This window comes from Mytilus trossulus, chromosome 3 (genome assembly GCF_036588685.1).
Source record: "Mytilus trossulus isolate FHL-02 chromosome 3, PNRI_Mtr1.1.1.hap1, whole genome shotgun sequence".
Lineage (NCBI taxonomy): Eukaryota > Metazoa > Mollusca > Bivalvia > Mytilida > Mytilidae > Mytilus > Mytilus trossulus.
This window is the reverse complement of record NC_086375.1, coordinates 15,005,240-15,059,825: the sequence shown is the minus strand read 5'-3', so window position 1 is coordinate 15,059,825 and position 54,586 is coordinate 15,005,240. Positions and strand designations below refer to the sequence as shown.

Below are 54,586 nucleotides of genomic sequence, written 5' to 3'. Positions count from 1 at the left end.
TGAGCAAAGCACATACCGTATATAGTCAGCTATAAAAAGGCCCCGATAAGAGTCTGTTGTTATGTATGTATTATTGTCATTTTGTTTATTTTCTTTGGTTACATCTTCTGACATCAGACTCAGACTTCTCTTGAACTGAATTTTAATGTGCGTATTGTTATGCGTTTACTTTTCTACATTGGCTAGAGGTATAGGGGGAGGGTTGAGATCTCACAACCATGTTTAACCCTGCCGCATTTTTGCGCCTGTCCCAAGTCAGGAGACTCTAGCCTTTGTTAGTTTTGTATTATTTTAATTTCAGTTTCTTGTGTACAATTTGGAAATTAGTATGGCGTTCATCATCACTGAACTAATATATATTTGTTTAGGGGCCAGCTGAAGGACGCCTCCGGATGCGGGAATTTCTTGCTACATTGAAGAAGACCTGTTGATGATCTTCTGCTGCTGTTTTTTTTATGGTCGGGTTGTTGTCTCTTCGACACATTCCCCATTTCCATTCTCAATTTTATCCAGTAAAATAATGATGTATCTTATCTATTCGCTCCCATAACATCATAGTATATTAACTTACAATAGATTGATATTGCCACACAAACCAGTTTATAACTTGAAAAAAGCAACAGATAGGAAATCTTTTGTATTTATTAATATCGGCCATGTAAGTACATAACATATATATTCTAAAACCCTTTTTTTAATTTTATGTGAGTATTACGAAGACGAAAATCTCTAAAAAAAAAAACAACCAATTTTTTTTTAGTTTTTATAACAAACCTTTTTCACTCGAGTCCATTCGTCTGTGAATGCATTATTATCCATAGAAGTAACTGGCGCATGGGCCATCTGATTTCTGTACCACTTCAGTGTAGCCAAGTCCGCTCCCGGTAACGTATCATTCTGAAGCGGAAGTTGGTCCCATCCATTAGAGGGTGTTATAAGACCTCCTAGATTACGCAGCAGACATATCATCATTGTCAGATCAAAGTCCTTGGAAGAGATAGCTAGAACAAATCAATGGAGAGTGAATGTTCTGGAATATTTAACAGCTGTGCTGTTTTCAATTTTTGCACAAAAAATTGCAGCTTTACACTGTTTGACAATGTATTACAATTTAAGGTAGTAACAACCTTGTGTCGTTTTCAGACAATTCTAATTAGCTCTTTATCATAAAAGAGCTTCTACCAAAGGTATCATATCAAGAAATATAAAATTGTCATATTATAGATGTTCTCCTAGGAAAATCAAACGGAAAATCCTTTACAGCTTAAACACAACTAACGAATGGAAAGCAACTATCGTGTTCCTGACTTGGTCCAACCAATGTAAAATAAGGAGGATTAAACATTATTTTACAGCTATTTTAACCTTTCACTCATATTACAGTCGCATAAAATTGCATTATATTGACAATAATTGTAAGCAAAATGAAAAGACATAATAGGTACAAATGTAAAAAAAAAATCAACATTGAGATATGATCTTCATCCCTTTGAAAAAATAACCCAACTGTTTCGACATAAAAATACAAAATGGCGTAAAGACAGAGAAGAATATACATAACCAAACCTGAAAGACAAGAAAACAAAACTGACCATAACACAATATCTCAATGGCAGAATGTACAAGTATCAACCCACGTCATAGATACATAATCTAGAATATATAAACAGTATAGGTTAAAAATATACAAAGACTAAAAAGGAAAGTTTTTACATGTAAGAAGGATGAAAAACAACGTCAGAAACTAGAATATATACACATTCATTTAAAAACCAGTTGTTGGCATGACACGGGTTATGTTCTTCTCATATATGTTATGATTGTATGATACTAAACCCCTAACGGGAAGGATTGTACCTGATATTTTTATAATGAAGACATAATCTTTAAATCAGTTTAATTGAAGTCTGGAGCTGGCATGTCAGTTAACTGCTAGAAGTCTGTTCTTATTTATGTATTAATGTCATTTTGTTTATTTTCTTTGGTTACACCTTCTGACATAATTAATGTGCGTATTGTAATGCCTTTCAATATATACACATGGAAAAAAGTGTTGCAACACCTTGATATTTTAAAACTTGAAAAATCAGCCTCTTTTTTTGGATAAAATATAATAAAATATTTGGATAATATTATTGAAACAAAATTTATGGTTATATATAGTTATCAAAGGTACCAGGATTACAATTTACTACGCCAGACGCGCGTTTCGTCTACATAAGACTCATCAGTGACGCTCATATCAAAATATTTATAAAGCCAAAACAAGTAGAAAGTTGAAGAGCATTGAGGATCCAAAAGTCCAAAAAGTTGTGCCAAATACGGCTAAGTTAATCTATGCCTGGTATAAGAAAATCCTTAGTTTTTCAAAAATTCAAAGTTTGGTAAACAGGAAATTTATAAAAATGACCACATTATTGATATTCATGTCAACACCGAAGTGTTGACTACTGGGCTGGTGATACCCTCGGGGACGAAACGTCCACCAGCAGTGGCATCGACCCAATGGTGTATCCATGTGTTCGTAGATAGTAGATGTTTTTGTGTCCTGTTAAATTGTTCCTTTTAAAATTGTTATACGATGATGACTGATGTACCCATATTTTGACTATTTCATTAATTGTGACTGTTTATTTAACGCATCATGTAAATGTAGCGGAATTTGATGAGACTGTTATTAAAGTGAGAGGGTTAGCGCTATAGAACCAGGTTTAATCCACCATTTTCTACATTTGAAAATGCCTGTACCAAGTCAGGAATATGACAGTTCTTGTCCATTCGTTTTTGATGCGTTTTGTTTTTTGATTTTGCCATGTGATTATGGACTTTCCAAATTGATTTTCCTCTGAGTTCAGTATTTTTGTGATTTTACTTTTTAATAACAAAATGAAGTGTTTTTTGCACATAAAAATGCAATTTACAACTTTTACTGTAGTCGAACTTTACAATGTCAGACATTTCAAAATTAATCTTCAGATAACTGTTCACATCATGGTTGATCGTTATACGCCAAAGAATAAGTACTTTACTACATTTGATACGGGAAGCTGTGTGTCTGTTCGTAAGCAAAGGTCTTCAAAATGATCTTATCACACGATAACCAGTAACGATGAGTCGATCTCGAACATTTCTTGTTAAAATGCTCCTGTATAGCCACTACTATCTTTTTATGATTGTATTGTATGCAATGGGTTTCCTTCTGAACAACCTTGATTATGCTTGATTTTACTAAGCAAATGGTACAGGAGGTCTTCTTTATCTCTGAAGGTCTTTAACATCGTTTATTGCCTGTTTTTTTTTCTCTCAAAACGACTTATAGTGAAATGGGTATGACCAACAATACGTGCATTTGTGACAGCGACATATCTGCTTCTCTCGTGCTAATAATCTGCCATTTTGCTGCAGTTAAGAGTTGTCGAGGACCCATTACAAGGTGTCAATCACATAACTTTAAAAGCTTGGTTATTTAAAGTGTTGAAAACAATGAGGATAAAAACATTTGTTTTGCTGTTTACGGATACAGTAGCTGCATGTGTAGATAAAAACTTATCGAGTCGATATTTATTGATTACACTCGAGTGATACTGAAATAATGTTTAACGAGTTCTATTTTATCAAATTATATCACAAAAAAATAAATCTCTACAATCAGTCGATACCTACTAAAATATATTGGAATTGCACAAAGTCATGTTTTCCCTGACTGTTTATGGCGTCTTTTCATTAAATCCTTTGGATGTTGAATGTGCATTAGTTGATATTTTAGTATAATATTCAATGACTTGGTGACGATTTCTATTGGTGGCTAATTAATCATAAGCCGATTTTACTCTCTCCTTCGTGTACGAATCGAAAAGGTCGAATTCACCTTTTTTTATAGGTGGCTAATTGAAAAGTCTATTTAGGTGACAAATCGACTAAGTGCCGATTTGAACTTTTCTGTAGGAGGCCAATTGACAAGAAACCGATTTGACCTTTTTCTTCAGGTAACGAATCGACTATAGGTGCCGATTTTGCCTTTTCTGACGGTGGCTAATTGACAGGTAATGATTTCATTTGTGCCTAGATCAAATTTACACGTATCTGCAAACAGACTGAATACACAAGTAAAACTATAGACTCTATTATTTATTATATGTATTTACCATTTGTTCCAACAGGCATTGGAGGAAAATAGGATGGCCATACCGTTCCTGGAACACCCCTTAGTAAATCTAGTTGGACATCATTGATCCGTTTTGATTTGTTTAAACTGAGAATGGCAGGCATATTTCTATTAATAGTTTGATCTAAGTATGCTGGTGGAAATATTCCATCAAAGTATCTCCTTGTAATGACTGGTGATACTTTAAAGTTGAGCAGGAAAAATCGGGTGAAATTTCTCTCTTCTTCTGAAAGTTGTGAAATCGAAGCCATGATCATGAGCCTCTATGTAACAATCAGGTACAAAGTTAACGTATTCAGTCACGAACTCATGTTTTGTCTCTGCCAACACCAATCATCTGTTAAAAGTTTAAAAAAAAAATTGTATAACAGTATTAAAGTGTAAATAAAAGCACGGAGATTTGTTAGCTCATGTGAGCTTATGTCATCACTTGGCGTTCGTCGTCGTCGTCGGCGTAAACTATTTCAAGAATATTCTCCTCTGACACTACTGTGCTAAATGCCTTCAAACTTAAACGGGATGTTCCTTAGGGTATTTAGTATATGAATTATATCCGACGTTGTGATCTATAAACAAATATGGGCGCCAAAGCTAAAAATAAAAAATAGAAGGTCAAATGCAGTTTTCGGAATATATCTCAAGAACTAAACCATCGGAGGCAAATCTGATAGGCAGGGGTGAAAATGTGCAATAAGTCAAGATGTATCAGCCCTGAAATTTTAAGACGAACAGAACAACAAATTGTTGGGTAGCTGCCACAAAATTGGTAATTCAAAGGAAATTTATCAGTTTTTGGTTATTATCTTGAATATTATTGAACATAAATATTAACTGTAATCAGCAAAAAAGTTCAGTGAAGTAAGATCTTCAACACATTTAATGTGACCAAAATTTTCAATTGACCCTAAAAAAATATGGCTGCCATGGTTAAAAATAAAAAAACTACGGTAAAATGCATGTTTAGAGTTTTTTATACGCTAAATAGTCTTCTTGTCGCTAAATTATTCTTCTTATCGCTTCTTGTCGCTAAATATCTTCTTGTGGCTAATTAGTGAGACTGCCGCAGAGGTCGAACCCTGAACAGTGGGGGCAAGTTTGGACACAATATTCAAGCTTGATACTGTCTGAATTTGGATTTTGATAAAAGTTTTGACATAAGATAGGTTTCCGACACAAAATGAAAGTTGTGAAAATTCTTAAAAAGTTTAAATGGGTTGAAGATTTCTTGATATTGTGCAATATTGTGATACTGCCCAATACAATGTTATTGCGCAATACTGTGTAATCGAAGATGATTTTTTTTGCTATTGTGCAATACTAGTACTATGAAATTGAAAGATTTCTTGCTATTGAGCAATACTGTGCTATAACCAAGGTTCCGTGTTGAGTGTTGTACCTTGACCTACACTGGTTTACTTTTATGAATTATTACTTGGATGGAGAGTTGTCTCATTGGCATTCATACCACATCTGCCTATATCTATAAAGCGCAATACTAAATAATTGAAGATTTCCTGCTATTGCACAATACTTCATATAATAAGTTTGACATCACGTTTGGTGTGTATCTCCTGCCATATAAGTATTTTTTGCTTTTATATATAAATCAGAAATAATCAATGCAAGTATGGAAAATTTTTAAGAAAAAAAAATTGAAAAAAAAAAAAAAAAATATTTACCCCCCTTTTAGTAATTGCCCCCAAACTGAATCCCAGCTTTCCCTTTGTGCTATGGTACCTTGCAGTACAATTTCACAAAGATCCATAAACTTAAACAAAAGTGTTGTTTAGAAACTAGAAAAATGTTTTTGTCCCTTTTTGTCCCTTGATTCTAAAAAGGTTGGGGAAATAACCCAAAAATTCAATCCCAGCCGTGTGTTTGTGATATGGTACCTTGGAGTCCAATTTCAGAGATATCCATACACTTAAACACAAGTTACTGTCTGGAAACTAGAAAAAATGCTTGTTTTTGGCCACTAATTCCTGAAAATTTTTGGCAATCCCAGCGCCCCTTTTGTGATCTGGAACCTTGTGGTACAATTTCAAAAAAAAGATTTATACATTTACACACAAGTTTTTGTCTGGAAACTACAAAAACGCTTATTTGGGCCTCCTTTTAACCACTTATTCCAAAACTGTTGGGACCATAACCCCCAAAGTCAATCCCAACCTACTTTGTATGGTTCCAAACCTTGTGTTTAAATTTCATAGATTTCTATCTATTTCTATTTAAGTTATTGTCCGGAAAACAAATGTCTTCGGTCGACGCTGACGCTTATGGCGACGACGTGATATTAAATATACGACTGCAAAACTTGCTGCGGTCGAACAAAATGATAGTGTTGGCCTATCTTTTGGCTCCTTATTCCTGAACGTTTAGGACAAAAATCCCAAACTCAATCCCAGTCTTCCTTTTGTGATATGAAACATTGTGGTACAATTTCAGAAAGATTCATACACTTTCACACAAGTTTTTGCCTAGAAACTAGCGAAAAAAACTTTGATATAGACAACAAAATATTACAAAACTCACCAAATGCCCTAGGGCACCAAGCTAACCGTGCAAGGGCTTGATAGCCAGTCAAAGTCGTAAAACACACCCACCTTATCCGACTTTTCACACAGTCCTTTCGTGTGTGTTTGTTGTCCTAACAGTGAGACAAAAGACACAAAGTGCATATATATTATAAGAGTATAAATATACAAAGATCTTCTACGATATTTAATTAATAACCTTAACGAATACGTTTATATTCAAAGGATCCATTTAAAAACTACAAATCTTTGTATCTGTCAAATAACTAGGTAAACGTTTACACGGTGGGTAAGGTTGTCCTGCTAGAGAACGTTCTGTGTTGGTGATTCGGTTCTGACTGGTGCTGGTGGGTTTGTTTACATTGTATCAGAACGACAATAAAACAACCGTTTATATGGAGCTATCTATTCTCTGATATTCCCAGGTACCATGTGAGTATATATAAAAAGAACTCTCCACAAGAGACCAAATGACACAGAAATTAACAACTATAGGTCACCGTACGGCCACCAACAACAAATGTAAATCAATTTAAAAGAGAAAACTAACGGTCTAATTCATGTAAAAACAAGAGGCTTTCAGAGAGACAGCAAACCGGATTTTTCTGCAGAGGTCGAACCCAGAACAGTTGAGCAAGTATGGACACAAAATTTAAGCTTAAAACAGCTCTTAATTTGGATTTAATTTGATTGAATATTTGATACAGTATGGGGTTGTGACACAAAATGAATATGGTCATAGAACTGAAAATTTTGAAATTTAAATTTTAAGTACATCAGTCATAGAACTGAAAAATTTGAAATTTAAATTTTAAGTACATGGCAAGAATCAGCATATCAAGGAACCCCAAGATTCAATTTTTGATGAAATACTTCTTTGTTAAACCTTTTCTGTTCAAGGGAAAATAATGTAAATCTTATTTAGATATTATTTAACCCTAGACTATTAAAGTAGATATAATGTTATATGTTTTTTTTTAAATTATAATCAAATATAATTAAGTTTTTGAATAAATCTGTCACTCTAATGATTAACAATACACTGATGGTATGTGTTACCTAGATAAAAGGTGAAAACTGTTTAAAACACTTAGTGAAATCAAACTTTCTATATATAGATGATAGCTCTCAATATTTTTCTTTGATTTGTAGCAAACTTATATAGATATGCAACTTATCTCAACGTTAACTTATCTTTTTAACCGATCAAAATAGATTATTATCTAATGAATTTGCAAATTTTGAACCCCAAACAGGATAATGTAACTAGAGGCTCTAAAGAGCCTGTGTCGCTCACCTTGGTCTATGTGCATATTAAACAAAGGACACAGATGGATTCATGACAAAATTGTATTTTGGTGATGGTGATGTGTTTGAAGTTCTTACTTTACTGAATGTTCTTGCTTCTTACAATTATATCTATAATGAACCTTGCCCATTAGTAACAGAGAAAAATATTTGGTAAAAATTTACATAAATTTACCAAATTAATGAAAATTGTTAAAAATTTACTATAAAGGGCAATAACTCCTTAAGGAGTCAATTGACCATTTAGGTCATGTTGACTTATTTGTAGATCTTACTTTGCTGAACATTATTGCTGTTTACAGTTTATCTCTATCTATAATAGTATTCAAGATAATAACCAAAAACGGCAAAATTTCTTTAAAAATTACCAATTGGAGGGCAGCAAGCCAACAACCGATTGTCCAATTCTTCTGAAAATTTCAGGGCAGATAGATTTTGACCTGATAAACATTTTTATCCCATGTCAAATTTCCTCAAAATGCTTTGGTTTTTGAGTTATAAGCCAAAAACTGCATTTTACCCCTATGTTCTATTTTTAGCTGTGGCGGCCATCTTGGTTGGTTGACCGGGTCACGCCACACATTTTTTAAACTAGATACCCCAAAGATGATGGTGGCCAAGTTTGAATTAATTTGGCTCAGTAGTTTCAGAGGAGAAGATTTTTGTAAAAGATTACTTAGATTTATGAAAAATGGTTAAAAATTGACTATAAAGAGCAATAACTCCTAAAGGGGTCAACTGACCATTTCGGTCATGTTGACTTATTTGTAAATCTAACTTTGCTGAACATTATTACTGTTTACAGTTTATCTCTATCTATAATAATATTCAAGATAATAACCAAAAACAGCAAAATTTCCTCAAAATTACCAATTCAGGGGCAGCAACCCAACAACAGGTTAACCGATTCATCTGAAAATTTCAGGGCAGATAGATCTTGACCTGATAAACATTTTTACCCCATGTCAGATTTCCTCTAAATGCTTTGGTTTTTGAGTTATAAGCCAAAAACTGCATTTTACCCCTATGTTCTATTTTTAGCCGTGGCGGCCATCTTGGTTGGATGACCGGGTCACGCCACACATTTTTTAAACTAGATACCCCAATGATGATTGTTGCCAAGTTTGGTTTGATTTGGCCCAGCAGTTTCAGAGGAGAAGATTTTTGTAAAAGCTAACGCCGGACGACGGACGCCGGACGCCGGACGCCAAGTGATGAGAAAAGCTCACTTGGCCCTTTGGGCCAGGTGAGCTAGAAAATAATACACACAACAACAATTGTTTTTTTTATATAGCACACAGAAAATTAATTTAAACAGAAAAACAATCACACATACCACGAAATTCTTCAAACAATTCACCAAGGAAAAGAAAAATAAAACTTATTTGTTGTTATCTTCAAAATGTCTGATAATGAACAGTAAATTTTTCTAACTATTTTTATACAACTTCTATATATAGCTTTAAATCATCAACAATTAGAAAACAGAAAAATGTCAATAAATCTGTAACTGTTATTACCATTTTCAGATAAGACAGTAACCATATGGCTTAGTGAAATCAAAATGTATGTATATAATAAACCCTTTTTAAACAAAGAGAAATAACTCAATCACATTATGAATACTTGTACCACATTTGGATAACAAAAAAGGGTGATAACTCAACAACGAGAAGAGCTAAAATCTAGAAAATCGAACTTTACCTTTATCTAGTCGCAGGACACAACATGCCTTAATTTGAAAACATTTTGTGAAAGGGTTTTAATGTGAATGTGAAAACACTGTTTGGCTACGCCCCCCCCCCCCCCCCCCCCCCAATCTACCATCCCATGTCGTAAATCCTAAAATCAATAACCGAGTTTACGTCAAAAATCCGGTTCAAAATGAACGAAAAACAAATATTTAACACGTACAACCAATGATTTACAGGTTACTGACTTTGGACACGCACATACATACAAAATGTTGCAATCAGCAGTTTATCAGTGTAAAATAATTATTTACTTTGTAAACAATAAATTTAACAAACTTAATCAATTGCAATTTTAATATTTGCTCTAAATATGCATGAATTATTTGCGACTGTACATCGCGCAATCGACCAATATTTAATTTATGCATTCCTGTACTTTGTCGTAAATTTATAACAAGAATTCGTTTTTCTTCATATAATCTTTGTATTGAAACTTATTTACACAACTGCAATAAAGGAAGGGTATTAAACATAAACATTATCCGTCCGTATGTCCCAAAATTGGTAACCGTTCTCTAACAAATGATATGAAACTTATTCATAATGTTTATTTATACAAAATATAGATACCAATTTGAATTCGGGTAGCGTCACTGTTTCCATTCTACAGTAATGCCCCTTTATAAATGGAAAAATTGCTGAATTTATTTTTCCTTTCTCTAACTTTCGTTTGCCTCAAACAAATGTTATGAAACTAACAAACAATACTTATTACCACACAACTCAGATTAAGCAAACAATTCGGTAGTGTCACTTTATCGTTCCTGGGTATTGTTCTGCTATAATCTCAGTGTATATGCACACAGAGTTATCACCTGTGTCCCATGGACACAAATCCATTTTATCTTATCTGGTGCCTGTTTTCCCATTATTAAATGACGTAAACCTTTGAACGCATAAAATATTGAGGACATATTTGAGGACATATTTGAGCTCAAATATTTTGTGAAATGGACAAGTTTTTGGTCAAAAACAATTGTCTGACATGTTAAATTTTGGAGAGTACTGCATGTACTGTTTGTGTACATGTTGGTTAGTTTAACAGAGAACAATTAAGCGAGGTCAATGATACGTGGTATATATGTAGTGTACTATAATACAGTTAGAGGAGCATTTGCATATCTCATTTTGTTCTGACACAAACAAAATCTAGATAAGTTTATATGCTGAATCTGATTAGTTCAGTTTCAGGGTTACCAGTAATAGTGGTAATTCAACAGTATTTGGTGTGTTATTGTCAGAATAACAATATCTCATCCATGCATGGGGATCAGTTGGTCAACCTTTATAGTCATGGTTGTAATGACACTAAATATTGGTCATGTACAGCTTAAAATTAAAAGGTCAAATCTCAGAAACATAACAGGAGGACTACAATCAACACCATCTAAAAAAATACATGTATATGTACATAAACATGCATATTAATATTTCACAATGGTGGAAGAAGTTCTCCTCCTATCTTCTTTGTCATATTCCTTTCATTTTCATTCAAATATATACCACTTTTATATTTGCATATCCAACACGAATGCCCAAGGTACTTTAAAGACGTATCGAACGGACAGACAGACGGACGAACAGACGCACCGACCAGAAAACATAATGCCTATAAATAAGGCATAAAAAGCACAAATTTCAGATGGTTTTAAAATTCATTTTTAAACATCTGTGTTTTCTCCTGAAAAAGACTTACTTTAAATGATCATTGACTGAAACATATATAATGGTATTGTAAGTAAGTGTCATTTTTTATTCCTTTCAACCGCCAGTCCTGTCCATATCTAAAAGAATTTGTATCAGTTTGTAGGAGTTAAGATCATATCATATATATCTGGCTTAAAACATAATATAGCTTGATAGAAACACTTTAAACATTTAAATAAAATCTTTTACTTATGATACTGGGAAGATCCTTACATTTGTTTAGGACAACCCCAAATAAGAAATTAACACCTCAAATGAACACAAAACGAATTATACAAATATTACATACTTGCAGCCTGGTTCTAGGATGCCATGCCGCACATTAGAATCACATCAAGCAGAAATGCACCTTATGTGATCCTCATCATATTTAGAGCTATTTTCTGTTATCTGAAAAAAAAAGTGTCGAACATTTAAATCATTTAAAACATTTGGCAATACATGCAATCTTCTTCTCATTTACGTAAATCTCTGCAGCTCTGGATATCACTCAGCTTGCTGTGTTCCCTTAAAGGTTGAGGCTCATTGTTTAAAATGTAAATATATTTAAAAAGAAGTTATTTTAAATGTTGAAGGAAATTCCTGAATTGAAAGTTTGAAATGCACAAAATTTAATAACAGGAACGTACAAATTATTTACACGAAGCAGTGAATGTCATAGTATTTTGGTCAATCTGCAAATTTGATATCAATAGCATTTGTTTATCGAAATAAGATCTATGAATGGTTGGCACTGATTTTAAATTATTGTTTCTTTCACGACAGTCTTGAACATTTAAACTTAATTTAAATAAAAGACATTGCTATGTTTAGTGTTTGGTACAGGTTGGCTGTCACTGTGCACCACAGCTCAACATAACACGGGGGAAAGCCAGAGAACTCTCTATGTCACCAACACTGTCAAACATCCAAATATACTATCCACACTGATATGTGTCCACACTTGTATTATAAACAAATACAAATTCGTACTGTTCAAATCAACATGTAAATGTATTTTGCAAAGAGACAATTCACGCAGATGTCAATATTTTCACAACCACCAATGAGTTGTCATAAATCACGCATGTGGACAGTGGTATTAGTTAACGGCCATTTTTAAAAAATCAAGCTGTGATTAAATCATTAATTTCCGCTCTATATAAGAAGATACAATAGTAATAAAATTATGTTAACAAACAAATTGGTAACCAGATCTTGGGGGGGGGGGGGGGGGCGTGCCCTGTGCCCCAGGTAAATTCGCCACTGGCAAAGTGAAGAAAAAATATATTGGTGGAATTAGATATACTGATGATCCACGTTCATTCACAGAAAAAGAGATATAGAAACCCGGAAATATATCGATCGACCTATATCCGTGTTCAAAATGTCAAACGTTTTAAAAAAGATAGCTATGTCATTTCTTCATTTGAGTCGATTATTACAGATATTTAAAACTTACCAAATAAAGCAATAATACTGACGTCTTTTTGATTGAAAAGAATTGTGTTTTTAAATACTTTAGGTCGATATCAGTCTCCTCTAAGAGCAGGAAGTTTGGGCGGAAGAGGGACAATAAGGATGAATAAAAGTGATTTAAAACTTAACTGACTGCTATCAGGATTAAAATCTGATGTATTTTATAAGAGTTTGATGAGCAATTATTGATATCTCATTATTATCCTGTGCATTACGTTTGTGCGCATTACCATAAAAATTGCGCGCTTAAAGCATTGCGTTTGTGTGCAGCTTTTGTTAACATTTCTTTAACACATTTGGTCGACAGGTTTACTCTTCAAACTTTCCATTTGTATGTGACAACATTACAGAGGGGGGCAAGGGGGTCCCAATAACAGCAAAACAGCAAATTGATTTGGCTTATAACAGATAACAAGGAATTAAAATGGACAAAAACAGATAACAGTAAATGAAATATTAAAATAAGTCGGGTCCTTGACAAATCCAGTATTTCTTATTACGGGTATAATCCTTTGTAATGAAGTCCATTTTCTGTGATTTTTTTTTAGAATTATGTATCTAGATATGTATTTGGTATACTCGTGTCCGTCCGTCGTCAACATGCCGGACATTAACTGAAACACTCTTTAATCGTTTTACATAAAACTTTTATATCTATTGACGTGAGCTCCCTATCGTTTTTTTAAATTTTAGATTTTAAGTTTCTGAGTAATGGGGTTTTATTCAATAAAAATGGTTGGTTTTTTTCAGCTTACTGATAATTTTTCAAAAATCCTTTCACAAATTTGCAAGGAATTTTGATGAATTGTTTATATCTATTGACATGAACTCCCTTTCAATTTTTATAAATTTTACATTTTACATTTCTGAGTTAAGGGGTTTTATTTATTAAAAAGGGGGATTGTCTAGTTTTCGGATATTAACACAAAAACGTTTTTAGCAGTTCTCAGGAAACTCTGCTGAATTGTTTATATCTATTGTTGTAAGCGCCCTTTCGATTTTTATCCATTTTCGTTTTTATGTTATTCAGTTTAGGGGTTTATTCATTAAAAAGATAGTATTTTCCAGTTTTCGGACAATAACTCAAAAAACATTTCAGCAGTTCTCGTGAAACTTTGATGTTTTGTTTATATACAGTTATGTGCAGCTTGGGAACCCAGTACATGGTGGGAACTGTCATTGTACAATATGTATTTGGTTCTGCTTTGAAAAGAGCTGAGTCTATACCATATAATATGAAGGGTTAACTGGTTGTAAGGACCTAGTCCTTAATTGAGATCCTTGTCCGATATTCCTGGCCATATGTTTTCCTTTTTGTCATAAAAAGAATTGTTCTAATTTAATATGCTCGTACGGGAAACAAGGAACATTATCCTCATACAAAAAAATAAGATAATTCTAAATAAATTTTCCAAAATAAATGGAATGTATAACAAAGTATAATCATAAGATGTACTGGAATATTGTCCTGGACCTCACTTCTGTGATGGGTATATGTTTATGGAATCCTTCTCCGAATATCCGATTATGGGACCAACATATAAGTAGTGGTATACTCCAATGTCTAATGATCTTCAATTTCTAACGAATTTTGGCTGTCAAAAAATGCTAACATAATTCCAATTTTCAATAACAGTTAACAGCAAATACATTATTACAATAACAGATAACAAAAAACTAAAAGCCCAATAACAGCTAACAAAGAATAAGACAATAACATCTAATAGCAAATATATTTTCAGAATATCAGATAACAAACAATTAAAATGCCCCATAACAGCATAACAGCTAAACCCCTTGCCCCCCTCATTACAGCAACGCCTGCATGTCTTCAATACTAAAGAAAGAGACTATTTTATTGAGCCTTAATTCCTCTGACACCATACAAAGTCCGAAATATTTATGATATGACGTGAACATGTAGTGTTTTGTACTTCTTAAATTTGTCTTTGACTGCGCAGTCGCCAGATTTAAAAACTCTTTGTTTCAACACTTGCCCAATTGTAACGCAATTTCGAGGCAACTTCTAGTGGAGTATGTATCTCCAAGTTGATTCAATATCCATAGCTTGCATTTACCTTTTCAATTTCCTTGGTAGTTAGTTACTGCTCACAGTAAAGCTACTAAATAAAGGCACCACAGTTATAGTGGTAAATCTATTTATTAAATAAATTAAACAAACAAACGCCAAAGTACATAGAAACGGACTGTTTAATAACAACTGCCATAATACTGACTTGGATGGGAAATTTTAAGAAAAATGATGGGTTGAACTTGGTTTTAAACCAGAGTTTAAAATGAGAAGTCGGTATTTTAAGTCAGACTTAGTACTTAGTTTGAACATGTTTAAGAACCTACTTCCATTTGGCTATACCAAAAACAAATGCTAACAATAGCAACGAGTTAGCTTTAAATTTGTTTTATTGATATATTTTAATCGTTTATAATCAGTGTAAATTTAAATCATCAAAAGTTTGATGGACGCCATTACAAGTTGGTTGACAGTAAAGGAATGTCTTACTCGCCAGATGACGGATAAGTTCCAATCGACGTAACCAAAATACCGTCATGTGATTATTCTCTGTATTGAATGTCATTAATTTATCGAATAAGGCTGTACTGAGTTAGGAATTACATTAACCAGGAGACAGGTATCACACATGGAACATAATCTACTTGCACGTCGATAGACCCTGAGTTCACCAATTACATTTTGGGTGGGTTTGTATTAATAGTTACATGGTGTGTTTGTCACCTATATATAGGGTCAGTAAATTCATCAACCCCATATATATATCGCATTAGGTCACTTGCATACCGTGTAACAAATTTATCTTACCGACTATCTTCACATGTGTTTGCATTTCCTATCATGATTTTCTTGATAAAGGGTTACTGCTCACAAGGAAGCTATTAAACCAAGAGTTCCAAATGGTGAAGTTAAAATCATCCCTTCGTAACTTTTGCAGACGCCATCACGAGTTGGTTGACCGTTATGGAATAACCGTTTCACAAATGGTATCGGATATGTTCCTTACGTCGTAACTACAATACCCTTCCCTTTCATGAATTAGACTATTTACCGGATTTGTAATCACAAAAACAACACGACGGGTGCCGCATGTGGAGCAGGATCTGCTTACCCTTCCGGAGCACCTGAGATCACCCCTAGTTTTTGGTGGGGTTCGTGTTGTTTATTCTTTAGTTTTCTATGTTGTGTCATGTGTACTATTGTTTTTCTGTTTGTCTTTTTCATTTTTAGCCATGGCGTTGTCAGTTTGTTTTAGATTTATGAGTTTGACTGTCCCTTTGATATCTTTCGTCTCTCTTTTATTTAGACTAGCGGTCTGTCAAAGGGATTTTAAAGACTTCGGTACTTAGTTTGAACATTTTTAAGAACCTACTTCAATTTGGCTATACAAAAAACAAATGCAAACAATAACAACGTGTTAGCTTCAAATTTGTTTTATTGATATATTTCAATCGCTTATAATCAGTTTCTTCGTCTGTTTAAACCGTTCATATGTCATTTTTGTTTTGAAAGGGACGTAACTCCTTACTAACCCAATATGGTTGCTAACCCTATATGGTAACTAACCATGTATTTTTTTATGACACCCTATAGTCACCACGTGTAGTCGATTAACCAATCATATCCCTATATCGAAGGTAAGATAATACTCAATATGTACTTTTATATGCTGTATTTTGTATACTGTTGCTTGTCTATTTCATTTTGTTTGTCCTGGCTCTAACGGCTCGTTTTCTTATTATGAGTTGGAAAGTCCCTTTGATATCTCACGTCTCTTTATGTGATAAAAGTGTCTAAATGTATCATGATTATCAATTGGTTATATTGTAGTGTTATTTACTGGCTTTTTCCGTATTGGCCCTGTTATAGATTCGAGGGTATCTGTAATTGACTCGAGACTCGAAGAGTCGAGGGCCAATACAGCTGATCAAGAATCTATAACAGGGCCAGTGGACAAAATACAGAATATCTTTTCTAAACTTGAGAGAACTTGTCTGTTCGCATATTATATTACACGTCCATGGATTTTGTCAACATTGTTAGATGTAATATCTGATTTCTCGTCCAAGTAATGGGTACATCAACTTTGAATATTTCTTAAACACCCGTTAGATTGACCATTTTCGTTTATTATCAAACAACAATCTAACTGACAAACGTCGACCGTCGAAACAGAATTGCGTCCATACGGAAACAATTGCATGACGTTATTCATTGAACATTACGCTTCCTTTGTGACGTTTTCCGTTGAAATTATAAATCAAGGGCCTATCCCTTGGTACTCAACGGAAGCTTACCAACAGGCACTTGTTTCTATCCATAGGAAGGTCGACTATCCATATAAATTCTATTTATATGGATAATCGACCTTCCTATGGATAGAAACACGTGCCTGTGAGTTTACCCCAAAAAACCGTAGCGCTCTAATACGGGGCGCCGAATGGGACTCTTGTGGTTTTGTACTCAAAATTCAATTTTGTACGGACAAAAGTGACTTTTGTTCAACAAAAATGAGTTCAGTTTAACAAAATTTGTATCATACTACAAATTTGAAATTTTGTCATACAAAAGTCACTTTTGTCATGACAAAATTCATTTTTGTTACACAGACTTGACTTTTGTTACCTAATTTGAAAATTGAGCGACAAAAGTCAATTTTGTATTCAAATTAGTATAGTTTGGTTTCTGTGAACTAATTTGCATACAAAATCGACTTTTGTTACACAAAATTGACTTTTGTTACACAAAATTGACTTTTGTGAGACAAAATTGACAAAATTGACCAATGTGATCAACAAAATTGACAAAATTGACTTTTGTGAGACAAAATTGACCAATGTGACTTTTGTCTCAATAAAATTGACTTTTGTCTCAACAAAATTGACAAAATTGAATTTTGTTTCAACAAAATTGAATTTTGTCTCAACAAAATTGAATTTTGTCTCAACAAAATGGACAAAATTGAATTTTGTCTTAACATAAATAACAAAATTGAATTTTGTCTCAACAAAATTAACAAAATTGAATTTTGTCTCAACAAAATTGAATTTTGTCTCAACAAAATTGACAAAATTGAATTTTGTCTCAACAAAATTAACAAAATTGATTTTTGTCTCACGAAAGTCAATTTTGTCTCACGAAAGTCAATTTTGTCTCATTAAAGTCAATTTTGTTGTTACAAAATTGAATTTTGTCGTCACAAAAATCAATTTTGTCGTCACAAAATTGACTTTTGTCTCAACAAAATTGACTTTTGTCTCAACAAAATTAACAAAATTGACTTTTGTCTCAACAAAATTAACAAAGTTGACTTTTGTCTCAACAAAATTAACAAAATTGACTTTTGTCTCAACAAAAATGACAAAATTGAATTTTGTCTCAACAAAAATGACAAAATTGAATTTTGTCTCAACAAAAATGACAAAATTGAATTTTGTCTCACAAAAGTCAATTTTGTCTCACAATAGTCAATTTTGTCTCTCAAAAGTCAATTTTGTCTCACAAAAGTCAATTTTGTCTCACAAAAGTTACTTTTGTCTCACAAAAGTTAATTTTGTCTCACAAAAGTTAATTTTGTTTCACAAAAGTCAATTTTGTCTCACAAAATTGAAACTTACCTTACACAATTGACTTTTGTGATTTAATTTTCATGTCAGGTAACAAAAGCCAATTTTGTATGCAAAAATGTTTATATTTGCATACCTTTTAGAAATTGACTTTTGTCATGACAAATATGAATTTTGTCTACAAAAATGAATTTTGTCTACACAAATGAATTTTGTCATCACAAAATTGAAGTTCTCACAAAACAAGTCTGTAGCACATAGTTTTGTAAGACAAAAATGATTTTGTTATGACAGAATTGAATTTTGTACAAAACCACAAGAGTCCCATTCGGCGCCCTGTATCTAAGGGTTATGTTTACTGTAACTGTGATGCGATTGTTTTTGTCTGCAAATTAACGTTTTTAAAGTAAAATGATTTCAAAGGGACAACCAGTCTCCAACCATGAATCAAAGAAACATAGATAAACCATGAACAAAAATGACCAACAGACGAACAATAGATCACAAAACACAGCACAGCATAATAACGATCACTACCTGAAACAGCAAATGATCATATGAGGTCAGGAAGGGTATTCAACCATTAGACCGTTGGTTTTCCCGTTTAATGGTTTTACACTAGTATTTTGTTGGGCTCTTTATAGCTTTTTGTTCGGTGTGAGCCAAGGCTCCATGTTGAAAGCCGTACATTGACCTATAATTGTTTACGCTTATAAATTGTCATTTGGATAGAGAGTTGTCTCATTAGCACTCACACCACATCTCCCTATATATATTGTCATTTATTTAACAACACAACTGCTTAATAATGTTTTGCATACACAATGACCTGCATTCGTATTTCTAAAGCTGATGTTGAAAACACTTTTGAACCATCTTTCATTCGAAAAGTTAACGAGGTTAAACTTCTAAACAATTTGACATGTATAACGTGTTTTCAAATAAAAGTAAAAAGCAGTCGTATTATATTTAGTTCTTAAACATTACGTAGAAGACAACCAAGTGTTTCTACACGATGGTTCCTTATTTCAATGTTGCCTACGAAGTAGTCGCAAAGTCTTGTGCTCCCTTGACACCATTTGCGAGTATGCATGGTCTTGAGGAAACTATGATAGTCTGGCGGAAGTGGACGACAAATGACTGTCCCATGTTAAAGGGAAAGCCATATCTCTTGCACGTAAAAGACAGCCTTGTAGTTTTCGAAAAACAGTAGACTAATGCCGCTACAAGTCAGCACTCGCACTCGCAAAGAAGAAAGGGATTACTTTAAGTTGCACAACTTGTTTCCCAATACACTATAAATAAATATGTTTAAACTAAACATGACTTTAAAAGGTATATAAGCATTAAAAAAAACATTTGCTGTCAAATTCCTGTTCATGTAAAGAACTCAAAACTGATAAATGTACGAACTAAAAGTTTGAAAAGATATTTTGAAGGACTATTTCGATCTACACCAAAAGCTATACTGCAGTAAAACTATATGCTGGCCATTCTGCAATGCAAACTGAACGTGAAGGTCGTGGTACTTTATAAATATACGACCCTTAAACTAGGTTCACACTGCCGATCAGATCAACTTGATGATCCCGATTGTCCAAAAAAAGGTGGTATGTACAATTTCAGCATAAAAACGTAGTATGTACAATTTCAACATAAAAACGTCTGATCTTTTTTATATCATCCGCTGCAGCGGAGGTAGCATTACTAGTTAGCGTCTGTCCTTGAGTACGCACATGTACCTCCCAACAATTAGTTTCCATTTTTTTATATTTTGCCTCAACCAAATTTTATGAAACCTATACACAATGCTTTTGAATACCATAAAACGCAGATCTGCAAATTGGGGTGGCGTCACTAATACCGTTCTTAAGTAATGAGTAATGACTATTTATAACGTTTTATGCAAGCTGGTGTATTATCTGTGTCCCATGGACATGTTCCCCATCTACTCTTATTTGGTTAGATTCAGTAGCTCACAGAAGGTCTGAGTATAATTTTACATTTAAAATATTTATTAGTGCATGGAAATAAAGCAGTTGGATTATTTGGCAAGGTGGTTATAATTAAAGCTCAGATAAGACAGGTTATAACTGTGACGGAGCTTGAAGAGAGCGTAGAAGACAAACAAAGAGGATAGACAGTAAAGGATGCCGAGAGATCTAAGGATGCAGTGGCTGTGTGGGCAGTATAAATTGCAATCACAAAAATACTGAACTTCGAGAACAATTCAAAAAGGAAAGTACCAAATTGAATGGCAAAGTCAATAATATAAGAGCCTTGCAGGAGCTGAACAAAGAGGACCCATATGGTTATAAAAACTTCTTAAAAGTAAAGTAGAACATTGATTTGTTACTGAAGTTTTACTGCTCTTTCCTTCAAAATGAGAGTTATCACTGTATCAGTACTGTTGTTAGATAGCAATATACATAAATGTAACCATCCCATTTTCCTTGCTTTCTTACAAATTAATATTTCATGTACTGTTTGTATCATATATGTACATATGTAGGTAATCAGTATTTTCCATAGATCTGGTACCCAGTAATTGAATGGGTGAAGATATTTCTTGTTGGTGTATCCATGGCAACAACCTGCTTTATTTTACTAATAATATTGCAAAAAGAGGGTAAGGATGTCACATATTTTACCACAATGTCCCTAAAATTAGACTTCCAATTCACTAGAGGATACCTTTTCTGAAACTGTTTACATATATATCTTCTACGAAATCAAATAAAATGCATTTGCCTTTCGTCGCATTTTTTCTCTAAAATTGCGTCAATATGAGTATGAAAAGGTGTTTGTAAACAATCGATCGCATACGGTGACATGTTAATTTTGTGTCATTTAGTGTCCTGTGGAGAGTTGTCTCATTGGCAATTATACCACAAAAAGTCCATTAAACATGTAAAATATTATATAAATGTTCTTAAAAGCTAAATGTGAAGGCTAAATTAGTCATCAGCTGTCTAATGATAATTTTTAATGCACAATTACTTTCATATATGACAAATCTGCTGGGACCAAAATGCAGGATCTATTTCCCTTCCGGAACACCTGAGATCATCACAGGCTTCAATGGGTTTCATGTTGATAAGCTTTCAGGTTTTCTATGTTGTTTTATGTAGGTTGCTGCTTATCTTCTCGTCGGCTTTCGTTTTTCGCTATCGCTGTGTTGGTTTGTTTCCGACCTTGGGTTTGATTGTTCCTTTGGTATCTTTGGTCACTCTTTTAAAATTTAACACCTCCTTGCAAAAGTACAGATGCGTACTGTACACGGAGGAATTTATGTAAAGCTAAAAATAAATAGTGACAATATAGTTTTGCAGAAGCAAAGATATGAGAGTTAATCAGAGCTGCACACATTTTTAGTGAATCGTGTGACATGTCAAAAACTCTCGGGTAAGAAGTCAAATCGATGACGCCCAAGGTAGACCACCTCGACGATTGTGTCAGACCAATCTACCGATTGCTTAATTTGTCTTGATCGAGTTGGTCTGATCGGTAGTGTGAACCTAACTTCAGTATTTATCTTCAAGTTATATATATTGTATTAAGTAAAATCACAAAAATACTGAACTCCGAAGAAAATCATAACGGAATGTCCCTAATCAAGTGACAAAAAAGGGAACATTGGTAACCCGGGCGTCGTCTCAGCCAGTTTGCTCTTGGAATTATTTTGTCTCATCATGCATTAAGCTACAAAGCTACTGATTCCCTCGGGAAAAAATCTACCGGCAGTCAAGTTTCTTCTGGGAAGAGACTTAACGTCCACTTGGTTGTAGTTAAAAGTAAAGTCACAAAAATACTGAACTCCGAGAAAAATTGAAAACGAATAGTCCCTAATCAAGTGGCCAAAAGAGGACCATGATAACACGGGCGACGTCCCAGCCGGTTTGTTCTTTGTATTATTTGTCAGTGTCCATCACCAATTCCGATACAATCATGTGTTGTGATCGTATTTCGGTACGTGATCGTTCTCCAGTATTTTGATAAACCCCGAGTTTTGAATAAACCTGTAATGTGTTTTCATTGATGTTTGAATATTGTAAATATTGTATGAATTGATAACGTTCGTCTGTGTATTATTTTAGTAACGTTCAGTTCCTATGTAGAAATTCCGCGAGTCAATGTGTTTTACGGGAAAAGGGACGTGTTTTGACGTCAGCTGGAACTAGGAAAAACAAACTAGGAAGCTTAATTTTAAAATGCCCAGCTGAACGGATGTTTTTCGTAAAGCAAGCTTCATTCTAAATTGGGGACTGATTTAGATCTAGTATTTAATTATCGGAACATTATTTAAAAGTATGTATTTGAATTTAATGTACAGATTACCAGTATTTATTTCGTCATAAAACGGTGAAATCCGTGATTGATATTTCCTGGATTCTGATTCAATGTTATTTTAAACTAGGGGGTTTCCACATTTATATTTGGCAATCTATTGATATTTATTACTATTTAAGCGTACTTAACGCAGATTATTTGATTATTTAACTATTATATTGAGATTGATTGTGATATTCTATGTTTTCATGAAGTCTGAAGAAATAATAACGTTTTAGAAAATTGAAGTACGTTCTTGACTTTTTATTGCATTTTGAATAGTTTTGACAAACCGCTCGCAAAACGCATACATTCAAAATACTGGTGGCAGCGGTATACTTACCTATACTCTTTTATTTTGGTATTTTTCAAAATTATTTTTGAAATAAGAATAAGGGTTATTTCCAAAAAAAGAATTGAAATATTCTTGGAAATAATAAATTTAAGTTGTTTAACTGTAAGAATATAATTTAAAGATGTAGAAATTTAAAAAAAAAAAAAGGAAGGAAAGCAAACAAATATTAAAAGTTTATTTTTAAAAATTGTTTGAAATAAGTAGGTTACATCTATAAGTAGTGAAAACTATAGATAATATTTTAAGTAGTGAAAACTACAGGTTGATCTATAAGTAGTGAAAACTATAGATAATATTTTAAGTAGTGAAAACTACGGTTTACATATATAAGTAGTGAAAACTACAGGTTACATCTATAAGTAGTGAAAACTATAGATAACATTTTTTAGTAGTGAAAACTACGAGTTACAATTTAAGTAGTGAAAACTACTGGTTATAATTTTTGATATTGAAGAGATTTAACTGATTTGACTCGTAAGTTTGAGCAATAAAATTGCTCAGTTATTGAAATATTTGAAATGTCGAAAGGCGTAAATAGTAATTGGGACCTAAGACCCAGACCTTTTACCCGACCCCAATCTTTTAATGGGAGGAATAATATAATATCAGGCCAAACAAACAAAGTAAACGAACCTGGTAAATCAACAGATGATAGTATGAATATTGATACACACTCTGATAGGTTTTTACATACTGATAACATGGTAGATAATGATGAAATACATGTAGATAGTAATTTTCTGAGTAAGGGTGGTATGATATACAATAAATGCAGAAGTGAAAGTGAACTACATAAAACCGGCCAAGAGCCTATGCAGGTAGAAATTCCAAATACAAGTGATTCTGAAATTCTCAAACTTAAACAAGATATAAAAGATTTAACATCCGCTCTTAGTAGTGCTAGATTTGATCTTGACCATACTGAAGAACAGTTAGACAAAACTAGTGAAGAATTGCAAGTTCGTAATCAACAATTAAGCAAAAGTAGTGAAGACTTGCAAGTTAATAAGCAAAAATTAAATCAAGTTGAACATGAGTTGCAAGTTCGTAATCAACAATTAAGCAAAAGTAGTGAAGACTTGCAAGTTAATAACCAAAAATTAAATCAAGTTGAACATGAGTTGATTCAGGCTAAACAAGCAATACAAAATTATCAAAGAGAAGTTGCTGATTCACAAACAGAATTACATTTTGTTAAGGGTGAACTTGAAAGTGTAAAAAATGCTGAAATCAGACAACAAAGACCGCAAATAAACAACTATGACCAAGTTACATGTAATGAATCATTTCAAGGAAATGCGGGTGGTTGGGATTATGTAAATTCTGAGGAATTTGCAAAATTTGAATACAACCATGGGCTTGGGCAAAACACAACAAATACTCAAAATAGAGGTAATATGCAGATGTACAACTTTAATACACACAAATGTCCTTCTAATTTTCAAAGTAATAAGTCGAATATTACTGTTTCTCATGCTGATGAACCAAAATTTAGACTTCCTTTCTTCAATGGTAAAACGGAATTTAAAAGTTTTTGGACCGTTTTTCAAATCGGAGCGAGGAAATTTCAATGGGATAACGACAAGCAGATTGAACAGCTTATGTGTTGTTTGAAGGATGATGCGTTGAAATTTTCTACAGATTTACCGGATAAAATTCGATGTGATATTTTTGCATTTCACGCAGCTCTTGATAAAAGATTTGGCGATTATTTATTACCCGAACAGTATCGCGAGCATCTTTTAAACATTAGAAAGAACTACAAGGAAACTTTAGTTGAATATGCTACACGCGTTTCAAATTTAGTTCGCAAAGCATATCCTGGTATTGAGGATTCACATATGTTCACAAGCTTAACTATAGAGAATTTACTTCGTGGTTTGCCGGATCAGAACTTAGCCTATGAGGTGAAAACAAAAAATCCGACGTCCGTAGATGAGGCTATAAGGCTGGTAACTTGGCATGAATGTTGTAAAAATGGAACTAAGAAACGTGCTTCCGCCGATATTAGACAAGTGGAATATGCATACGAGAGCAATACACTCGCCTCTGCAGAACACCAGGACGATTAAGGAAAATTATACGAACTTTGATATGGCAATATCAGAGTATTTTTGTGTAGACCTTAATTTTTATAATTTTTATAATGTAGATATGAAACTTGTGGTGATATTTTGTTATTGATGAATTGTAAAAAAGTGATTTATTGTTTTATTGTGAAGAATAGTAATATGATTGTATACTAGGCACACACATGTGTAGAGTTGTGCACTTTGAGAAATACATTGAGTTATTGGAATTGTTTTGAAGGTAATATTTTTATCAAACAAGTGGAATCGGTTGGTCCTATTGGCGTTGTAATCCTTTTGTAGTAAAGCTGTCTTATACTATTTTGGTGTGAAGCTGCTTTCGGTGGTGTATATTTGCAATATGGGATACTTTAGGTACCATGTGTTGATTTGGTGCGATAATAAGTTTTAGGCGAAAGGATAGTCTAGATTGCAATATACATTTTGGTTACACCACGGGTATGCTGTCTGCACCATTTTAGATATTTTTCGGGAAATGCTGATGCCTATTTTTTATTGGTTGTACTTTTGTACTTATTTTTATACTTATGTTTTTATGGTACATCAGTATCGAGGTTGGGTATATATTTATACTCGGCGGTACCCTTGATTGTGGTATAGAACTTGATAGGACGTTTGTCGGCTAAAGGTTAGTCTGGCGTTTAGAAGAAGTTTAGAGGGCTTCTTGGTGTTTATAATTCCACTGTCTGATAGAATAGAGAATATAAGTGATTTTTATGTAGCGAGTGATTATATATTTGTACATATTTTGTGTGTGTGTGTATTTGTACTCAAAGAGGAGAAATCTTCAGTACAGTATACAAGTTTTAGTTTATTCTTAGTTACAAAATAATGTTATGTTTATACAATGAACATATATTAATATTTTGGGGACAAAATACATTCTGAGAGGGAGGCAGTGTTGTGATCGTATTTCGGTACGTGATCGTTCTCCAGTATTTTGATAAACCCCGAGTTTTGAATAAACCTGTAATGTGTTTTCATTGATGTTTGAATATTGTAAATATTGTATGAATTGATTACGTTCGTCTGTGTATTATTTTAGTAACGTTCAGTTCCTATGTAGAAATTCCGCGAGTCAATGTGTTTTACGGGAAAAGGGACGTGTTTTGACGTCAGCTGGAACTAGGAAAAACAAACTAGGAAGCTTAATTTTAAAATGCCCAGCTGAACGGATGTTTTTCGTAAAGCAAGCTTCATTCTAAATTGGGGACTGATTTAGATCTAGTATTTAATTATCGGAACATTATTTAAAAGTATGTATTTGAATGTTATGTACAGATTACCAGTATTTATTTCGTCATAAAACGGTGAAATCCGTGATTGATATTTCCTGGATTCTGATTCAATGTTATTTTAAACTAGGGGGTTTCCACATTTATATTTGGCAATCTATTGATATTCTATTGATATTTATTACTATTTAAGCGTACTTAACGCAGAGTATTTGATTATTTAACTATTATATTGAGATTGATTGTGATATTCTATGTTTTCATGAAGTCTGAAGAAATAATAACGTTTTAGAAAATTGAAGTATCAAGAATGTTACAAAATATGAAGTCCCTAAAATGGAGCTACATGTATGTTCATTGGATGTGCAATTCCTTCTCGAGTTTTGAATAGTTTTATTGAAGTTGTTTGTATGTTTTTGTTATCTTCAATCATTTTGTCAATGGAAAAGTTGAGCAAATTCTTGAATCTGCCTGTTTTTGTATTTGTTTTTCTTTTTTAAGAACACATTTTGTACATTGTGTTTAATAAGAAGTTAGTTATACCTCTGCCATAGTCCGGAAACCATGTTTGTAGTGATCTTATTAGTGGATTGTGTTGATATCTTCTTGACAACATCTCAACTTTTGATACATGTACTGTAATAACAGGCTGATTACTGAACTATGTCCACCGGTGAACATCGGTGAGTTGTCTACACACTAATAAAACACAGATAGAATATCATTTTGATTTTAATGAACCCATAAAAATTTGAAAATCATTTACAAGTCATGTTATAATTATAGTATCAATATAAACAGCACTCCAAGGAAATTGAAAAATTTCTATAAAGTATCAATTTGAATCAATATGTTCATGCTGCCTGCAATTATTCAATGCATTAGGTGGATTTTCTTTAAAAAGAAAATTGTAACAAGTTCCATACATTTTGAAAAAATCTTTAAACAAAAAGTGTGAATAAGGTTTAAATTATCAAACACAAGCATGGTGTGCATAGGAGTACTTAAGATAGTGATATAAACATTAGAAAAATAAGCTGCATACACTTACACTAACATATATAGACAGGTATAAATTTAAGATGGCGCCCTAAATAGAACAGTAGAAGTATTCATAACAAATGAGCAAATTCGTAAATAAACAAAACAATAATGGAACATTTAACATAATTGACCAATAGGGAAAAAGCAACTTACTACTTATATAGTATCATACAATATATTTTTTCTGAGCATCTCTGAGGCAATAGAGTATTTTCTAAATGTAAACAATAAATTAGTTATTAATGTGAGCAATTGGTTATAATTTCCGCTCTATTTTCAAACAAAGTTTGCAACATACAACTTAATTATCATTTTATCTTTATCCCTCAATATTCAAATTAATCTATTATCAGAAGAATAATCAGATAAATTTTAAAACTTTTGCAACAACAAAAAATAATCATTTTCTCATTATTTAGCCAAGGACACTGAAATACAAAGTGAAACTCGTCTTCAATGAAGAAAATATAAAAAAAAAAAAAACATTTAGCTTATCAGCATGATCACAACGGGAGTGGACAAAACTCTCTATCTTAAAAATTGCAGATAAAATCAATTTTCAAAAATAGAGACATAGGCTACATAGTAAATAAGATTTCATATTAAAATTTACATTATTATGCTGTCCATGGTAGACGGATGAAAATATATATATTTTGGTTGATATTGTGTCAATTAAATCAATTTTTAATCATGAAATATACATATATACAAAACGAGGTAGTGGAACATATATATCAAGGTTATAATGGAAAAAGACAAGTTATTTCATTAGTATTCAAATAAGACTATTAAGTTGAAAGGCAAATCTATTTTCCATGCATTATGCTTAAATAGTTAGCCCTTTAATTAAACCTATTTTTGAGAAGTTACAGTCAAAATAGTGAAAGAAACGAAATGAATGTTGACTGTCAGTATTTATCACAGACAAGGTATGTGTACAAATTCTGAACCAAAAACAAAAAAAAAGTACATCATTGATCAAGATAAGAATGCATCTATGTGAGCAAGAGCTTTCTTCACATTAGTTCACTACAAAATACACATAGAAAAAATATGGAGATGTGGTAAAATTTCTTTATTCATATTACAATTCAGACCAAAGGCTAGTCTGATGAAGACTACTCGGAAAAATTCAAAAGACATAGTTGATCAGTTTGAAGAACAGTAAATAGACATTTTGGGTCAGTTCGAAAATGAATTCGAAGCAGTCAGAGGGACGAGTCAGTACATCTTTTGACAAAAGTTTATATAAATATAAGAAGATGTAGTATGAGTGCTGATAAGACAACTCTCCATCTAAGTAACGCTATGCATTTAACAATTTGAAAAACGTTTAAAGAACTACAATCGAATCGACTGCAATTTTTCTAGATACAAAATAGGTACAGGTATGACAAAGTAACACTTTGTCTGAGAAGAATATGTAAAAAGAAAAAACAAACTGACATTTATTTTGTCATTTTATGATTTAGTTAGAAGCTAAAATAACAAATATATCGATCCCCGTGGAAAATTATAAACGGAAGGTCTCTGATGAGAGGGCAAAATCAAAAGCTCAAACACATCAAACGAATGGAAAACAATGTCGTATTCCTGACTTGTTAGAGGCCTTTTCTTTTGGAGAAAATGATTAATTAAACCTTTCACTTGTCTGACAGGTGCACACGATAGCTAACATTGCCCATGTGAAATTTTAAAATTGTTTCTATAAACATTGAACGACAAAACAATTTGTGACGTATAAAATTTTCTGACGTCAGACACGCGAATCTATGAATGTGTTTGTAGAAAGATGTTTTTGTGTTCTGTTAAATTGTTCCTTTTAGAATTGTTACACGATGATGACTGCTGTATATTTACCATATTTTGACTGTTTTATTTATTATGTCTGTTTAGTTTACGCATCATTGTAATCAGAACGGAAATTGATGAGACTGTCAACAAAGTAAGAGGTTTAGCGCTATAAAACAAGGTTTAATCGACCATTTTCTACATTTTGAAAATGTCTGTACCCAGTCAAAAATATGACAGTTCTTGTCCGTTCGTTTTTTTTTTGTGTTTTGTAATTTGAATTTGCCATGTGATTATGGACTTTCCGATTTGATTTTCCGCTGAGTTCAGTACTTTTGTGATTTTATTTTTTGCATGACAACATGTACGATAAGTGAACAGTCCAAACAGAAAAGATATCAAAAAAGGCACAAAAGAGGAACGAAAGATACCAAAGGGACAGTCAAAATTGTGTTACAAACTTAATCCCCATGAAAAAACGGAAACATATCAACCAGTATGATAAAAGCAGTCAACATAGTATGTCTATCTTAATCACCACGAAAACAAAGCAAATATGTCAACAGAAGTCGCAATTGTGTCATTATCTCAATCTCTATAAAACAAGCAAATATATCAACAGCAGTCAATTTTGTTTTATAATCTTAATCTCTATATAAACAAGCAAATATGTCAACGCCAGTCAAATTTTTGTTATAGTCTTAATCGTTATATAAAAAGAAAACACTATGCTAATTAAAATAACAAAAAATGTATTCGAATGTTATTTAAAATGCTATTTTCCAAATACATTTCAAAAATTAATAACAGAATGAAGGACATCAAGTTACATACATGTTGTTTTTTCTTTCTCAAAACTGTTTTGACTTAAATCTAAATGTTTTCTTGAATTAATTCATGAATGAAAAAATTCCGTGATATTCGATCAATCATTAACCATCACACACATTCCGGTGTCGTGACCTTGTTAACGTCTTTTTCGAGTACATCTCAAAATTTGCAGTGAAATTGAAATAAAAAATAGAAATAAAGCATAAAACTCTTAAAAGTCTCTTCTGTTTTGCTATTTTGACTTGTGTAGTGGAGTGTCAATTGGCCTTTAATTTGATAACTTATAGTTTCCTTTTGTTGTGAAATTGACTATGTCAGTTGATCCAATACAGGAACGCGATTATGATTAAATACCAATAGATAAAAATTGCCAAATTGAAAAAGAAACTATATGTTTGCTTACATAAAAAGGAATTTTTACGAAATTTATAAATTAATAAACAGTGTACCAAACAAAAGTAACAAACTGCATTTAACCAAAAATTCATACAAAATAAAGACATGAGGCCTATGCCTGACAAGTCTATAAATCCCGATTCCACTGCAAGTGTACCACTATAATTTGTGATATTTGTGTCAGTACGACACTGTATCGAAAAATCTAAATATTTTTTGTAAGTTATAGTATTGGCTAAACCTGTACATGAGATATTTGCAAAACTACTAGTGAGTTCTGTACAATTTAAAGCTGTTATTTCAAGTGTATTTAAATCGTGCCTGGTAAAAATATTTGACCCGTATTGGAAACAAAAACGTATGGCTAAAATACTAATGCAGAGTGAAAGTACCGTGAGGAACGTTTTAAGATTATCTACTATAGCAGAGTGCATTATCAACTTACATAGCAATACAACGAGAATCGAGTTATACAGAAGATCGTACTCAAACGGAATGTATACAAATATACCAAATATTATGAAAGAACCACATACTATTAATTCAAAAATCAAAACCACACGCCAAAAGAAAACTGAAAACCTCATAAATGACAATGCTAACAAAAAAGGTATAGTAATTAAAATGACATATATGCCTCTCGACAGCTGTACTAATTTTATATTATAAGATTCTGCTACTTGTCCAACGATAAAACATTCATTTGTAAATTCCTTTACAATAAATGAGGAAAGAAACATGTATATTGCTACGCCCAAAGACAGTCCCATTAGGAAGAACATGACTAATGCATTTACTATATAATACTTCTCGATGAATTTTCTATCGCTTATATATTCAACTGTATCAAAACTGCTTTGAATTAATCCATTGGCTGAAACGCCATAGTCATTACATAAATAAGGGTTAGCCCCATTCTCTAGCAATGTTTCTATACATCTATGGCTTTCCTCTTTTAAAATTCTTCTCTTTATAAGAGAGTGTAAGGGTGTGTTACCCTCTTTGTCTGGCATGTTTACAAAGTCACGACAAACATCCCTCAAAGCAGTATGTATAGCGATATTAAAACACGTGGTCCTGAAAGCTAATATCGGTGTTTTATTATATTGTCTTCCATTCTCTGGGAATCGATTATTCTCAAGTGAACACTGTCGCCAAGAGCTATGCGTTAGCAATACTTTTGTTGTACTTTCACTCGATATGTAATGTAAAGGTGTTCTATCGAAATCATCACGAATTTTTACCTCAGCTTTATTACGTAGTAGAACAGATAATATATCGATATTATTGTTTATCACTGCTAGATGGACAGCAGTAAGTCCGTTATTGTCAGCTATGCTTACTTTTACTTGGTGAACTTGCTCAAAGTCAAAACATGAATTATCATTTTGGGTCAATTCTTCATGGAACAAAACCTGTACAGCTCGTAAATTATTTAATAATACGGCGTAATGAAGGACTGTCCACCCGCTCTTTGTTTTAGAATCGACATCCTCCGATCCAAGTTTTGATCTCAAACTTTCTAAGTCGTCACATCTGACTGCTTTATGAAGCTCTGTCTGGTTCAAGTCATATTCCAGGATCAAATTAGTTAATTTTTTATTTGAGGCTACCAAAATTGGTATTTTCATTGTAAACCATCTTCTTAAATTTACTTGTGCCCCATTTTCTAATAATAAGCGTACCATTTTGCAACGACCTGATTTGACTGCTATATATACAGGGGTTTCCCCAAATTCGGAAAAGCAGTTAACATCTGCACCAGAACGAATTAATTCTTTAACAATATCTAAGCTACCACCCAGAACAGCAAGAGGGAAAAGAGACTTTACTAAATATTGGTTAATAAAATCTCTACCCAGAATCCATTTACGCTCTAATTTTGTCATCTTGTTCCATGCATACAGAAAAAATTCAAGGCGACCGACGGATACAGTCCAATAAATAAGCGTTCGTCTTCCATAGGTTGCCCATTTAACTCGACTAATGGCATCTGTTTTATCTTTGAATTCTCCATTTAATAAAATATGGAAGAATTTATTATTAAGATATTGACTTCTTTGTTTCCCCTCGGAACTATTCCTAAGTAAAAAAGTAAGTTTTGATTTCATTGTGGAATGTTTATTATCAAAAGTGGTTCCAAATAAACGCACGAAGTTTCTATTTTTTAAAAGGTCGCTCATCAACAAACTAGAAAATCTCCCATTTGATAATTCATCACACAACCTATTAAATAACGGTTCAAGATAGTTTTCATTTAATTCATCTTCCATAATAAGCACAATATTTTCATCAACAATTTCAGGACTGCTTTCATTAGAACGAACTCTAATCCGATCTGTAATAAACGAGATATCACATTCTGATAAAATAACCTTGGGATCAAACGTATAGAAATGGCAACCGACAGTTTCTTCTAGAGCATCGTGAATAAACCGGAAACTTTGACTGTCCTTGGTAAAATAAGATCCTACAGCAGACCAAGCGCTATCCTCAAGTTCTTTTTTAAACATGTGTCTTCGGAGTCCGCATGTTTGCATTATTCTGTTTATTTTCTCATCAAATTCATGTGAATATATGTCAAATATATTGTTACTTAACGAACCATTAAACAACATGCATATAACCAAAATGCAATATAGCTTCTTATTTTCATAACTAATTTTATCAAGTTCCTCACTTAACAGTGATAATGGTTGCCTAAAGAATGCAATTCTTTTTCTGAATCTTTCGTTAGAATTTGAAACTAATTTACAAAGGAGAGGAAATGCATATTTATTTTTACACATTATATCAATCTCTTCTCTGCTAATTTCTAAGTTACTTTTTCTCAGGTGTTTCTTTAATATGTTCCGTTTTTCCCTTTTTGATAGACCATTAGACCCGTGATCTAGATGAATGACAACGCTGTTTAAAATTGTTGATGCATTTTTAAATCTTTTACTGAGTGTTATTTGTAATCTCTCTGTACACAATAATTTGCTTGAACCTAATTTTTTCTTCAAGCAGCTTTGGAGCTTCTCGTCTATTCTTTCCCATTTTCCCAAGAGAGTCGGACTTAAATCATATTTACCAAGAACATCATCAATAAGAAACACTTGTTTCTTATTTGTTTTGTATTTGATTATATCATCTGGGGACTCTACTGGAACAATTTCAAATCCCTCCATTTTAAGTTTTATTGCGATATGTCGGATGGTTGCTGTCTTTCCTAATCCTGAATTAGATGTCACCAAAATACAATTACAATCCTTTACTTTATCATAAACAAGTCTGGTCCCCTTCGTCTCATAAAATATTTCGTCATCTGTTATCCATGTTTTAACCAAATTAGCATTCGCATCTGTAAAGAAAAAAATGAAAACACCACGTAAAGCTTCATAATATGGTAATTACAAATGGCACATAAGAGAGCCGAATGATACAGAAAGGTATGTTCAAGCTCATAATATAAATAAGAAGATATGTCTCCATCCAAGTCACAATGTAAAAGAATAAACAATTATAGGTCAAAGTAAGGCCTTTAACACGAAGACTTGGATCGTACCGAGCAGGAAGCTATGAAGTGCCCCAAAATGACTACAGTGTAAATCAATTCAAACTGAAAACAAGCGGTCTAATCTATATAAAAAAAAACAAGAAACGAGAAACACTTCATCCTCCGACAAAATCATGGCAAAGGAAAAGAGTTAGAGACAAATACAGTACACACAACACCAAAATAGATAACTAAAGACTTGTATGGCCACACTTGGTTTCCTTGAGGGATGAGAGGCTCAACTAAATAGATCAAACGGCAACGACTTGGAAACGAGAACGGACAACTTCACTGATGAAGCAAACAACTTTGACAGGAGAGAAAGCATAAGCTAAACGCCATTGCGGAAAGATATGCAAGAACCAAAGATGCTTAAAGAGTCATCAGTCAAGGTCTGAATGCAGTCGAAGAATTGTTTCAGAGTAGCGCAAATATTTATCTGGTGAGACGCAAGAGAACCATAGCCATGATATAAACCATAGCACAAGTATGGACAGACAGTTTTAGAGAGTAGTTGAGAACAACAAGAAAAAAGTAAATTCACAAAAATACTGAACTCAGAGGAAAATCAATTTGGAAAGTCCATAATCACATGGCAAAATCAAAAAACAAAACGCATCAAAAACGAATGGACAAGAACTGTCATATTCCTGACTTGGTACAGGCATTTTCAAATGTAGAAAATGGTGGAATAAACCTGGTTCTATAGCGCTAACCCTCTCACTTTAATAACAGTCTCATCAAATTCCGTTACATTTACATGATGCGTTAAATAAACAGTCACAATCAATAAAATAGTCAAAATATGGGAACATCAGTCATCATCGTATAACAATTTAACAGGACACAACAACATCTACTATCTACGAACACATGGATTGATTTCAGTGTCTGACGTCAGAAAAATTATATACGTCACATAAAGTCGTTTAATGTGCATACAATAGTTATCAAAAGTACCTGGATTATAAACAATTTTAAATTTTACATAGGCAATGAGCGCAGACAGGGTTAAAAAATCAAAAGTATGTAAGAATAAATTACAGAAATCAAACTAGTCCAAAAGTTATACATAGAATTTATGAGAATCCAAAACTTTTAAAAGGAACAATTTAACAGGACACAAAAACCTATCCACGAACACATGGATCTACTTGAGTGTCCGACGTCAGAAAAATTATATACGTCATATAAATTTGTCGTTCAATGTGCATACAAACAATTTTAAAATTTACATAGGCAATGTACGCATACAGGGTTAAAAAATCAAAAGTATGTAAGAATAAATTACAGAAATAGACCGAGATTCGGCCGAACAACTCAAGAATAGTAATAAAAAGAAAGCGATAAATAAATCGAACTTTATCAAGAATACAAACAACTGCACAAAACACTGTTGGGTTGAGAAAGAACATGGCATCTGCATTTAGTCCGGCGGCTTTGTGAAAAATTGTGCACATCCTGTTACAAGCATGAAATTTGGCATAGACCTTCCTCAACTATTACTCTCTTATTTCAGATAGGGAGGCATTTGAAAAAAATGTCTCACTTCCGGTAAAATTCAAAATGGCGGACGTCATACTTAAACCAGCCCAATATCGAAGGCCAGCGTGTAAAAATGTCCTATTATCATGCTACTATCATAATATTTGGTACAGACCTTTGTGTTTTACTACTTTTTGATAAATTAAATAGATAATATGTCTTCAGAAACCCCACTTCCGGTTAAAATCCAATATGGCGGACATTGTACTTAAATAAGCTTATTTTTAGAGAGGGTAATTGAAATGTGTTTTAACGTATTGCTACTATAATTACATTGTGCATGAACCTTTCTTTTGTGCTTCTGATGGAGACAATGTATAAGACATATGTCTTTAAAACCCTGACTCCCGGAAGTATCGAAAATGGCGGACAGAGAAATATAATTTTTTTATTCAAATTTTCAACTTTTTTCAAAATGTAAAGAAAATGATTTTATTTTGTGCTGGTCATAAAACTTTTGGCTTTAAGTTATCCCCAAAACCACTTATTCTAGCATGTTGTAAATGCTAAGATATAAAGCTGACACTTCCGGTAAAAATATGACATAAATTTCAAAGATGAGTCCTCAATCTATTTCTTCGACGTAGAGTTTTGGATAGATTGATTTAAACAAAATAAAATCACTATAGTACTAAAAAATATTTAAAATTACTACTATTTGTCCAAGAAAACATGTTTATTCACAGTCACCACCACATACACACAAGGCAGTGCACGGGAGACCCGATTTTACACATGAAAAATAACCGCGGTATCTTTTCTTACATCCATAATGTACAGGCTTCTGAAAAAATTATGAGGTCTCAGAAAGAGTTTTTTTTAAAAGGGACCCTTTTTGTCCCTTCGCAATCCATTAGTGACAAGACTAGATAGCATAAGAGTCAATCCAAAGCTCGTCTCACTAAACACCTGTATTAGTATATTACACGTTTTACATGCTTGTAAAGACTAGAGCAAGTCGTGGGAATAGCCTCACTTAAAATGAGTTTTCACTTTCGTGCAAAAGTTGACTTTCTTGCTTCGTTAATCATGTTAGATCTAATAAGTTAGTGCGATCTTTCAGTACAACCCCGGCGATTTAGGCTGATCAATCATCATTCTTTATGTTAAAGTCACATCTTCAAATACCATCAATGTCTCCCACGCAGTCTTTTCTTCCTTTTCAAGCAAAGAGAGAACAGTATCACAACCCGTCATAAGGTATGGGTTAGAAATAAAAGTGTGTGATCACTCATTGCCTACTGCATTTGAAAGGCCATTGATAGATATTAGTCCAAAGATTTTTGCCTCCCCAAATACAATCCATAGTTCGTCTGCCCCTATGTCACGGAATAGCGAAAAATTATTGACAGCATCATCAGTGACTGTTAATCATGACTTGTTAAAGTGCGTGTTTCACTGCATCAGACACATGCACCAAGATTTAAGGGTCAGTCTCTTTATGTGAACATGGTGCTACACTTAAAATACATCACGTGGTGAATAAGATAGAATATTCTGAGCATTTGTTGCTACAACTACCATACTCATCAAAGACTTCATCCACTCTTGTAACAGTCTCAAGGTATTTTATTAAGGTAAGGACATAATACCCAATCATCTTACTCGTTAGGAAACACCTTGAAACTGTAACAACAGTGGATGTAGTGTTGGATGTGAACATAGACAATACTAGTACTGGTAGTTTGAAAGCTGCTAAAAGAAGCAAGGGCAACATTTAGGGGAAAGGGAATACACAGACGAACCCAGGATTAAAAACATCCTCAAAATTGGGAAAGTTGTCTGAGAGCTGACGACAGTAAGAAAGAACTTTTAAGTTTTCATTCACAGAAGCTTGCTCAATACAATTTTGAGTACAAGGTAGTTGAAGCAACAAATGCTCAGGATGTTCAGTGTTATCCACCACTTGATGATGTTTCAAGTTTAGCACCATGTTTACACGAAGAGACTGACACTACAATCAAGATAGATGTGTCTGATGCAGTGAAACATAGACTTAACTGAGTCATGACTCAAACAGTCGATACTAATGTCATTGCTGTTTCGCTATTCCGTGACATTGGGGCAGACAAACTTTGGTTTGCATTTGGAAGGGGAAAAGTATAAGATATATATCAATCAATGACCTTTCAAATGCACTAGGCACTAAAAGATAACACGTTTGCTGGAAAAGGAACTGCGTTGGTGACATTAATGGAGTTTGAAGATGTGACTATAGCATTTAGAATGATGATTGACCAGCCAACATCACCATATGGATTTGATGTTTAATGTCATTGAAAACGATACGTGGTTTTGTTGGAAGATAAAAAAAACCAGACTAGGTTAACAAGGCAAGAAAATTTGTGTTTTTGCAGAATTTATGGATGTGAGAAACAATACCACAGTCTTTGTAAATGTTGGAAATCAGCTCTCCGATTGTGAATTGCGGCCTACTGAGTATGCTGATTGGGTATTATGTCCTAACCTAAATAAAATACCTTGAAACTGAAATACGAGTGGATGAAGTCTTGGATGCGTATGGTAGTTATAGCAACAAATGGTCAGGATATTCTATCTTATCCACCACGTAATGTATTTCAAGTTCAGCAACAAGTTCACATTTAGAGGCAGACACTAAAATCATGGTGCCTGTGTCTGATGCAGTGAAACACGCACTTAAACGAGTCATGATTCGAACAGTCGTTAATGATGATGCTGTCACTACTGTTTCGCTATTCCGTGACATAGGGGTAGAAGAACTATGGATTGTGTTTGGGAGGGCAAAAGACTTTGGGTTAATATCTATCAATGGCCTTTCAAATGCACTAGGCAATGAGTGATCTGAGTGATCTGAAACACTTATTGTTATCCATGTCTTTACCTGTTGTGATATGGTTCTCCCTTTGCTTGAAAGGGGGCAAAAGACTTTGTTGGAGACATTGATTGCATTTGAAGATGTGACTTTAACAAAAAGAATGATGATTAATCAGACTAAATCACCGGGGTTTTACTGTAAGATCGCACAAACTTAACAGATGGGTATAACATTGTTAACGAAGCAAGAAAATAACTATTTTGGCAACAGGGACGGCTTTTTGAGGCTATTCCCTCAACTTGGTCTAGTCTTTTCCAGCATGTAAATCATGCAATATACTTAGGTAAGTGTTAAGGAAGACGAGCTTGGGATTGGCTCGTATGCTACTCACTCCCGGCAGGGACAAAGAGGATGACTTTTGAAAAACTCTTTTTGAGGCCTCATCATTTTGTCAAAAGCTTATACATTGTGGATGGAAGAAAGGATACCGCGGTCATTTTTAGTGTGGAAAATCGGGTATCCCGTGCACTGCGATGTGTGCATGTCATGGTGACTGTGAATAAACATGTATTCTTGGCCAAAAAGTAATAATTTAAAATAATTTTTAGTACTATAGTGATTTTTTTCTTAATCAATCTATCCAAAACTCTACATCGAAGAAATAGATTGAGGACTCATCTTTGAAATTTACGTCATATTTTAAGTGTCAACGTTATATCTAAATATTTACAACATGCTAGAATAAGTGGTTTTGAGGATAACTTTAAGCTAAAAGTTGAATGACCAGCACAAAATGAAATCATTTTCTTTACATTTTGAAAAAAATGAAAATTTGAATAAAAAATGGATATTTCTATGTCTGCCATTTTGGATATAACCGGAAGAAAGGGTTTTTAAGACATATGTCCTATGCATTGTACCCACCAGAAACACCAAAGAAAGGTTCAAACACAATGTAATGCTAGTAGCAATACGTTAAAACACATTTCAACTACCCTCCCTAAAAATAAGCTTATTTAAGTAAAATGTCAGCCATATTGGATTTTAACCGGAAGTTGGGTTTCTGAAGACATTTTATCTATTTAATTTATCCAAAAGTATTAAAAAACAAAGGTCTGTACCAAATATTATGATAGCAGCATGATAATAACACATTTTTACACGCTAGCCTTCGATATTGGGCTGATTTAAGTATGACGTCCGCCATTTTGGATTTTACCGGAAGTGAGATATTTTTTTCAAATGCCTCCCTATCTGAAATAAAAGAGTAATAGATGAGGAAGGCCTATGCCAAATTTCATGCTTGTAACAGGATGTGCACAATTCATCTGAAATATGCTTGAAGCCGCCGGACTAATTGTAGTAAGGAAGAAATAGAAAAGTACTAGTATCTGCATAAAACATCCTCAGACAAAAAAGAGAGACAACATTAGAATATTTCCAAAGAAAAACAACCGACGATAGAATTGAAACAAAGGAACCAACATGGAAGGAAGATTTTGAGGTGGTAAAGAAGGCAAGAACAAGATCAGTACATGGGTATAGTAGTGTACCATACAAATTTATAAGAAATGCTGAAAGATACTTGGAAAACTATGGCAGCTATTCCGAACACTATGGAAAAAAGAAACCATTCATGAAAGCTGACAGAGGGCAGAAGGTTGTTTTTGATACCATGGGGAAAAGATTCAAAAGACTTTTCAAAGTTAAGGACAATCTCACGAATGAAAATATCACGTACAGGAAAAAATCTACTTCTCTGTATTGGCGAACAGGATGACGAAATGTATGGTAGAGAATAGCTACATCGATACATCAATGCAAAAAGGAGGCATTGCAGGTTTTTCAGGATGTGTAGCACATACTAGTGTTCTTAGCCAACCTAAACACATGGCGAAGACAGGAAAGAAGAATATGGCAGTAGTATGGTTAGACCTGGCAAACGCATATGGATCAGTACCACACAAAGCGATAGAGATGGCAATGGGTCATTACCATATTCCAGCACACATCAAGAAGATACGGTAATCCAAAAGTATTTTATTGGATAACAGGTGCGATTTACTGTAAATAACAAGACAACAGCATAGAAGAAGTTAAAGAAAGGAATAGGTACAGATTGTACCATCTCACCGACACTTTTTATTATGAGAATGAATATCATCATGATCGCAACAGAAAGAGAAACAAGAGGTCCAAAGACAGATTCAGGGATTTTTCTACCACCAACAAGAGGGTTCATGGATGACCTTACAGTAACAACGTCATCCCATATTCAAGCAAGATGAATACTGTTAGCACGGGAAGAGGTAGACAACAACGAAGTTACAGCTTAATACACAAGAGAACGAAATAGCAACAATATTAGATAACCCTATAAAGTGCCATGCAAAAATGGTTTGATGATACCCTTAAAGACACTACCAATGTGAAGACAGTGCAAACACAGGTTGAAAAATGGCTTCACAGGGTAGATAAGAGTGGATTACCTGGGAAGTTTATGGCATGGATATACCAACATGAGTTGTTAACAAAACTGACATGGCTATTCATTATCAATAAAATGACAGCAACAACAGTCGAATGCCATAGAAAAAAAGACAAAACAGTCACCTCAGAAGATAGCTTGGAGTACCACTCAGTTTTAAAGCCATAGCTTGCCTTTAAAATACACCATCACAACTCCAGCTACCTTTAACATCAACTTTGGAGGAATAAAAGGTATCAAATAAATGGTCAGAGAGAACTGCAGTAAATCAAGCAGAAAGTATTTTTCATCACAAAGACATAACATTAGTACTTGTAGACAATGCTTAGGAATGACACATTACCAATAGAGGTCAAAGGCAACACCAAAAAGAGAAGAACATAATGGTGCAGTCAGAAATAAGATAAGTAGAAGAAGAACAAAGAAGGGCAAATGCATTATAGCTTAGCCGCCGTCAAAGAGAACGGATGAAATGGAACTTGCCAGAAAGAAAGATCACATGGGCATAGCTATGGAGGATGGAACCATACAGAATTTCATTCATGCTTACGTGAGTCTACGATACACTTCCTTCCCCGTCAAACTTACACCAGTGGGGAATTATAGGAAAACCAAGCTGCAAGTTATGTGGTGAAAAAGGCACAAAGGCACACATATATAAAAAATTTAACAGACATAAATTCATATTACATTAAAAAGATAAAAATTCTTTTCCAAGTTGAAATGTTTACTAGATGAGATAATACTTGAAAACCAACATTTAGCTTTTTTTTTTTTTAAATATACATGTTTTGAGCTTGTAACTAAATAGAAAACTCAATTAGCATAGTTAGAAGGATAGCTTCAGAAACATATGTATGTGTGTGCTCAGATAGAATGTAATAGTGATATCCGTAAAATAATTCATTTGATTCATTGTATGATTTTTTTAATATTATTAGAATTTACTATTTTGCTTTTTGTCTAAACAATAGTACTTGGGACAGGGGAGATAATTAGTGTTGATTATCTCCCCTACACATGGAAACAAACTCACTTAAGTAAATTTCATTATTATATTTAGAACAGGAAAGGTATATCTTGAAGAATAATAACTTGCCCATGCACCTAAAAGAGAAGCATATAAGGACTCGAGTATATAAATAGTGTGGTGCACAGTGTATAGAACCAAAAGAAATTTTGAAAAACATAGCAAATAATATTTATTTTTACAATATACAATGTGTTTGTTGTGCAAACATTAAAGGTAGTGAAATAGCCATAATGATGACATCTATTAATTTATAATATACGAGCTTAGTAGAAATGCCATGCTATATTTATATCTTTTCTATTTTAAGTATCATATTATTGTAAACAGCATTTATAAGAAAATTATTACTGTATTTATATAATATAAGTTGATTGGCATATGATATCTATACCTTTTGTATTTTGATATTTCCTGGGCTTTTTTCTATATCACTAATTTGATTTTAAGCATTATACACAGATGATGACAGAAAAATGCAACATAACAAACAAAAAAACAAACAAAAAAGACAATATACATGTATCAAAATAACATTTCTCTTTGGCTAAGGGAAGCAACTCATATTGATATGTTACATACACTTTCATATGAAAAACATCCACTTTCATTTATGATATATTCTGAAATTGATTTGATATTAATATTCGAAACAATTTGTGCAAACAGCAGCTAGTACTGAACACATACCGAAAAATTTTATGCATACTTTAATTGAATTCATCATCTAAATTAGTTTTGCTCTTGATTTTAAGGGAAGCAATTCCAGCTTAAAATGTCTTCTAATTATACATATTTATATTACAGATCTATTTTAAATGAGAATTTCACAATTAACATATTAAAACCACCACTTATGCAATGATGTGAAAGAACAAACACTAAAAAAGAGAGAAATATTTTTATAAAAACTTAAAACAATCTCAGATCTCAGAATGAATAATCGAGTTCATATATATTCTTTGTATGTTTATAATCTTGTATGAATGTTGTTAGTGCTTCATAAGCCTCTAAAGGCTGGCTGATATGGTATACTATTGCTAATGTATTGAAATGTAATTGTAATTTCATGTATATTGTATCAGGTTGCACTTTAAATAAAATAAAATCTCTAAGGTTGCTCTGACACAGGGAAGATATCGATGGCGGCACGACAAGGGCCGGAGACATCTTGCAGAGATCCTTGATATTGAAAGATTGAAAAAGAGACCGTCATTCACAAAAGAGGCAAAGCAGGTCAGAGAGGGAGATACTGGTCCTGCAACAAAGTCAAAACAGCACCTCATCTTGGACAAAGACAGGGAATGGAATATGAGGGCTGACATTGGCAAGAAGCTTATGTTTCCAGAATGCGTACAGACAACTCTACACCTAGGCATTGTAGGCGTCAAAGATGAAGTTGTAATAAAACTTACAATTCCTTTTGAAGAGAAGTGAAAATGCATACCAGCGAATGAAGGATAAGTACACAGAGCTGATGACAACAGGTAGAGAGAGAGGGTAGAAAACCAAGCGCTGATGAGTAGAGGTTAGGTCACCTCTACTGACCCGCCAACCGGAGGGTGTAATGGTACAAGGTCGAAACATCTGGTGTTGGTTGAAACTTTCTGAAGACACCAAAGCACCTACAGAGAGCGACATAGATTCAGAATTGAGAGAAGATGAGCATTCAAGAGCATGTGACAGCAGAAAAAGCAGAATACCACTCTATGCATATAACTAACATCAACACTTTTTTACATCTTTTATTAACCCTTTTGTGTCGGGATGCTTTAATTGTGTATCAATAACATGAGAATGAAATTAGTTAAGAATTTAATGCAGGATTTCTGCTTTTGTATTTTCATGCTGACTTAAGCACATTTCATAGGAAGCGAGGAACTAAAATGTGCAAACGATCGCATTTACAACCTGCATATAAATCTGGTTTTAAAATGTTAAAAAGTTAAGATTGAATTCTCATGATAGTTATTTTTCGAAAGTGTGAATATATTTTAAATTTGTAAGACAATACTTGTTCATGTTCTATGAACATTTAAAACCCTCGGCTTTAAATATTTTATGGGCATATTCCAACTGCAGATCAGTGATTGCCGATAACTTATTCTGTCATATTTGTTTTTTGTGATTGTTTTATTATTTATAAGGCCGTTAGTTTTCTCAATTAAACTATAACATATTTTTCTTGTCGTGGCCTTTTATAGCCAACTATACGGTATTGGTTTTTCTCTTTATCGAAGGTTGTACAGTTGCCTATAATCGCTTACATCTACTTCCTTTGAACTTTGGAGAATAGTTGTCAAATGGCAATCATATCACAACACCTTTTTTTATATGGAAGTACTTGTATACATTTCTATGTCATTGAACTGTTGAGAAACAACATCTTTTTCTATTTTTTGTAAGAAAGTTATATTTAAACTCAGATTCTGTAAAATATGTATCATTCTGACAGGCAGTTTGGTTTCTTCATAATTTAATAGACTAAGATAAGGGTATCGACCATTGATCTTGCATGAATCTTCTCGAGAAGATTGTCTTTGCGATCCTGTATCAGATTTTCCACGATCCTATTATAATATTGTAAACTCGTGGTTTTGATAAAATGTAAACTTACCTGCAATATTTTTCGGAAGATTTCCTTCTCTGTAATACGAGAAATCACTTTCTATCTGTTCTTTTTCCTTTTCGTATTCTATTTTCAGTTGCTCTATCTCTGCGATGGCTAATATTTTTGCTTGTTCTCCATCAAGATCGTAATTTAAGATTTCAGTGACCTCAAGGGGAAATTGACCTTTATTTAAAGATGTCAATGCCTAAAGAAGAGTATACAAGTAACTAATGCAGATCGTATTTCTGAAGGAACTTATATTTAAACATTTTATTAAATAGACGTAAATGGCCGTGCGGCATCTTCGCTAACCAAGAGTTACGATCCAATCCCGCTCTCTTCACCCTTGGCGGATTGAGCCAACATTTGTTATAACAATGTTGCGCCATCCAGGGTTTCCGCTGGCGGTTGCCATTTTCGGAATTTCCGAAAAAATAATAATTGTGGCGATAAAAATTCGTCATTTGCGAAAACATTTGGCGAAAGAAATATATATAACGATTTATTTTCTTCAATCTTGTTTATTTACTTTTTTTTCAAGTTTCTCGGACTTTACCCGATCAGCCAATACTCGGCATTCACCTTGACCTCATTAAGTTTTGGACAGAAAATCAATAATCAGCTGATTGCATTATATAGCTATCGACAACAAAGGACTAATAAAAAAAGGTGTTGATTGAATTGTTTGACAAAATGTTATGGTTAAATGGCTTCCTCTAAATGTCACATACAGAATTTATTTACCGCTTTGCGACGCACGTGTTTGAAGCAAACTTTTGACGTCTCCTCTCCTAAAGATAGTTTAGAAAAGAAAGCTGTTATTGTGACGAAAAATTTTCGCAGGGCAGAAAAATCTCCGTTTTAAAACTTTAATTATCCTTTGACTTTAATATAGGTAATTGAATAGGGAGACGACTTTAAAGTCGTTTGAGTGACACACGTGTTTCAAGCATAGTTTTACGTCTCAACTTTTTCATTTAAGATGGTCAAGAAAGAAAACTGTCGTTTTGAAGAAATCTATCCAAAAGGTTTGGAACAACCCCTAGAATGAGAGTAACCATTCAATGTAATGACTACACATAAAATGAGGGATCAATTTCATGTGATAAAAGCTTTTGTTTTATTGTAAAAAAAAACACTTCTAAGTACAAAAGGGCACATTAGTATTTTTCTTTAAAGAAACTTTCACAACGAACTATACTGGTATTATATCATCAAAACATGTCCATTAATTTTGTTTTATTCCAGGACTTATATCTTCTTTATTATTAAAATTATAGTGGCCCCTTTATTTAGAAAAGTTGTTTAACATACAATGAATATTTTTTCCCTTTTAAGTTAAAAAATTACCGTTGTTTTTAAGAAAATGTTTGGTGTTTATTCTTTAATGTAGACTCTTAAAAAAAAGTTTGAGAGATTAATCAGACACAATTGGTCAAAATCATCTTATTTAAGAGAAAAGAGGGCGAAAAATTTAATCATGTTACTGGGCGAAAAAATAATAAAGTGGCGAAAAATATATATTGTGTTGGCGAAAGCGATGGCAAAAAATTTAATTAACCAAGGCGAAACCATGTCAATCTATCGGAAGAAAAAAATCACGCCCATTCCGAATACATTATTCTTGACCAATGGTAGCACTTAAACTCTTCAATTTTGAGGTAAAAACACGGTAGTATCTGGATTTTACGCACTTGGTAAAGCCGGAAATGAAAATATACGTCAACACTCATGCATTTGTGCATGAAACATACACAGGAATCTCTATTAGCTGATTAAAAACATTCAAGTTGTCACTAAATATTGTCGTATGTTTAAGTATGTATAAACTTGTTGCACAATAAACACGTGGTAATTGTTTTCAAACACTTTCTACATTTACACGGGATCATATTATAGGTGTTTTTTGATTGCATGCAGCGAGTTTTGACTGCAACCAATAAAAATCCTTATCTTGTGTCTCCGAAATTTTATCTCAATCCGCCAAGAGTGTAGAGAACGGGAGTGGATGGTAACCCTTGGCTAGCGAAGATGGCCGTACGGCGACTAATAGTTGTTAATACTGTGCCATTTGGTATCTTGTGAAGAGTTGTCTCTTTGACAATCATACGACATCTTCTTTTTTATAGTGTATGTATAAATATCACAAGACATTAGGCTTACTCAGATATTGTACTATTCTTCATTAGCATGTTTAGGTTGTCGTGTTTATAAGGAAAACTTCCAATCTTTAATGTCATGTTTACATGTGTCGCCAAGCTCTATATCGTATCGAAATAGAATGATCCCCAGTAAATCTAGAAGCTATAATATGTGTCGCTAACGTGTAACATTGTGTATCTTCAACAATGTACAATCTCCAACAGTATAGACTGTAGATCAATCCGGAGATTAATCCCTGAATACAATATTTTTTTTTTAATCTTGTATTCCTGATACGTTTTATCTGGTTACAATGTCTCTCTTTAAACCATGTAACTCAGAATGCCAATGATGAATAAACCCTGTCCTTTAAGTGCTGAATTATAAGGAGAAGAGTGACAATTTTGGTTGCTTGACCTATTTTTATATCCGTCTTCTGGTCGTTTTTTTCTTTACAAAGTTTAAAACAAAACTCGGATTTGGATTTTTTTTTACAACATACCTTTTCAACGCGAGTCCATTTGTCTGTGAATTCATTATTATCCATAGTAGTAACTGTCGCATGGGCCATCTGATTTCTGTAACACTTAAGTGTAGCCAAGTCCGCTCCGGGTAACGTATCATTCGGATGTGGAAGTTGGTCCCATCCATTAGAGGGTGTTATAAGACCTCCTAGATTACGCAGGAGACATATGATCATTGTCAGATCAAAGTCCTTCGAAGAGGTAGCTGGAACAAAACAAAGAAGAAAGAAAAGTAGAATGGTCAATTTCGTCTGAATCATTTCACAGATGCGTGATTTTCAAAACGTTTGTCAATCTTTACAAAATAACACAGTATTGAACAATTATATGTTTTTTATACTTTGAAGAAGTTACAAAAGAGGGACGAAAGATACCAGAGTTGCAGTCAAACTCATAAATTGAAAATAAACTGAAAACGCCATTGCTAAAAATGAAAAAGACAAACAACCAAATTGAAGCAGTAGGTCGTATTCTGCAACCAAATTTTGCTGAAAACTGCAACATTACAAACTTTCCAGTATTTGCTTATATTAAAAAAAATGACATACAAAGTCGATTCCTACAGTCACTGTAAAAATTGTCAAGGTCTCATAAATCAATAAAGCCCAGGTATTTGGTTAAAACTTGAAATACTTTTAAAAAAAATGTCAATCGTCAGAATTCTAACTGTTTTTGTGGCCATCGACAATAAGTCTTTTTAATATATATGTATATGAAAGATTAAACAATTTAGTGCTAATCAAGATGATCAGATTCAAAATGTAGTCTGTTAACAGACCCGCAACAGCGTATACCTATATGCACGTGATGTAAATAAGAGAAAAAACTTTTATAGATAAAGGCAACAGTAGCATACCAGTGTTAAAAGTCATAAATCGATCGAGAGAAAAAAATCCGGATTACAAAATAAACCCGAGGGGAAAACATCAACTAGAAGAGTGAACAAAGAAACATCAGGAACACCGAAGTATAACAACAAGGAATTCGAACGCACATATAAACGAGCTCTTTATGATAAATGCAATACTCCTGATTTGGTACAGGACATTCAAGTTAATAAATGATAGAAGTTGCACCTGGATTAATGGCATGCCAAACCTCCCGCTTTATGACAATATTAAAAAAATATCGCCACAACACTACGTGACAGAAATACAACAAAAACACAGACACATAAAACATACACTAATCTATCAATGTACTGTGAAAGAACTGGATTCCACATATTAAAGTTAGTCTCTGATGAGTGTTTACCTGGGAATATTCGCAAAAAAAAAACCCACCAGAAACATTGCATATTAAATTCTAAAGAATATGGTATGTTTCTTCCAAAAAAGTGTTTAATCTGAAAATTATATAGAATTTAAATTTCTTAATGCGTAGAACGCAGTACTAGTGATAAACACCTAAATTGTTAAAGGTTCCACTAAAGTCAAAGTATAGGACTTTTTTTTAAATTTACACAGTGTGTATATGTTAAGTATGTTTAAATCAACATATGTTCCCTTTGTTTATGACTTTATTCATTATAGGTTGAAAAATACAGGCAAAGTTCAGATGTTTATGAAGTGTCCTATATTTTGACTTTAGTGAAACCTTCAGGTTCATCATAACAAATATGGCCGTATTTTTACCTCAACAACTACTCGGTTTACAGACTTACCTGCGCAGTTTGGAAAGTTTAAAGGCCTGCCAACCACTAGATATGTTTTGCATATTAGAAGGATAAAATCGATTTTGAATTTTGATGGGCAGGTTTTTTTCCCTTCCTGCAGAAGATGTAAAAATAAACAAACACCTGAGTTGCATTTGATACGGTCCACTCAGTTCCTACCTTTAACTCACCTATAGACAAGTAGATTGTCCACAGAGATGGGTTCGATTACTTTCAATGTAATTGTTAAAATTACAATTGCTTTGTCATTTGTATGATTAAATTAAATTAATGATTAAATCATTTCTGAAAGTGTCTGATTAAATTAATGATTACATTAGCAAAGTTATCATGATTACATCTGATTACAATGAATTAAAAAAAACCATTTTGAATGATATTAATGAATTAACATTTGATACAACTAAAGCACTTTTAGAAAGGATTCTGATTTATACATTTATATATTAGAAAATGTAACTTCAAACTTCATCTATTTAATAAACCACAAAAGTTCACTACATTCATACATGAACATTGTGTCACTGGTTATGACCCATTACACGTTATATTCATTGATCTCTGAATTATTTTGACTTCAATTGAATATGGCATTATAAAGAGTTTGCTGTTTGTCTTCTGACCTCTTCGAGACTTTATATGTATTTCAAGGTGCAGTTTATGGAAGTTAAAATATGGATGAAATAAAGTTACCAGTTAAAAACTATGTAAAATTTTAATAGAATTGTTTAATCATATTGTAAACAAAATACAAGTCCTATAAAGCATTGCATTTTACATGTCCAGTTTAAGAAAATACAAAAATTTGCTTATCTTGAACAAGATATTTGTCCAACTTTTAATTTAGTTTGTGCTAATTAGATAAATTTTCACATGTCTGATTAATCTTTTATCATATACATTGTCCTACAGCTATACTCGATTGGAAATTGCAATAAAAACAAACCTTACTTGGTTTCCTACCTGTCAATTTAAAGTTGACAAAAATCACAATATTACCATAAGATCATAATTCAGGATTAAAGAAAAGTATAACAATACTTATTTTCAAATATTTAAATATATATATATATATATATATATGTACATCTTCAATTGTGAATATATGTACAAAATCTTTTACTAAGGCTCTTCTTCGGCTATACATGATGACTTTTCAATACTGTAACAGTTTATTTTTTACTGAAGTATGCAAACCAATTAACATGCTTTATAAAGTAAACCAAACTATCTTAACGTGTCAAATATTTATTAAATAAGAACAATAAAATTTATCATTTATTTTTTTCCAATGTAATCAGAATGTAATAAAAAAAAAATTGCAAGTCTGATTGTCCATGCCAATCAATGACACTCAATACAATTCAAACCAGTTGTTACCTGAGAGGGATCATCTCAAAGTTGTTCCCCAACTTAATTAATTGTTACACCTTTTATATATCTCGTGAATGCCAGGCCTAAAAACTTTCCAAACTTTACAGGATTTGTACACAGAGTAGTTTTTGATGTGAAAATACGGCCATATTTGTTCATTTGATATGATGAACCTTAATAGAAAATGAGGATTTTGTGGTAAATAAAAGTATGATTTTTGTAGAAACATAGATCACTTCTTGATCTATGGTACGGGAATATCTCGCTACATTGAAGACCTGTTGGTGACCTTCTGCTGTTGTTTTCTTATTTGGTCGGGTTGTTGTCTCTTTGACACATTCCCCATATCCATTCTCATTTTTATTTAATTTCCAAGGAATCTTGTGCTGAGTCACTTAAGTGCACCCTAGAAGATGTACTTGAATTGGTCCATATTTATAATTGGTATAACCAATACCTTAATTTATAAACCTTCATTAAGGAAATCATTGCACGCACTGCATGCAATAATCCTCTAATTATCAAGCACCTAATTGTCATATATGAGAGAACAAGGGGAAAGTCTGTGGATTTTCTATAAAAAATGCCATATGTTTAAGCATTGAATCAACATGTACATAATCAAAGTGAAAGCTTCTTATTATAATTATATGGGATTGTAAACGCTTTGATAATGTGCACATTTTAAAAATGAAGCGCTAAAACGCTTTATACAAATTGTTCTTTGGCCAACGCTTTTAAACCCACAATAAAAAAGTTATTAGACACATTCTATTCTTAAATTCATATGAAATATCAACTTAAAAAAATAATGATACATATGCTTTATATAGCTAAATGGATAGTTTCCATTGTAAAACTTATTTACATACACATCTTTGCTGTAGAAGATTCGTTAAATTGTCCATATTTTAAAGAAGTTTACTTTTTTTAATTGTCGCCGAAACATTTTCGGTATGCAAATGCATGACCTTAGCGTGACCCATCTCGTAAAAATCCGGTGGTCGCAATACGCATGGATTTGTCATTGAAATAAACTATTATCTTATGCTAAACACATGATCAATATCCATGCTTCTTTGTTGGTTGTTTACTGTAAGTGACAATCGGGAAACTACGGCTTCAAAATACGACAATTGATTATCTGCTATATTTTCACATCGAAAAAAGTGAGAGAGAAAAACGATTTTTTAATATTACAAAATGGTTATTAAATATTGATAAATCGATTTTTTATCATTATAAAATGCTGTCATTTTTTAATATTAATAAATGAATATTTAATATTAAAAGATATTTTATTTATATCATAAAAACTTTTTTAATTTGACTTTTCTGTGTGTGGCTATTTGACAAGAATCTGATTTGACCTTCTATAAGTGACGAATTGATCAGGTGCTGATTTCACTTGTTCCTCGATAAAATTGGCGCGTATCTGAAAACAGACTGAATACACAAGTTTTAAATAGTTATTAAATACCAGAACTATAATTTAATACGCCAGACGTGCGTTCCGTCTACAAAAGACTCATCAGTGCCGCTCATATCAAAATGGTTAGTTATAATACTATAGGCTCTATTATTTTTATATGTATTTACCATTTGTTCCAACAGGCATCGGAGGGAGATAGGGTATCCATACCGTTCCTGGGACACCCCTTAATAAATTCAATTGGACAGCATTGATCCGTTTCGACTTGTTTAAATTGATAATGACAGATACATTTCTGTTAATAGCTTGAGCTAAGTGTGCTGGCGGAAATACTCCATCAAAGAATCTCCTGGCAACTTCTAGGGATACCTTAAAGTTCAGCAATAAAAATCGGGTAAAATTTCTCTCTTCTTCTGAAAGTTGTGAAATTGAAGCCATTATCAATCTTAAGGAACGACAGCGATCCGACGAACTTGGTCACTAACGCACTGCATCGTCTCTGCTAGCACCTATTAGAAGTAAGATAGAAGTTAAAAAATATAAATAAATTTGTATAAAATTCTTTTTTTTTTTTTTAGATAAAATTTACCCTCGATTTTTTGTTGGGTTCGTGTTGCTCAATTTATAGTTTTCTATGTTGTGTTTATTGTACTATAATTGTCTGCTGGTCTTTTTCTTTTTAGCCATTGGGTTGCCAGTTTATTTTCGGAGTTTGAATGTCAATATGGTATCTTTCTCTTCTATCTTAAGTATAGAAAAGCTGTTTTGACATGAATATCAATAATGTGGTCATTTTTATAAATTTCCTGTTTACAAAACTTTGAATTTTCGAAAAACTAAGGATTTTCTTACCCCAGGTATAGATTATCTTAGCTGTATTTGGCACATCTTTTTTGGAATTTTGGATCTTCAATGCTCTTCAACTTTGTACTTGTTTGGCTTTATAAACATTTTGATTTGAGCGTCACTGATGAGTCTTATGAAGACGAAACGCGCGTCTGGCGTACTAAATTATAATCCTGGTACCTTTGATAACTATTAGTGACAGTAAATCGTTTTCATTTCTGAAGAGGTCAAACCCTAAACAGTTCAGCAAGTATGGACACAACAATTAAAGGAGCACTAGCTACGAAATAAAAAAAATTTAAAGTAATTTTATTATTTGTTCAATCATAAATGAAATGAAACAGTGGAATAATTATTCGCTTTTAGCAGTCAGTATGGTTCAATTTTGCCAAATTAATCTAAGAAACAGTGATAATGAACTATGTACATGCAAATGAATATTGAATCTGTATGTGAACTTAAATTAAACCCCATACATACGCAGCTACTGGAAATTTACTTTTAATATACAGTACTATTTTGTTACTTTAAAATTAATTTAAAATTTAAGACCCCGTATTTTACAGTACTTAATTTGTACTTGAAATTTAGGTACTACAGATTTTTGGTTACTACCGTTACAATTCCAGCATTTTGAAAGTTTTTCTATTTCAAATATTTTAAAATTATGATTTTCAAATATGGAATATTGTATAATTTTTGTACCAAAATATTTAGTATAAATCAAGTACTGCAAAATACAAGTACCTAAATATTACAATAATTTAAAATTTAAGAAATAGTACTAAATATTAAATGTAAACTTCCAGTACTACATATTTTTAGTACAGAAATATTACGTATGCAAGAGAAGCTGTGTAGGGATGGATAACACATAAAGAGTACGCGATGTGTTATTCAAAGGAAAAGAATATCAACATTGAAAATGAAACAAAGGTAACTCCTTTGATTTGACTGATTTAATCCACACAAAAAGAAAATCTTAAACAGGTAAAAACGATAATTAACATATATTTTTAATCTTTTATATAGACAATAATAGTACATTGACTTGACATATCAACGATATAAGGATGAGGCTTAGAAACGGGAAATGCGAGGCTGTGCCGAGCATTTTCCCCGTTTCGGGCCGAATCCTTATATCATTGATATGTCAAGTCAATGCACTATTATTGTCTTTATACTGCAATCTAGAAAAAAAAACATTTTCAAGTGTTGTTTAATGTGTTAATGTAAAAATTGGAAACTTCCCCCTTTTCTGAAAGGGCCTCATATCATGCAGACAGAAAAATATACAACACAATGAAATGTACATTTATTTAACCTGTTGAAACTCGCAATCAATGATGAAGAACGAATTTGATTTAGACTGAACTTAATATGCAATAAGCATGAAACATAATGATAAAGTGAAATATGTTTTCTTCTAAAAATTGCAAAAAAAATAAGTTTGAGTCGTGGTTTACATTGGAAACAAGAACAGGTTGAATAGGTCGTATGAATAATTAATTATAATTTCGGCAATATATATTTAAATATTCATGAGGAAAAGTGATATCAGGTCAGTGACTGTATATGACATAGAAATATACGGTCTACGTATTTTGACTGCTCAAATAGAACGAGTGCAGTATAAATGAAATTAAACAGCCCTATACAAAACTAGTCGCACGAGTCGGCTTTCTTTTAATATATTTATCTATGTTCATATCGCTTATATGGTCATTGGAGGTCTTCGGAGTTCAACTCTAAAGAACGAAAAGAAGGTACAAATTATCGAACCCCTGCCCAGTAAATTGTTTATTTTAGACTTTACTTTTGATGAATGTTTGAGATAGTTATAAATCAATAATAAACGAATGAAGTATGATGAACAAATCAAACAAATAATAATAGAAATCACGGGATGTAAAAGTATGAAGAATAACTGGAAAATAAAAGAGGTCGGCATTATTATATAGATTACATATATGTACAGAATAATGA

The 54,586-nt window shown here is 32.9% G+C and overlaps 2 protein-coding genes and 1 long non-coding RNA gene across 3 annotated transcripts in view; all 3 read right to left on the bottom strand.

Annotated features, from left to right (window-relative positions):
* Window positions 1–985, bottom strand: part of LOC134709254 (uncharacterized) — a 2,213-nt gene extending 1,228 nt beyond the window's left edge. The window contains exon 1 of the mRNA XM_063569422.1: window positions 775–985. Coding sequence (XP_063425492.1) covers window positions 775–972 — 198 coding nt within the window. The 5' untranslated portion in view covers window positions 973–985. The remainder of the gene's footprint in view (window positions 1–774) is intronic.
* A 3,021-nt stretch (window positions 986–4,006) lies between these two features.
* Window positions 4,007–12,985, bottom strand: LOC134709256 (uncharacterized). The gene is made up of 3 exons (XR_010105935.1): window positions 12,910–12,985; window positions 11,758–11,858; window positions 4,007–4,502 (listed from the first exon to the last, which is right to left on the bottom strand). It is a non-coding gene; the product is annotated as an uncharacterized LOC134709256 (long non-coding RNA).
* A 16,969-nt stretch (window positions 12,986–29,954) lies between these two features.
* LOC134710434 (uncharacterized) lies at window positions 29,955–52,192 on the bottom strand. The gene is made up of 5 exons (XM_063570793.1): window positions 51,922–52,192; window positions 47,252–47,478; window positions 44,614–44,812; window positions 31,396–33,941; window positions 29,955–29,966 (listed from the first exon to the last, which is right to left on the bottom strand). Exons 1-5 carry the CDS (start codon window positions 52,190–52,192, stop codon window positions 29,955–29,957), a joined length of 3,255 nt encoding a protein of 1,084 aa, XP_063426863.1.
* Between the last annotated feature and the right edge of the window lie 2,394 nt (window positions 52,193–54,586).

Excerpts from the sequence above, each read along its gene's own strand:
- LOC134710434 (XM_063570793.1), bottom strand. The coding sequence starts at position 52,192 with ATGGCTTCAATTTCACAACTTTCAGAAGAAGAGAGAAATTTTACCCGA. Across the intron at positions 47,479-51,921 it reads GATGCCTGTTGGAACAAATG|CTACCTCTTCGAAGGACTTT; the intron begins GTAAATACATAT and ends GTTTTGTTCCAG. Across the intron at positions 33,942-44,613 it reads TCTTCCGAAAAATATTGCAG|ATGCGAATGCTAATTTGGTT; the intron begins GTAAGTTTACAT and ends TTTTCTTTACAG.